Consider the following 64,126-nt stretch of genomic DNA (forward strand, 5'->3'; position numbering starts at 1 on the left):
AAATCCCAAGACAGTGAAGAGATTTCTGGGGTCAGGTTGAGAGGGCAAGAGGGATTTCAGAGCAGTGCCAAAATGAGCTGCTGTGAAGTGACACAGCAGCTCAATCACCACTTTGCTGGGAACAGAACCCCCACATGGAGCAGAGGTGACAGAGAGACTGAGATCTCTCAGCCTCCCCCTCCAGCACACCCCTGATCTCCAGGACTTGGAAGAGCCATGTGTTCTCCCACTCCAGGGAGGGGAAGGAGGAGGAGTGTGTGTAGTGCTCAGGGAACGTGGCACCCAAGTGTTTTGCCCCTCGGCTTCATGCTCCAAGCTGTGGTTAGTCCTGGAGACTGTGACCAGGAGGTGGCAGGCTCAACTCATCCATGGATGGTGGCTCTTCTTCAGGAGGGTCTGGCCTGGGGACAAAATCACTCGTAATGCGTCTCTAACCCACCAAAAGGAAGCCAGAGCACTGAAGCGCTGGAGGAAGAGGGGAAAAAAGGGACTGTTTGAGCTTCTCTGAAAAGCAACCACGACTTTGGAGAGACGTTTCTGCAACCAAGGCTGATGCCTGTCAGGGACAGAGTTGTGCTCAACACCGGGACTAGCATGGGGAGAACAGCCAGGCTGGTGTTGTCAGAGACTGTTTCTCTCCGCTCCCGTTTCAGATAACTAACATGAATCAATGAAGGAGGAACATGTCTGCATTTCCAGCTGTCCCTCCCCACCCCCGGCATCCTGGTCCCTGGGAGAGCATTTGAAAAATTGCAATTGCTATAATTAGAAGTAACACTCACTTTCCAAGAGGAAACTGTGCAAAAGGTTGACTTCCTCTTCAATGCCATTTCAACGAACAGATCTGCAGCTCCAGTGGTGAGGGGATTTGCTGAGCAGCAGTCTGGATTGCTAAGAAGAATTAAGAGTTCCCTCCCACTTCCATGGGGATTACTCACTCTAGGTGCAAGGTGCTGGGTCCTAAGATGCAGAGGGGACGGTGGTATTTTGTACTCTCCCTCTGCAAAGAGCAAAGGCCAGAGGCATTATCTCATCACTATTATGCATTTGCCCCCATGGATAATTAACACTGCTGCATACAGCACTGACTTGGGAATGCCAAAGACATTGGGAATGCCAAAGACATTGGGGACTTCATTGCTGGAGCTTTCAACAGGGCTACAAGCCACAAGCAAGCTCCTTGTGATTCCATACAAGGAAATATTCACAACATACAACAAAAATAGCCTCCATCACTACACGTTATAATCACATCAGGGAGTCTCCAATCTCTGCAGTAATAAATGATGCCCTCCCTCCTCACCCAGAGCACTCTGCAAACACCCATTAACCCTCCCAACACCCAAGGATGGGCTGTGGAGATTACAGCACAGACCTCATCTGGCACAAAAGCATGGCAGGGAGTCAGCAGCAATGCCTGGACTGTAACAACCATTTTATCTTCTCTGATAACACAAGACAAGTTTACAGTGTGCCTTGTCCTTTCCAAACTGAGACCTTATAGCCAAAAGAAGCTGATACATTTTCTCCCCCTTCAGTGTTATTTTTGTGCTGAGCCCAGGAACTTATGATGGATAAAAGCACCTGCAGAAAGGTCATCAGTCATAACTCAAAATTATTCAGAGGTAAAGAAACTCCCTATTCCCCTTGGCAGGGTGCTCTGGTGGTTCAATCTTGCACTATTCAAAATGTTTGCCTGGTTTCTAATTTGAACTCATCTTCATTTTTCATCCAGATGTTGGTCCTTACTAAGCCCCATCGAGCTGCCTACTGCTGCACAACATTGCTCAAGCACCACAATCAAATCCTTTTGATAAGCTAAAGGCAAGGGGCATTTTCATCTCTCATTGCAGAAAGACACCAGACCAGTTACTGAAAATACTCCTTCGGCCATGGCAGCTTGAGATGATGGAGCCTTGGGAATTTCTGCACTGAACTTTCTTGCTCAGGCCTTCCAACCCCTCACTAAATTCACCAAATAAAGTCAGGTTCACTTTCCAATCACCACTGAGACAAGGGGCGTTTCAGCAGTCATCCCTGAGATGGTTTTCTTAAGACAGAATTAGGCTCAGTTCTTTTATCTACAAAAATACTGTAAAAATAATTTTCCCAAACTTTTTCAGTGAAGTAACCAGACCACACTTTTTCCACTCCTTTAAATACAGCCTCAGAAGTGAGATGTGCCATCCCTGAGACACTCATCGCCTTTGCCCTCCTCTGTACTGCCAGAATTAGATGTGTGTGTGTGTCAGCCCAAGCTGCTGATCCCTCCTGCCTCCCCAGAAAACATCTGCAGGGCTGTGAGCTGGTTCTTTGGAAGCCGTGGCTCCCATACAAGGCAACTGCTCCCCAGCCAATGCAGGACAGCTGGAAAGGCCTGACCAAGTAAGAGATTTACTTGGCTGAGCATCATTTCATTCTCCACAGGGGAGTGTAGGAGGGAAAAATACAATTGGGTCACCTAACAAAGTGAAATCTCATCGTGTGTCACTTGTTTCCAAAGAGTGATTTAGTTTCTGTGAATGTCATACTCGTTCCCAAACAAGTAGAGAAGAAACTTCACGTGGTGGTAAGTGAAATGTCTTCCCTCCTCCCATCGACTTCAGAGGGAAGAGTGCCTTGGATAAGTAAGCTCCTTCACCAAGTCTGGAGGTACCTTCCCCATGTAGCAAGCCTGAATCTCCAGATCTAGGCAGGTACAGGCTGCTCTGCAGCAGGGCTGAGCATCAGCATCTGCCCAGAGAAGCTGTGTCTGCCTCATCCTTGGGAGCGTTCAAGGCCAGGTTGGGCGGGGCTTGGAGCAACCTGGTCTAGTGGAAGGTGTCCCTGGCCATGGCAGGGGGTTGGAATGAGACAAGCTTTAAGGTCCTTTCCAACCCAAACCAGTCTGTGATTCTGTGATTCTGTGATCAGCATCAGCCCATTCCCGTTGCTGGGCTGCAGCTGGCAGGGAGCGTGCAGGACCCTTGGGAAGCTCAGGTCACTCCACACACAGCTGTGCAGACTCGGCCTTGTTGTGTTTGGAAAGACAAAAGTGATGGCACATGTCAGGCAGATTAGAAGGTGACGGATAGATGGACAGGCAGGCAGGCTGCCTTTAAATAGTCTCCATATTTTTCCCATGACATCTGTCTGCAGGAGTTTAAATTATGATCCTCACTTACAGCTTTGAAAGAATTTAAAATGCTTAAATCCCTGTTAAAAACTAAGCTAACAAAGCTTGGCTGGATGCTACGCTTTTAATCCACAATGAAAGCAGTGTGCTGGATTTGAAGGGCTGCAGAGCTCTCATGGAAATACCCTGCAAACACTCAGCCCCTCCTAATGATCAACCTGCTATAAGAAATGGTTTGGTGTCAGATTCAAATCTGACAGCTACGCTGAAATGACTCCACCATAACTTCCTCTTCCTTCTGACTGAGGGATCAGAGTATAAATGTGCAACTTGTCCTGTTTTGGGACACCTCACAAGCAATAACTGTGATGTCAAGGCCCCAGATGCCAGGTGGGATCTGGGAGAAATCATTTAGCTGCCTCTGACCCCAGTGAATGTGGGGAGAGAGCAGCAAGTCCCAGAGCTAAATGCTTTCAGCAGGACCACCTGCTGCTGCCCCCCCCAGCAAACCAGGCATAGATCCTATGAGCTCTGCCCCCCCATAACCAGACACGAGGAGCACATGGCAAGTAAGGCAGGTTCCCAAGGTCATCACTTGTCCAAACCTTTGGAGAAGTCCTTTCGTAGCATAAACCACAGATGATGAAGTCCCAGGGAAGACCTCCAGTTCCCCATTAGTCTTTATTTATCATCCTCTTTAAGGCAGACTGGTTAACTTCCACCTTCCCATGCTGAGCACAGCCTGCTGTCTGCAGAACTGCTCACAGGCAAGCCCCAAACTTCCCTGCTTCGAGCCAAAAACTGAAGCATGGCCAGAGCACGAGCAGGCAGGACAGCACAGCAGCTGTGAGACCATCACCCTGCCCACCCCCTGCACTCGTGCCCTCCGCTTGCTGCACCACGGCAGAGGAAGCTCCGTTCTGGTTCATCTAAAACTGCGGTGCTCTGATGTGGAATTACAGAGGTGGCTCTATCAAGGAGGGTGAAAAAAAGAGACAGGGGTCCACCCCAGCAGTGGCAGTGCCCTGTGTGATACACGGGGACATCCTGTCTGTGGGGACTTCCCCGACCGCTGCCAGATGCAGTGCCTGTTCCCCATCCAGCCTGCAGCTGGATCTCATCGCCTGGGGAAAAGCTTCTGACTTCCCTGACTATTCTGTTTATTCTGCTAAAGACCATAATCATTCTGCTAATTGTTTGGGTTTGTTTGGGGTGAGGTTTTTTTTTTAGCAAGCTCCTATTTTTGTGAGTTCATGTGCTACGCTCCCTCTGCTGGCGGGCTCTCTTGGGCTGGGGGAGAGGCTCTGGGGAAGCACTCATGGAATCATGGAATCATGGAATCATAGAATGGTTTGGGTTGGAAGGGACTTTAAAGCTCATCTCGTTCCAGTCCCCCCACCTTCCACTAAACCAGGTTTCTCCAAGCTCCATCCAACCCAGCCTTAAACACTTCCAGGGGTGGGAAAGGAGAAAAACAAATCCCTGCTCCATTTTCCTGTGAAAAGTCACACCACAAACCCTTCCCAGGCCCTGACTCAACAAATGTGAGTGAAAAGACCTGAGAATGGCATTCTTGTGCCAGATTTAATCTTCACGGCCTGGTAATGCTGAGTCTTGTCAACAAAGACAAATGTGTGGTTTGCTAAAATTCAGCTGATCTTTGTAAGAGAAACTCTTACACTCGGAAGTCACGTCAGCAAAGCGATAGCCTTGTGCTGCTGATGGTTTAGAGCTGTGGTGTTCAAAGACCCTCAGCAGGAGTAATTACATCCATCACAAATCGTGAGCAAAAACATGAAAGCAGATCTTGAAAATCTTGATTATAGAAAATCTCCTGGGGGGCAGGAAGTATTGCCGAAGAAGAAACAAGGGGATGCTTCAGCAAGGAGCCTTCCCAAGCCCCTCATGCTTCAGAGAGTGTTTCTCATACACAGAACTGCTATCAAGAGCCTTGGAGCCGCCTTCCCTTTCTGTAGAGGCAGTGAATGGGATCAAACCCAGGGTCCTGCAGTATTCACAGTGCTACTTTCGTCATCAGAGGAGCAGAGAAATCTTTTGATAGACGTTAACCTGAGAGTTTTTCATCAACCCTATTCAGTAGACAAGTCAAGAAACGGCAAGGGCACTCAAAATCAGCCAAATAAAAGGCAAGACAACCCCCCATACAGATACTTTCTTGCTAAAACTATTAATAAACATTGCACATTGCGTCAATCTCTGAAGGTCAAAGCAATCTTTTTCTCTGGTGGAAGCTCTTAATGGAGATTTTTGAGCTGCATTTTATGCCTAAATGTGCTTCTTTAACGAGTGCAATTTTACATCTGTTCAGGTAAAGCGCCTTGTTGTACATTTGCTTTCTTCCATGGTTTTATTATACCTATTTGGCTGATGATGCCCAGCCAAAAGAAATGAAAGATGCTGGGAAATAAAAATGGACTTCCTGAAAGTATTTGTCTTCATAACATATTAAAAAAATAAAATATATATATATATGAAGCAGCATGCTTCAGTATCTGTTTACCATACACCTTTTCCTCACATAAAAAGGCATTTAAACAACATAAAAAATGTAATGATTCTGCTAGACAAGCCATTTGCTTCCAGCTGTAACATGAAAAGGGAAAACAAGATGCCTGTGAACTGCTCAGCTGATGCCAAGGCCCTGAGGGCTCCTTGCACTGCTCTGAAGCAGTGGAGGAGAGTGGGGGAGTGAGGAGGGGAGTGGAGGGATAACCCTGATGGAAAACACCCCTCTGGGGCTGGGGCAGCTCGGACCCTGCTTCACCCCATGCCACGATGGGCTGGCCAGGATGGTGCTGCTGCTGTTATTGAGTCTAGACCTCAAAGGAACCCCCAAATCTGTGCGTGGGGAGGGCAGGGTGTGGGGAGCCCCACGGGACACGCTGTGGTGAGGATTGGTGCTGCCCAGCCTGGGTACACTGTAAATGGGCAACAAGTCCTTGCCCCAAAAAGGAGCTGGGTTTTGTCTCATTTTACATAAATGTGTGACCCATCCCTGTTGTTCAAGTGTTCAAGGCCAGGCTGGATGGGGCTTGGAGTAACCTGGTCTAGTTGGTTGCTCCAAGGAAAGTGTCCCTGCCCATGGCAGGGGGTTGGAATGAGATGCACCCTTCTAACCCAAACCAGTCTGGGATTCTATGATTGTATGTGTCATCTAGATAACTGTGGGCAACAGCCCCTGCAGTTACACAGTGTTTCAGCCCAATGCCAGCAGCAGAGAGAGGTTCCTGTGATGCCTTTTCCCAGGAGACTGAATTGTGGGGTATCAGGGTTCAAAAGGTAATTCCCCAAAGATTTGGAACAAGGCCGTGTTCCTCGATCTGCGATTTCTTCCAGGTCTTCCTTGGAAAAAAAAAAGAGATAATTTAAAACATCTTTACCTATATAAATATATTTAAGGTCTATTTCATCAAGGTCCATGAGAAATGTGGTGTTTGAACCCAAACATCTGCTCTTGGAATTGTTCTCAGGCAGAGTTAGCACTGTCTGAGTCAACAGCTGGGCCTGTGAGGGTCCCTGTGCTTGGCTCCATCAGTGTGTTAGTTACAGAGGTTTTCCAGAGAGCTTTCCTGGGTTTTGATTTTTTTTTTTTTTGAGTCTTATCATGTTTTATTTAGGAGATGTACTTACTATAAAGGATTTGTGAACTAGAAGGATCTTTTTGCTGCCAAGAGCAACATCACAAAAATTGGATTTCTGCAGTTCTCATACCTTATTCTCTTTGTGCTATTGGTAATTATGTAATGTTAAAAGAACCTTAAGCAGAAGATGTAGGAAGACACAATCTCTGCTCCTCAAACTCACTGTTCTGAGTTAGAGAAACAACAGTGAGTGACAGGTGGCAAAAGACAGATGGAGGAAGGCTAAAAGAGACCTCCAGTTCTATCAGTTTAATGAGTTCTTTCCTTATCAGCTTCAGCCCTTGTCCAGATCTGCTAAGTGGTTTTTCTTAGAGACTGAATGACTATGAATTAGAATGTGGCAGCTCCTTTTGTTACACAACTGACCAGATTTTCGACAGTTCAGTCTCTAAAGAGCTGAGCTGTTCTCAAAGCCTGGCTGCTAAGGCGAGCATGCAGACGGCAGCTGAGCTCCTCTGAACACTGATCCTCTTGCACGGTCAGGCTGTGAGGTCACGGGGCTTCCACACACCCGGGCAGTATCCAGAGCCTCTCAGGCTGCCTGCAAAAAGTTTCCAGCCTGAGACTTTCCTGTGTTCAGCTTGAACAAGTGTGGCTGCATCCACACTGAAGCAGCAGCAATCCAGGATGTCCTGGGAAGTATTTTGCACTAGCCTAGGAAACGGTGTTTGGCAGGAAATGCATCTTTCCTTCATTTGCAAAAGTGTTTTCCATCTGGGAGCACAGTGCACCGAAGCAATCCCTGCTGTCTCCTCTTCTGCCCAGGGAATGGATGTAGCTCAGGAAAGGCATCTGTGGGGATAGTCTTGGCCCCAGGACTCTTTTATTAGAGTGGTGTAGACCAGGGACTTCACTTGCCTCATTTCTACCATCATGTTGTTTTACCTTGGACCATACAAATATTGGGGGCTGACCTCCACTTGGGAAACTGGATAAATGCTAAACCTCTGTGTGCAACCACTTATAGAGTGTAACCCTCACAAAGGCCACTTCCAGCAGGAAAGAAAAACCTTGAAACTAAAAAGCCAAGCAGCAGGTGGACCTTATTTATTAGGCAAGGATACTTCTTTCTTCAACATACTTGGAATTCAGTTGTATTTCATAAATTGCAAATTTAAAATGTGACTACATTTATTCCTACTTGTCTTGTCCAGAATATTTTCTCACTGATGAAAAAGCTGTTTCTTGCTTTGCTACAGAAGTCAGGAAGTGAAGCCACATTTGTCCTGGAAGGCAAAGGCACACAGCACATTTCATGTGCTTGAGGGCAAATAGGGCAGGTGCCACTGAAGCAGGGACCCTTTGAGCCACAGAGCTGAGTGGTGGGGTTTTTTCCCCTTCTGATATTCATCCCTCTGATGCTTAGGTGACAGCAGTTTTGCAGCAGGGGTTGACAGAATGGATGCATTACTGCATTTGGAGATTTGAAGCACATGAACAGGCAGCTGGATCTGCACTGGCTCTGATTAAACTAAATACTGTGGAGTCAGTGTCCTGAATTTCTGTTCACAAGTAACAAACAACGTGGAGGTGGGAGCCTGCATTTTGTTATAGTCTCGTCAATATAACATTACAATGAACCATTTATGAGCAAGCCTTATGAATAGCTGTTTTACTCTGAGTTTGGATTTATTTGAGGGCTCTGATAGAAATTTTAAGATTTTTCAGCTTCATGTAGCTACTGACATTAACTTAGCTGTTTAAAAGCATATAGATTAGCTGAAAAGAATCTGAGCTACATTAACTATACAGGAAAAGAAGCACAGACAGACTCCATGCAGAAATACACAGGCATCTTCACTGAAAATATGCCAAATATATTTCATTCATGGTTAGGCTTCGCGAATGAAGATTTGGGAAGGGTTGTACCCACACTTGTTAATACATGTGTGTATTAACATGTATATATATATACATGTATATATATATATACACACAAATGAGTACACAAATTCTGTAGGTGCATCCCTGCACAGTTATTTCGAAGGGTATTCAAATCTGTAGCAAATGACTAGCTAGAACTGAAACTGTTTTCATTTGCAGTTACACTGACCCACACGCCAGCAGCAGTCACGCAAGGCTGTCTGCTGAGAAACCACCTCCTGCACCTTCTGTGGAGGCAGAGGTATTGTGCTGCTGCCTTTGAACCTCTACTCCACATCGAGAGTGAAAGGAAAATAACAGACCGAGGACCTCAATAAACATGGATTATCTTGTTTACTGTAACCACTTAAAAATGGCCAAGGCAGCCCCGAGTTCTCCACGAGTCAAGTACTTTGCCCTGTTTCTATAATAAGGCCTTCTCATGCACTGCTGGCTTCCCACATGATGCGTCCCAAGTTCAACAGGGCTCAGAAAAGGTGGGGCCTTCCCCAGGCAGAGCTCAGGAAGACTTCAAAAGTTTCAGTTCCTGAACAGGTTTTGTAACAACGGCGCCCTGAAGCAAGAGGTGACGAGACAGTCCAACCGTGCTCAGTCACGAGCCACAGAGGCTTGACGAGCTCGGGGAGCTCCCTGAGTCTTTCCTCCCAGCATATGCTGCTCCTCTGGGGCACAGGAGGCAAGAACAGTTCATGGCATCCTAATTGCAGAAAATACCGATTCCTCATGTGAATTTGACACGTCTGGCATCCCACTTGCAGCCTCCAATGTCATCCTTAAAACCACTTCCTCCCTCTCGTCAGCACATCCTGTGTGATTTCCTGCGGTGTTTTGTAAGACCAGTACAAATGAAAGGATTCCTCCTTTATAGAAGGGCTTTTTCTGTCTTTAGCAGCTTTTCTTTCAAATCTACGTACAAAGCCCCTCTTTAAAGCATTTTTCTAGCATGTTTTCTCTTTTCTTTTTTTTCTTTTTCTTCTTCTTTCCCTAGAATTCGGAGTATTTTTCTCTACAGTCAAAATTCTTTCCCTCACTTTTTGTTTTGTCTCTTTTTTTTTTAAATCACTCACTGATCTTAATAACCACAAATGTCTTGAGCTTTATTTCAAAAAGAAATGAATTTCCTTTCCATCTTCATCCAAAATCCACCGTGCAGAGCTAATGTGTTCAGAGTAATTTGCATGCATCATGCACCACTCCCACTGTTGTTGGTGTATCACTCCCTCCCACGGGCATGTAAACTGCTGACTCAGTGCTTAAGACCCAACTCTGATACTGCTTTGATGGATCCTAAGTTAAGTTGGCATCTTCTGGCAGCTCCTGAAACTGAGTTTTGGCAGACATTTAACCTCCTAAACACTCAGTCAGATTCTTTTAGTCTCAAACTGCCACCTGCCTTCCGTTGTTGTGTTATAAACCTTCCAAACTTTCTTCTTTTCTATTAATATGTAAATTAAATCAATTTGTTTTCCTGCTAGTCACGTTCATCAGGGTACAGATCACTCTAAGGAGAACTCAGCTGAGGCAAAGGCAGACTGCTTACACTCCACAATATCCCTCTGCTCTGAACATGTTATTCTCCATGACTTGTCAGCTTGTCTGCTTAGAGTCAAACCAATTTACCCACTCTCTCTTGTTATTAAGAACATTGCCCATGTAATAAACCCGAGGATCTGTGCAGGACAGACAAATTCAAAGGCTTGTTTGTGCCGTAGGGATCAAACACATTTGTTCCTCCTGACCAGTAGCATTTCCTGTGATAATAATAGTTTCTGGTTACCACAGGCTGTCACGTATTTATTACAAATTCCAGTTTCTAAGAATTAAACGATTATGCCTCGGGCTGTGCTTCGTGTGAAACTTGACAGGTTTGGTTCACATGGCTTGGTGAAAACAATCTCAGCTCTCAGAGTTCCTCCATGGGTTTGTATTCATTCTCCCTGTGTCCTTCAGTTCTGGCAGCCACTTCATCACATTTGAGCCATAATATCTGTGTTTAATCTATCTTGATTATAATTTTGATCTGCAGTCATTGGTCACCTTGTGTTAACCTGCAGTCAGCTATGTTTTACACTGAGGGCTGAAACCAGGACCTAGACTGTAGGGTTTATTCTAGAACATGGGAGAGACTCCAAGGAACCTGTTTCAGTGGCAACAAGCTAAATTCAACTGTAGTTTCTGTTTTACACAGACTGTTTTCAGAAGCTGTTGACCTAACCCTGCCTGTCTGGGCTTCTCTGTTGTGATGACACCCTAAATGTGAGACCCCTGTGTTTGTGTGACAGGGCTTTATTCAAGAGCTGTGGTTTCCCAGTGTTGGGATTCCGGCCAGTGCTCCCCAGCTGCCATGAATGCTGCAGGTACATGTCAGCAGCAGCAAGGGATGAGTGGAAGAACTCCCTGACTCCCAATTTTAATATGGATGCTGAGCTTGCAACCTTTAGTGAGCAAATTACCATTTGTGGCCTCAGTAAAATGAGAACTGCGCTACTCAGGATCTTCCCAGGCCTCTTACAAGGATCAGCTGGTTAATGTATGTGAAAGGTTAGAATATATATAATGCTTTTTGAGCAGCAGATGTATTGGGATGTCTTGGTCTCCTGAGCAATTGATATCTAGTGGCTTGTACCTTCTCTGTTGCTCTCAGCCAGAAGCAATCAGCACATGCAAGGCAGTACTGAGCATCTTTGGGCTTTTTATACTTGGCAAGGTCATGGCAGCCTCTCGTGGCTTTGACTCATGCCCTCAGCTCACACTGCAGCTGGGACAGCCCCTCAGCGTTTGGACTGAGCTTGAACCACAGTTCCAGGAATGCTGCCTGGCCCAGCTTCCCCACTGCTCTGAACTGGGGAGCTGTGCTGACTAACTCTGGCCACCGTCTGCCCGCCCAATTCCTTCCTTAGATTTCAGTTTGGTTTAGGTCTCAGCCTGTCTTAGAATTGAGGAGGGCTATGAATCTCTCAGGATGCACTTGACAAGCTGACACGATCCGAGCTACTGAAACAAAACACCAGCCATGGCAGACTTTCCCTGTGATCCCTGAACATTTACAATCTTCCTGTCTTACTGTGTAGGCAAAATTATTCCCTGTTGAGTTATGTTTCTGCTGCAGGTTTTCTGGTTGCACCCAGAGACAGCTTTTCTCAGAACTTGAAAAAAATGTTCATTAATCAACTGAATTGGACTTTGAATCTCATGAGTGGCAGGGACTGAGTACACTGTGTCTGTAATGCCCCATCTGTCTCCTCTGAAGCTGTTACAGAGCACAGCCAGAGGACCTTTGGGCTCATGAAACCTGAACTAAAAATAGTAATTACTGGGAAACAAAGGGGACAACCTGACCCCACAGCTGGCACTCTTAGTACAACAGCAGCGATACATAATTGCCTGCATACTTCTAAACTACACTTGAGAACGGCTTCCAGGAACTTCCAAGTAGAGATGCAAACACAGGTCTGGCAGATGGTTTCTCCTTGCAGGAGAGAGGGCTTCTTGGACTAGTCAGGCCCCATCCCAAACATGGAGTAGGCTGTTTGGCATATTGCAGCTCAGCTACCTGTAAAATAGCTCAAGTGGACCAGACTTGATCCTTTTGCTTGGCAGCAGAGGATTTGAACAGAACAGTGAAGCTCTAAATAACCCTGATGAAATAAGACTGGGTCATTTTAAGAGTGACACCCTATGTGGTGGTAGAAATCTCAGTGTAGATGAGGGGCCTATATTATTCAGCAGTGAATAGACGTCCTGCAGTTCAGGCAGAGAAAACAGGCATAGTACAAGAAATTACAAAGATTTGAGTTTGCAAGGGTTAAAGGACAGGTCAGCATCAAAGCCACAAGCATCTTCTGAGCCTGACAGCAATATTTTTATTCACTGACCATAGTAAAAAAGCTATTAGCACCCTAAATTAGTACTAATGTCAGTTGGCCTCTTCTAGCCACTCAAAAAACCTCTGTCCTCATACACAAACATAGTTTTGTAATCTTCCTCCTTTTTTCTGCTTTAGGCTGCTTTGCTACTCACAGCTGCAGTAAAGATGACTTCAAGACAGAGAGGCTCACACACACAGAGAAGGACTATTCCTAAACCAAAAGCATCCCTCTGTTCAACACAGCCCAAGAGAGGGCAAGGTATGTGGTATTCGCCGAGCCCACTGCTGAGAAAATGAAAACCATGCTGGCCTCCCACATCTTCATGATGGATAACAGTTACTTCAGAAGCCAAGCTTGGCATAGACAAAGAGCAAAAGAAAGAGGCCTGGGTCGTCAGCCTGCTCAGAGCTGCAGAAGCCCAAAATCACCTTGAAACCTGAGACTTTGCTCTCGGGAGCTGGGACTAAGTTAACCATCAGAGGATCTCTCAGCAGGGATCAGGCTGTTAGCAGTGAGAGGCAGGGCTAATGAGTGCAGTGTATCAATCGGACTTGTTCAGCCTATCCCAAAATGTCACTTTTCAGATGTTGTCTGCGTGATTAGAACCAGGGAGAGCAGAAATAAAAAGTACATTTCATTTTTCACTGTGTGCTTAAGTTTATGCACTGCTTTTCATGGGGGGGACACCCTCTAATCCATGTTGTGAAATGGTGTTAAACAGAGGGAAAACATTTCTAGGATTGTCATAAGTGTTTGTCTCGGGCAAAATTCTCTTTCCTTACCTTAGAGAAGAAATGAAATTTGAAATGGGAGGTCATGCCATAATTCTTTGGTCCCTTATACCAGGTTTGAGCACTCCTGGATCACTTAGCAGGACAAATTCAATCCAGATCATGCCTGGGCACACAAAGACGTTTCTGTTGAATTAGCCAGAGTACATAACACGGCGTTTGTGCTGGCTCTATGCCGGCAGCAGGAAGAAAGACAATATCTAATCTGGCATAAATCCTACCAATACAGACTTCATGTCATAACTTCTTGAACAATTTTGAATGGGATCAGTGCTTTGGGTTGTGTAGTCTACTATTTTGTACCCAAGAGCCCTAGAGCCGGGTTTCCTGTATCATTTTTGCTGTGCTTAAAGTGTTCCTCCATAAAATTTTCACTTATTATGAGAGACCTTTATCCCATTTGAGTCCTTGTTGTAATCCATGGTAGTGCTGTACTCTATGTAATACATATTTGCATTTCACAGCCTTTCACAGTTGCTCCCAAGGTTCTGCAGATTATTGTATGTAAATTTTGTGTGTACATTTTGTGTAATTGTGTGTGAATTTTGTAATACAAACATCCCAGCTGTTTGCTTGACTGGGTCAATGGATGCACACGAGCTGTCATTTGCTTGTGCAGCTCCTGTACTGTTACCCTTGCAGCCATGGGAACTGTCAGTGCTGACCTCTCAATCCATCTTTACAGTGTTCATCAGAGGCATCTGATTTCTGAAAGGACCTTCTTCTCCATGGCTCCATATTGCAGAACTTGGGCTGGAAAGACCATGCTTGCTCTCATTCCCAGAAGGTGCTGTTTTCTAAGAAAGCTGATGGAGAGCCAGGCTGTCATTCCCTGAGAAACTTGGAAGAATCTACTCCCTGAGCTGTTTTACCTGCTGACACTTCTCATCCAGTCAGTTCTACCAAAGTAATCCTTCTAATTTACGGCCACAGGCTGGAGTTTGTGTAGTCTTTGGGAGAAAACTCACACTGGAAAAGTTGCTTATTTTAGAACCCACAGCCTCAAGGAAGATATTTTCCCCTAATCCTAAACTAAATGATATCATACTTGGCTAGTGCTGTAACCATGGTACTGAAGTTATTTATGACTCTGAAATTAATGCTATAGTTAGCAACACTGGAACAGGGTTTCTTCTATGCTACTGTCCAACTACCTCCCTCCCCCAGCCCGAGGCTACACTGGAAAGCAAGACAGAGTGTCTCCAGAGGGTCTTTAATTTGCTGTAAACAATGTCAGCCTTTGCTGATTTCCAAAACTTGGCAACACACAAGTGGATATGCACAAAGATGCGTCTTCTAAGCAAAACAAAGCACTTGGCTATGTTTTTATTGATCTTATTTTGCAAGGAGATTTATTTGGGTTTTGTTTGTTTTAGTTCTTAAAGTAAATGTTAATTTCCGTGAAAGGACCTGGAACCCCAGTGCACAGAGCCAGGGCTGGCAGGAGGAGAGAGAGCTTGTACACTGTTCAACAGCTCTAACACTGGGGAATCACCACGAGGGCAAAGAGGAGAGGTCAGCTTTTATGCCTGGGACACTCTGAAAGTCACCTCATTGAAATGGATACCTTGTGTATACAACATATCTGGGGACCAAACCAATATTATTCCAATTCTCATCCCTCTGCAAAGATCCCAGGAAAGGCTGGGAAGAATCCAGCAAAGTAGAACAGAGGAAAAGCACAAAATGCTAAATCCCTTCTGGTCAAAGATCAGGCAGCTCCCTGCTTCCATGGCACAGATCACTGTCAGGAATGCTCATGGCCACATCCTGAGGCTCAGATGACAGTCTGGGGACCCAGATACCTCTCTGCTCTTAGAGGGGACTCATGCCAGCAGCAGGAGCTTCTGCATGCCTTACACAGTACATCTCCTCTCAGTCAGGGAATGAAGAAAACCATAAAACAAGACTGCAATAAAAATATTGAAATAGAAACTTAAAGGGCAAAATGAAAAAAAAAAAAAACAAAACCAGAGGAGAAAGAAGAGACAGAGCCAAGAATTATTAAGAGGTGATGGGATCCTTCTCTGGGATGCAAGGGCAGCCCATCCACTGATCCACGACTAAAGGCAGTGTGAGTGAATTCAGCTCAGGTCACAATGTGGGCAAGTCCCCATCCTCAGTGCCTGCTCTCGGACAGCAGACTGAGGAACAGATACACCACAGCATTTCTGGACACTCATGCCACTACCATGCTTCCATTTGATGTAACTGTCTGACTGCATGTCACATCTGCCACCTGAATTAGCCTTTTTTTGCTGCCTCAGAACACCAGTTGACAGAGCAGTCTAATTCTGCTTATGCCAAGAATAAGGAGGAGCCAAATCATTACCCCCCAGTTTAGGGCTTTCCAGATACTCTGGCCTTGGGCCCTTGGAAGAAAGTCTTAAGGCCTTCACTGAGAAGTAGATAAGGCATTCTGGGAAAATTTATTGGGTGAGAATGTAGCATTTATTTGGAGTTTCAGTTTTATTTTGGTTTACAGTCTAAACTTCCAATTCCCAGAGCCACGATTCTCCCATTGCCTTCATGGGATTTATAGTGGAGCCACTTGACCGGGTTTCAATATGTCTAACATGTTTCTTTATTTTTTCCTTTTTAAATTTTTTCTCCTTTTGACCACAGGCAAAGGAAATAAATCATCTGACATCCTGCCAGCAAACTGCCATAGGCACTTTGAGATTGGAAGCATTTCTCCTGCCCCAAAAAAGCATTAAAAAAACCTGGCTGATAACTTGGACGGGGTTCAGGTATGTTTGTGCACATACCAGCAGTTAAAGTGATTTCTTTTACTATCTTATCTGTCCATTTCTGGTTTTAAAGGGGAGGAAGTTTGGCAGTCAATGCACTCTTGGAATGCACTCAGTAAACCATGGGCAAGAGAAGTGAAGAGCATAAACAGAAATAACCATAGGTACAGCAGCTGGGAGCCTGGCTGCTGCCTTCTATTCCTGGCTTTACCCATGACTCAGTTGGTGACCTTAGAAAGCCACTTCACCTCTGCGTGCTCCAGCTTTCTCACAGGGAAAATCACCCATGTCACAGGTCATCCCAGGCAGAGGGATTCTGTGTCTCCCAGATGGGTGTTTTTTGGAGGAAAAGCCTCATCCTACGGCCTCTGCCAGACCCAGACCCTTCCACCAGCAGGATCAGGCCGTGGTGCCTCTCTCCCTGAGGGCAGCTGGCAACTTTAACCGAGTGCATTTTGCGAAGGAAAAGCACTATAACAAAATGTTGCTAATTATAGCACGACAGCCTACAACACATTCCTGCTCTGGACAGAACTCTGCTATCAGCCAACTTAATTATACAGTACCTTTGCCCAGTTCCCTCCTTATTAATTGTGGCCAAAGCACTGAGCAAAGCCAATTTGCTGCTTGCTCTCCATTTCTCCTTGTCCAAGACCAATTCCTTGACAGCTCGACCGTGAGACTGTTACGCTGGGCTGTTTCTGCTCCCCCGCCTGTGCTTCCCCCCCAGCAGTTGTAAACATGTCTCTCCACTTTGTTCCTGCCCGCCTGGAGCAGATTCCTGGGATGTTAATGCCAGATACAGCCCTGCTCTGGTGTGGGCAGTCCCACAGTCAGAGCAGGATGGAGCTGTGCTCCTGTGCCTGGAACCTCCAAACACCCTGGAATGGGCTACTGGAAACACAGACCCTGCTTTTGCAAGAAAGGCTTTTTAGTGGTGCTTGGGAGTCTCCCACACTGGGCAGTCAGAGGGGTGTCCTTCCACACATCTCAACCCCACAGCTCTATCCATGGGGCAGTGCCAGGAGAGCCAAATGCCCGAGCAGGAAAGCCAAAGCAAAATTCCTGGAGCCCACGTGCACTGTTAGCCCCTCTGCATGCACCAGGACCAGCAGCAGCACAAAGACATCCTGGATCAATCTAATTTCTGTATAAAAACAGGAAGCTGCCCCTCCCTTCGCCAAAGGAGAGGAAGAGCTGCATGGCTTGTATCTGTATCACCGAGAAAAAGGGCAGGCAAGGAGAAAACAGCTCCTTTCATCTTATCCAGGAGCGTGTCAGAAAGAGATGCCTCAGTCAATTTTTAGGGATATTTTTAAGTCTGTCTCCGGGACAGGTCTTGGACGACAGCAAGAGGATCGCTACTCTAACAGGGTTCAGATCAGACAGGCTCAGACCTCTCCTGACACCCATTTTCAGCAGCAGAAGCAAAGGAGGGGTTGGCTACAAGCAGCAGGGCAGGGATGCCTCCCCAAAACACACAGGGCACTTCATGTGGGGCCTCTGTTTCAATTTTAGTTTGGGCTCATGGCAGCTGAACCCCAGTGCTACCTTATCTGATGGTTCTTAGTGACCCGGAGGAAATGAATCCTCACACACAAGCCCGCCAGCTCTCCCCTCCCCCTCCAGCTCTCACAGCAGGGAAAGCCGCGATTGATTCAAGACTGAGAAAAATAAACCCTTTCCCTTCAGAAACGGCTCTTCCCACACTGGACCAGGCATTGTACAGCAGAGGGAAGGCTCTTATTTTTGACTCTTTTAATTCTGTAATGGAAACATCTTGAGAGTGCAGGGATGCCTCTGCCCTACATCCATTACAGAAAGACAAGGGCAAAGTGAGAAAACATCTATATTCTTCCTTCTTGTCTTTATTCCCCTCGATTGAAATAAATCTCCCAGCTGATGCAATTTGGGAACTCTCATCTGAGCTAGCACTTCCTCAGGGCACAGCACCCTGCTCTCCTTTACTCCATCATCTCACAGGATCTTACTGATGTAGGATGAAAATATAAATCCTGCAACTTAGTCGTGTTTGTTCTGGAACTGCATCAATGTCCATAGGGCTGTAACCAAAGCTTTACCCACTTCAGTGTCACCCAATCAACGAGGAATAAGGATTGTATGGTGTTAAACCAAAAACCACATACAAAAATCACTGCTCTACGTGTCGAAGTTGTTCTCAGCTTAGCGTGTAACTGAGAAACCTCAAAGTCATGAGCAGCTTTTCCTGACAACGAGTCCTGGACCTTGCTGTGTTAAAACGGAAATATCAGGATGATATTTGTTCACACACTCATAACCATTGTTTTCTTTGTCTGCTGTCTTGTAGTCAGCAGGTCAGGTACATTTGTGTTTACACGTGTCCACAGAGGAATCCACCTGCAAACAAAGAACTGCAACAGAAGTTGTGGTTTTGTTATTACTGCTCCAGACTGAGATGGTGTGAGAAAAACACTTTCCAGTTCAGACAGAGGAAATGGAAATCACTAAGATTCATTACTTTGCTATTCAACAGACCAGATTTCTAATGAACTCTGTGTACCAACCGATTTAGAGAGGAGGAAGCAACAGAGAAATGTTCTTCACGCCAGTAGAATAAAAACAGGATAATGTAGTTCTTGGGGTAGATTATACAGCTGAGAGTACCTTCCCTCTTATGTAAATTATTTTCTTTTCATTAAAGACACTTGACTTCTCAAACCTCCCCCTCAAATACGCTCTTCCCATCTCCAATCATCAGCATCATCTTCCCCCTGCAGCCAAAGAGTGGAGACTTTCCACTAGCTCTCCACACACCTGCAGGAGCAGCAGACATAGATTGGAACACGCTGGACTTGGTCCAACTTTTTCCCTTGTCCATCCTGTGGTCAGGGAAAAGGCACAGCTGACCAGATCTCCTCTGCCTGCCTTAATTTCAGCTAAAAAGTAACCAGAGGAGACCAGCCACCTCAGTTCTGCCCCTATTGTCACCACTTCCAAATTTTTTCTGATGTACTTCATAACAAGTGTTCAGCCACCTCTCAAACACTGATGAGAGTTTGAGAGAAAGTCTGTAGCTCACTGAGAGGCTCAGGTGAGAACCATGATGGTAATATGGATTTTAGTGCCCTCCAAGACACTACCAGCTTGTGCCACCCAGCAGCAGGGCTGATAATTTGCAGTGATTCCTTCAAGGAGGGCATCTTTACACCACCACAGGCAGGTTTGGGGGCCTTTAGACCCATCCTGGAACACCAGCATTAGCCCTTTTTGCCAAGACTTCTGCTAAGCTTCTTCTCCCTCCTGGCTTGGCACTGCAAAGCAAACAAACAGCTCTGGGAGCTGCAGAATTTGCAGAGTCTGGCTTTCAGCAGGCTGGCGTCTCTTGGGGGACCGACCTGGGTGCCTGGGAGGGCACAAACTGACTGAAGCTTTTCCCACGGTTTGGGCATCGATCAAATGTCAGCTCCGTGTGGATTCTCTGCTGTCTAATAAGGTCTGACAGCATGTGTTGGTTTTTCTCACAGTTGCAGCCCTGGCAAGGTCATTCTTTGCCCAGCTGTTTGTAATGGCAGGAACTGAGCTCTAACTAATGTAGTTTTTTGATAAAACTGGCCAAAGGGTTAAAAAAAATTTTTAAAGAGAAGAATTTGGAAGAACATGAGTGGGCTGATATACAGTGTGATTGCATAAGCTCTGGTACATTAGGAAACCAAAATAATTGACCCTCTTCCTTCTAAATGTAATAGAATTTGGAGCTGTGCTGTTCCTGGTAGTGCAAAATCCCCTTTTAAATTTTGCTCTATGACCTGCGGAGAGAAACACTCCAGAATGTTGCTTTATCTTCAAGTTTGAGTACAGGAGATACAATCTTTGTACTTCAGACCCCTGTGGAAAAAACATGACCCCAACCAGAATGACTCTTGAGTCAGCATGTGAGCAGCCACAGGAGCCAGAGAGATATGGAGGTTTGTAGCACACCTGATAACTAAGGTAGAGATCAGGATGGGAAATGCGGCTCTGACATTCTCCAGGAAGCTTTGAGGCTTTAAAAGAGTAAGTAAAGGCTCTAAAGGGTACCTAAAAAGATGTTTCTCAAAAGGGAATAAATTAGCTGTGATGGGACTGCACAGCTCAAACAAGGTATTCTGCTAAGACAGCTCCACGACTGTGGTGCACAGGGCGGATTTACGACCCGGAGCAGGGCTGGTCTCCAGAGCAGCTCTGCTTCCTGCACCCACACGTACCAGGTCCTGTTCACACACAAGAGCATCACCTCTCTGTGTCCTCATGTGCCCTCAGCAGACAGGAGATGCACATTCAGGGACAGGATGAACACGACCTTTACAATCTCAGCTGTGGGCTGACAGCACAGAGTTGCTTCTCCTTGACCTCCCACTTGGGCCGTAGCAGCTTTCGTACTGTTGATTCCTCAGAGCTCAGTCCCAGGTACATCTCTTTTGGTTACTCCAGTCCAAATACACTGTGCTGCTTAGAAAGCTTCAAAAAGCCCAGATAGCTGATGGGAGAAAGAGTCTTTCCTAAAGCAAAGTATCTCTGCAGCCTTCATCCATCCAGCTTCATCACCTGCCGGCCTCTCAAGGAGCACACAAGCTGGAAACACCCTGGGAAGGATCATCCCATTCTGCTGTTGCAGCCAGCCTGATACTGCAGAACATTTTGGAGATGGGATTGAGCAACTGTTGACAGGATTTCTCCATCAAATAATGCTTTGCAGATCTGTTGGGAGCCTTGGTGTATCTCAGTCCTGACACAGGCTGACTCCTTTCAGATATTCATCAAAAGAGCCTTCCTGCTTCTGAGCATCCTGCCTGGAATTACTGGACTTCTTCTCTTTGAAGAGAAAAACAAGCTCAGCAGGTGCTTGCGTTGTGCTGTACTCACAGCTCCCTGCTGCTCGTGGCAGATTTCACCTCTGCTCACCCAGCACCTTCTTAGAATCATGGAATCAGAAGGCAAGAGAATTGCTTGGATTGAAAAAGTCCTCTAAGATCCAACCCTTACCCCAGGACAGCCAAGACCACCACTAAACCATGTCCCCAAGTGCCACAGCTACATGTCTTTTAAATCCCTTCAGGGATGGTGACTCCGCTGCCCTGGGCAGCCTGTGCCAGGGCTGGACAATCCTTTCTGTGAAGAAATTTTCCCTATCCAACCTAAACCTCCCCTAGTGCAACTGGAGGTTATTTCCTCTGGTCCTATCACTTGTCACCCGGGAGAAGAGATCAACTCCCACCTGGGTCCAGTCTCCTTTCAGAGCCTGGCAGAGAGTGAGAAGCTCCTCCCTGAGCCTCCTTTTGTCCAGGCTGAGCCCCCCCCAGCTTCCTCAACTGCTCCTTATCAGACCTGTGCTCCAGCCCCTTCCCCAGCTCCGTTTCCTTCTCTGGGCACACTCCAGCACTTCAATGGCATTCTTTTCATCGAGGGCTCAAAACCGAACAGAGGATTTGAGGTGTGGCCCCAGCGATGTCCAGCACAGGGGGTCAGTCACTGTCCTGGTCCTGCCGGCCAGGTCTGAGCCCACCCAGCAACACCATCAGTAAAGCAGGGAAAACTTCAACGGAGAGCTCAGCTCCTGCTGTCAAGACCGGCGATCTCCCTTCGGATGCACCCGTCGGGTACCCGAGAAACGCGGCAGCAGCTCCCGGGACGGTGCGCGGCCGCCCCGCGCTCCTGAGTCGGAGCTGCTCCGCTCCGCAGTGGGTCCGCTCCCCGGGACCGGCGGGGGCCGGGACGCGCCGGAGACCCCCCGAACCGCCCGGGATCCCCGAACCGTGTGCTCCCCCCGAGCCGCCGGCCGCGCTCCCGGCGGAGTCGGGCGGCACCTGCGGGCAGGTCCCGCTACTGCAGCGGCGGGCGCGGGGCTGGGACCGGCGGAACGGGTCCGGCGGGGAGCGGGTGCGGTAACGACGGGGGGGGGAGATGGGGAAGGGGGGCTCCGAGCAGCCCTCCGCCCCCGACTGCCGCCTCTCAGCACAGACACGGCTCGGCCCAGGCTGCCGCTCTCTCCGCCGGTGCCTCCGGGCGCAGCAGGATGCTGCCCGTTCTTCCCGGGAGCTCCTGCTCCCACCTCGGGCTGGCGCGGGGAGAAAGCAGCTTTCCAGACCCGGAGAATTGTTCTCGCTATTGATCGGAGCATTTGCAACTGCTAGAAAAGACGACAGGCCGAGCTGCCGCACCCTGAGAACCCAGTGCCGCGGGTCTGGCTGTTCACTGACAGCTCCACTGTGCAGGTGGTTTGGGAGCACCAAGCATTTGTTCCCAATCCACACTTTTTTTTGGTTTTTTTTTTAAAAAAAGGTAGTTTCCTTTCATCATCTGAAGGAACAGATTGGATGGAGAATCACAAGGAATCACAAGCCCTAATCATAAAATCCTGGAACCCCAGAATGGTTTGGGTTGGAAGGCACCTTGAAGCTCATCTCTTTCCAACCCCCTGACATGGTAGGGACACCTTCCACTAGATCAGGTTGCTGCAAGCCCTGCCCAACCTGCCCTTGAACACTTCTAGGGATGGGGCAAATGTTCTTGGGGATTCCTAAAAATCCCAAACACACACTACAAAGCAGTTCCTGAAGGCGTGGGAGCCTTTATGGGCATTTGTGAGCTTCCAGTTAAATGAATCGCTAAAGAAAATCAGGAGAGCTGGTGGCCCGGTCACACAGCAGGAGGGGGCAGACTGGCAGTCACAACTGCACACTGGAGCTGCTCTGAAGATTTCAAAAAGTTGGAATCAGAAGAAGGACCCTGCTTTGCCCACAGAGGTCCATGGGCAGGTCCTCCCTGGGTGAAAGCTGTGTAGATCCCTCTGTAGTGAGCTGAATGGGTGAAAAGAGGAAAATCTGGAGAATTGGACTGGGCAGGTTGAAAATCTGGGAGGCACATCGGGTCTGTCCAAGCCCACTGTGCAGAGGTAGCAGGGCTCAGCTCAGAGACACTGACTGCATGGGTGAGGGTTGGGGTGGTGTTTTCAGCAGAGCAGTCACATTTGGTCCCCCATTGGTCCCCCACGTCGCAGAGTGCATGTCTCGAGGATTGAAACAGACAGTGGTTTGAACATTGCCTCCCCCAGGGAAATGGTTTTTAATGAAGTTTTAAATAATAAAGTGGGATGATTTCCCTGGCTGGCAAGATCATGGAATTTTTATGCCTCCTTTCTCTCCCAAAGTTTTATCACTCTTTATTTTCAGTGATGTATAATTGCCCTTTTTTGGGGGGGGGGGAGGGAAGGAAAAAAAAAAAAAGAAAGAAAACAAAAAAAACCCACAAACAAACAAACAAAAAAAACCTGAGAAACCATTGATATAGGGAAAGCTGCTCCTGGGCAGGGACCCTTAGGCAGCTCCACAGGTAGTCCTTCCCCACATCCTGGGGATGGGCGAGCACCCCACAGGGGCAGAGGGGACCCCCAGTGCTGGTGCAGGGTGTCAGTATTGGCTGCATGATGCTGGTGCATGTTGCTGGTGCCAGGTGCAAGCACTGGGTGCATCGTGCTGTTACTGGGTGCCAGTACTGGGTGCATGGTGCTGGTATGGATACTAGTGCTGGGTATATGATGATGGTGCTGAGTGACAGTACTGGGTGCACGGTGCTGGTCCTGTGTTCCAGTATGCGACGCTAGGTGCTGGTGCAGGGTGCGGGTACTGGGTACACGGCGCTGGTACTGGGTACCAGTATACACGATGGGTGACAGCAGTGGGTGCCTGATGCTGGTGCTGGGTGCCCATAGTGGGCACCGGGGCTGTGCGTGGTGTGGGTGCGGGAGCGTGTGTGTGCGTGTGTATCTCTCGCTCTCTCTCTCTCTCTCTCGTGTGTGTGTGTGTGTGTGCCGTGTGTGCCGTGAGGAAGTGCCAGGGCTGCAATCGCTTTCGGAAGTGGCCGGCGGGGCCGGGCCGGAGCCTGCGCAGTGCCGGCGCCGCCGCCGCTCCGCTCCCGCTGCCGCTCCCTCTCCCTCCGGTGCCCAGCCCGGCGGCAGCGCAGCGGCGGCGCCCGGGGGCGGCGGCGGCGGCGGCGCGGATGCCCGGCCCGTGAGTACCCCTCGCCCCGGACCGGGGATGCCGCGGATGGGGCGGGGAGTGGGGGACACACACACGCGCGCCCATCGCCCCCTCCCTCGCCCGGTGCCCAGCCCAGCCTCGCTCCCCCGGCGGACCCCGCTTTGCCCATCCCCTCCCTCTTCGCACGCTCCCCCCCCCACCCCTCCCGGGCATCCTCCCTCCTGCACGGCTTTCCGCCTGAACACGCACCGAGCCCCGCGGAGGATGGAGAGATCTGCCTGTGTGTGTGTGTCTCTATCTGTCCGCGCGTCCGTGTGTCCGGCTGCTGCCTGTCACCGGCCCCATGTGCGAGCGCTGGGGAGGGGGGATGCTCCGTGGGGACCGGCCGGCGGGGCGGGGGGACCCCGAGCACCGAGCAGGGAGCGGGCACTCCCCGCCGCATCCCCCCAGGGGAGGGCAGGGCTCCTGCCAGGAGGAGGAGGAGGAGGAGGATGGAGAGGGGGAAGGAGGGGGGCACCCTCCAGCCGCAGGGCCGGCTGCACCGAGGTTTGCCCAGCCCGGGGGCGGAGGTTGCAGGGAGGATCCCCCCCCGGGGGCCTCCCCGGCTCTCCTGCACCCACAGGTGGGTGCCAGGGCGGCGCCGGAGCATCCACGCAGGGATGGCCAGGCAGGCTCCCTGCCCGTGCAGCTCCCTCTGCGCCCATGCAGGGGGTGCTGAGCCTCGTCAGAGCGATGGGGAGCCCTGACCTGGCCGTCCAGGGCTCTGGGAGCACCGGGACTCGGAGAGGTTGGCTGAGGTCAGGGCAGCCGTGAGCTCCGGTCCCCACAGTGTCCTCCAGCAGCAGCACAGCCAAGAGTTGGCCGGAGGGACCTGCCTCGGTGGTTCCCGGGACACAGCTGTCCCCCACAGGGGCGTGACATGCAACCATCGCCCAACACGAGCCCATCACGTGGGCAGTGTCGCGGGATGCCACGACTTGGCGCCGTGTTCCCGGGGCCGAGGGATGGAGAGGTCCAGGCGCGGCCACCGGAGCTGCTCCGCCTGTGGATCGCTGTGCGTGCGTCCCTGGGCACGGAGAGGTTCCCTCGGGAAGCTCCCTCTCCCCGCCGCTTCCATGAGGCTGCTCTGGCACAGATCCATGGCCTTATTTAAGAAACTAAACAAAAAGTGTTAAGCGAGTGGGAGGGATTCCCCTGCTGCGAGGGGAGTTCATTCCCCTCTGGATGCATCTCCGTCCCCGTCAATAGAGACACTCATCCTGTGTCACGCTGGATGAGCGAAGCCGTGGCACTTGCTGGCCTGTTGGATGTGGTTTTCTTTGGGAAAACGGGTCACCCCAGTGGGCACATATTTCAGAGTATCTCCCAAGGGAGAGCGCCACATCAGATTTCCCTACAAGGATTTTAGCTGCTCCGCGTCAGCCCTTCCCCACAAATGACTCAAGCCACTAATCAAAATACAGTCGTGTTCTTCAGCAATTAAACAAACTCCACCTCGTAGAATTATAGTGGAGAAGCAGGAGTTTAGTGACAGGAATATAACTCAATCAGGGTGTGGGCCCATCTTGATATTATTATTAAAAAAAAGAAGGAACTGAAGGCAGATAATTAGATAATTCAACTCAAACTCAGAGAGGGTAAGGGAGAAAAATACCTTGGTAGGGTAGTTAGTTCTGAGTCTGCCCAAGGTGCTGGAGCAGCACATCTCAGCCGCCTCTGGAAGTGCATCCTCTCCCATCTTTGCTGAGCTTTGGTTCTAGTCTCACTTTTAGGCTGGACTTGGGCTCCAGCATCAAGTTTCAGCTGGGCTGGTATGAGGGGGGGGGGTAAGCTCAGTGCTCAGGGCTTTTCCTTGTGAGCAACAGGTCCAGAGTGGCAAAGCACCCACCATGTCACTCCTCAATCTCTGCAGAGTGTCAGCTAGAGCTGGCGTGGCTTTTCCTCTTTTTTTTTCCAAATGTTTATCCTCTGGATAAAATAATTTTGGAAAGTCAGCTGAAGGGGAGATAAGAGCCACGCTTGGTGCTGGCGCTGCTCCTGAGCCATCCTACAGGCCACCCTGCCTTTCCCCTCCAGCTCCTTCTGCTCCTTGGATCGGTTCCTGCACCACCTCCCTGGTCATGCCTGAGTACCCCAAAAAAAACCAGAGTGGCCAGGGCAGAGCAAGGCCAGCAGGCATCACTTCTGGTGTGCCACACGCTCTCAGGGTTCGGCATGCTGGGCTCTTGTCTGGAATAACAGCAGATTCTGGGTGATCCAGTGCCCACGGCCTTCACCGAGACTTCCTATTGCTCAGTCCCTTATTCATCTGTGCATCTCTCTGCATTTCCTTTACAGAAGCTGTTCAGAGAGGAGGAGATCCAAAGCCAGTTGTTTATATGCATGATTTCATAGCTATCTCCTATTCTGGGGAGAGGAAAAGATCTTGGACCTTATCAGTTGTCATTTGCATCCCCCAACATGTTACAACATGGGTTTTGCCTGTGGGGAGTACAGGATAGGGGAAGAGTGTCTGACATTTTCTGTGGTGTGAGAAGGGAAGGAACTGAACTTGCAGAGACTCCAACCACCCTGTCACAGACTGGGAAGCAGCTCTGCAGTGCTGTCACTGCCCCTGCTCTGGCGGCTCAGGGAACAGGCACCCAGCCCCACAGGCATCTCCCTATTCACACCGTCCTGCTCCAGCCCCACACGAGCCTCCTTCAGCTCATTCCATCAGTGCTGGGCTCAGCCGGCCCATTTACTTCCCCAGCTGCTTGCCCCATGTAGCACAGGGAGGGTGACCTGCAGGAAGTCCCGAATCCTCACTGGCCATCCAACAGTGTGATGGTAACTCCAAAAGCTCCACTGGCTGGCTCTCCCCTCTGCACCCACAGGTTTGAGGACATCCATAACTTTTCACTGGGATAGAACGTCTTGAATCCAGCTGTGCATGCTCTATAGGAGCCGTTGGCTGTGCTGGTCCGTGAGCTATGGGGTGAGTTCTCTGTGGTGCTCCCCAGCCTGCCTGGGAAGTGCTGGGACCTGGGGACACAGGAACTGGTAGCTTTGGGGTAAAACTGTAGTGAAGGCAGAATCCTGGCTCCATCTGGATCCTGAGTGCCGTGTAAAACAAGGCAGCAACCCTGGAGTTCTGGTCGACCTTTCACCCTTCTGCGAAAGCACTCCCTGGGAGCATGGAGAATTATGTTATTTTTGTTATTTTTGGCTGGAAATCCACTGGGTTCCTTCTTCAAGGGAGACCAGTAACAAAACCTCCCGCCTGTGATTTTTCCCCCTCCCCTGCCACTGTAGTGGGCATGGAGGGTGATGCCCCAGCCCACCCCATCAGCTCCTCTGGGTCTGTGGGACCTCAGCCATCCTGCGTGAGGTGGGGAGCAACTCTGCCACTCACCCATCCTGCAAAACCTCCTGCCCATGGCCGTTCGTGGAAGCAAAGATTTAACCAGGGGGAGGGTGGAGCAGCAATGAAAACAACAACAAAGTCCTTTGGGGTTCAGCTTTACCATTCATCTTAGACATGGAAAAAAGGGGGTTTCCTGACAGCAGGAAAATGTATGGTCGAGTTTTAGAACAAGCCACCCTTCCAGTTCTCTAACCACTTGGAAACAGCCTGGGTTAACCTTTTGAGGGCTCTTAACTACAGCTGTGGAGACCTGCTGGGTTTGGGGGCCCAGGTTTGCCACACTCCAGACTTGCTTGTCAGCACTTGCCTGCTCTGAAGGCAGAAACACTGTGGAGGCTCAGGCAACAACAGGATGGGCACAGGCAGAGCAGAGCCCCTGGCATCCCTGTGCATGGCCATGGCTCTGGGGGCAGGGGACAGGCTGTGGGTGCACTGGCAGCCCGCTCCCAAAGCTAGAGGTACTGATGGTTCTGTCTAGAGAGGGTCAGCAAAGGGGTTTGGGGTGAACGCTTGGGTTTGCCAGTTCTCCCCCCCCTCCTGCAGGCTTGAACCCAGCCAGGGCTGTAGTTTCCTCTGGCAGAAGGTGAATGCCCAAGCAGTGTTTCAGGGCAAAGGGCAGAAGGAGAGCAAACAGGTACATATTGGCATTAGCAGGCAGGAGTCCCGGAAAAGGAAAGGAAAGCTTCACACCAGCCTGGAAAATATGACAAAAAACAAGGAAAGATGCTGCCTGAGCACCTAGTGTGGGTTTCCCCACGAGGAGAGAGCTGGCAAAGGGGATTTGGGGCCAGGGAAATGTACTGCTGTGATAGAAGTGCATGTCCTCTGACAGTACTCGAGCCCTGCAGCATCCCCAGGGCTTAGGGAAGGGCATCTCTCACTGGCATCCCCTGCAAGGCCCATTCCTTCCATCTGAGCCCAGAATGCCTGTGATGGGCATCCACTATGGCCAGGCTCCTGCACCCCAGCCATTTTCTGCAGCTCTGTCTGCCAGCAGTGGGATGCAACAGCTGCACTGCCTGGCACTGCCCCAGGGCCAGGGGCCACCTCTGTGACATGGGGCCACACAGGGTGACAGTGCTTCCTTCCTCCCCACTCTGCCAGCTCCTCCCCGGGGTGACGGAGCTGAGCCCTGCCATCATTCTTCCCCTTTGGTTGGGGTTTAAAGAACCGGGGCAGCCAGTCTCAGAGGGCACAAATTGCTCACAGTGCTTCCTGTTCCTTCTCACAGCCAGGGCAGGGCAGAGCTCGGCTGCTGTCCTGGCACTGTGACCACAGCACAGGAGTCACTTGTGACCCTTGGGATACTCCAGAACTTGGACAGGGTGTCAGGTCACCAGATCCCTGTTGCCCTGGGTATTTGCCTGCAAGATGGTCTCGTTCTGCAGTCCCTCACTGTTTTAACATAGGACCAAAGTCTGATGTGGGAGGAAGTTTTACTGGTGCAAGTGAAAGCTCAGCTCTGCCAGCTCTGGTCCAGGGACCTGTGGTGGCACTGGGGCTGGGCCTTGGCACTCACCAGCAAGGAGTGACATCTGCCTGAAGCCAGACCTCAGAAGGCAGCAGCACTCACAGCTACTCAGGTGAATAAACCATGGTGGGCAAATGCCCTGGGATGCAGCATTTGGGAGATGCTCCCCCTTCTCCTCAGCTGTCCTGCTGGTGTGGCCCCAGCCTGACTGGTCCCACTGCTGGTTGAACCAGCTGCTGGGCTCAGCCCTGCCCTGACCACATCAATGCCACGCAGGGCCACGCTTTGGGCAGGGAGCGTGGCTGGAGAGCAGGGCCAGACCTGTCCTTGGTGTGGTCAGACCCACCTCCTGCCTGTGCCAGCACACACTCCCAAGCCACCTCGTGCCCAGATGGTGCCTCCCATGCAGGGCTCCAGATGCAGCCGGCAGGGTTTGGTCTCGTACCGGGGCTTGGGGGGAAAATCAGTTGCATTGAGAGGTCTGGGAGCCATGATAAGTGAGCCCTTTGATTCAGCATTTCCCTGTGTCCCTCCTTTTCATCCCAATCCCACCTTGATTCTCCATGTGGTTCCTCGTGTCCTCGAAAGGTGCAATTCCTCATCTTCTCCTCAGTCATCCTAACACCCCTCCTAGCACCCTCATCCCCCAAATTATCTCTGTCCCATGGTCCCAGGGGGTTGTGATGCTGCCCACACTGGCATGTGCTGGGAGAGGAACAGGCAGGTCCTGATCTGGCAGCACCCCATGGACAGAGAACACCCCACTACCCACCTGGCTCGGCTCTCACCCTGGCTATGCCAGTGCCATATCCCTCCCTTTCCTCTCCTCTTCCCTCCCATCAGCCACCAGGCTTCATCCGGACTGTTTTACGCCCCTGCTGAGTATTGATCACTGATTTCTCTTCTCCTTTCCCATGGATCATTTCTGAGGGTGGAACAGGCGTCTGCCTTAACGCCACAATACCTCTACTAATAGAAACATAGTTGTCAGGGCTTGCAGGCTTGCCTTATTAAACCATTCAGCTGATTGGGACGGGTGCTATTTTTATGCTATAAAATAATCAACTCTGTTTCAGTGCCAAAGTTGGGGTCGGGGGGCGGGTGCTGGCAGCACTGTGCTCGTTGTGCCACCCAGCAACTGCTGTGCCAGGACAGAGCCACGGGTCTGTTCTCCTCTTCTCAGCAGGTGCTGGAGAGGCTCATGTGGTCCTTTTTGGAGTGTTCGTGGTGGGATTTGTCTTGGAGGATGCTTGAGCAGAAATACACTGGGAGCAGAGGAGATGGCTGGTCTGGAGAAGGACCCTGGCACTGTCCTCATCCTTGCAGGAGAGCTGCCCATGGAGCAGTCAGCCCTCAGGGTGCAAAGGACCAGGGAGGTGTTGGGACACACTGCAGCATCTAGCAGTTCCAATTGGCAGGACTTGCCTCCCCAGTCTCTGGGAATGGCAGAAAAATCACTGCAGGGCAGAGAATCTCTCTGAAGGCATCCCCTGGCTGCCGCCGCCTCCACCCCGTGCACCCCGGGCACATCTGCGGCGTTGTCAATGCCACGCGCTCCCAGGGCAGCGAGGACATGGCAGGGTGCAACCACATGAGCATCACCCACCCCCTCATCCCAGTGGGACCCGGGGAGCCCACCCAGCCACTGTTGGGATGGCTGGCACTTCCATGCTGGTAGTATTGGGGTCAGCCCAGCCCCATCCTGCAGAGCCAGGGGGCTCAAGCCCTCAACCTCTTTAATCTTTTTCTAGTAGATTGCTAAAGGGGGGGGGGTGTGAAAACTAGATCTAAAAATAACTCCTAAAACTTCCTGTGCTGCTGGCAGGTGGCTGGGACAGGCTGCGGGGGCGGGAGGCAGCTGTGGGGCTCGGCAGTGGTGCTTCAGTGGTTACCCCAGGGGTAACCCCAGCAGAAGGGTCCTGGGAGGTGCCAGCCCCCTGTCACCCAGCCTGGCTGCCTGCTGGGCTGCCTCACCTCTGCTTGTTACTCCATGGCCAGTTTCAGCCAAATTTGGCAGAGATCAGAGGTGCTGGAACCTCCTGGGAGAATGCCAGGGAGGGGGTGGGGAAGCTGCAGGCTGGGCTGAGCCCTTATTAGACACTGGAGAATCCAGCGGTGTGCGGGCAGCTGGGGAGGCCAAACTCTCCTCGTGCTGATCCAGTGTGGCTGGTCTCGCAGGTGATGGGTGTTTGCAGCTCCTCTGAGGCGTGGAGAGGGGCTGGATCTGGCATTGCTTCCCACTGAGGCATCATTGGTCTGTGACAGGGACTTGGCCTGGGATGGTGTCTTTTCTGGCACCAGGGGTTTGTACATCACCCCCACCCAAATGATCCCTGTGGGAGTCTGTGATGAGCAGCAAAGCTGCCATCCCAGTTTTGACCCATAAAATATGAGGGGAAGGTCCCCTCCTGGGGTGGGGAATGACCAGAGGCAGCCAAAGAACAAAAATACCCTTGGTACCAGTGAGCTGGGGGTGCCAGGGGCTTCCCCATAGGAGCGTGGCTGCATTCTGGCAGCCCCCAGTTCTCAGAGCTGGCCCTGCCTGGCAGAATCCTGGAAAACCGTCTGGGAAATAAATGAGGTTCAGGTGCCCTGAGAAGCAAAGCCCAGATGAGCCCCCTGGAGCACCAGCTGGGCAGCAGCAAGGGCTAGAGGTGGTGGCAGAGGAAGGAGCTGCTGCAGCAGAGGGTGACTTTTTTTCCATCCCATCTGGATGGAAACGTCCAGATGGGGACAACAGCAGCACAGCCACCTTGGGTTTTGGGTGCTAGTGCTCGCAGACTTAGGAAGAGAGGGGATAACAGCCCCAGTCCCAAGGAAGGCGAGGGAAGCAGCTGAGCCTAACAGAGCACTGGGAGAGCTGATAATGGGCACATGCCACAGCCCCAGGGGAGTATGTGGGAGGTGCCATCATACCCCTTCCTCTGGTGAGACCGCGGCGAGTGAGGGGCAGCCGCCAGCGGAGACCACAAGGGGTGTTGGTCGCTGGTGTGTGCTGGGGCTGGAGCCTCCTCCGCCCACAGCAATGCTGAGGGTGAATTTAATCAAGAAAACGGAGGCTGGGCATCTGATTTCTCTCTCTTCTGTTTCGTTTTTTTCCTGAAGAGGAAAAAAACCAAACAACTTTGTTTGTGAGTCACTCTTGGCGGAGGGAGCAGGGCTGCACTCTGTGCAGCAGGCTGGCACATCCCACCTCACATGGACAATGCTGTGGGGAGGCACCCCCGGCCACTCTGACTCAGCCCACCCTCAGGCACAGGCCCTTTCCCTCACTGCCCACCTTGCTACCCGTGTCTGTACCCCACGGGCAGCACCGGAGACACCGGGGACACCGGTGGGAAGTGCCATCACTTTGAAGTGGCCTCGACTGGTCACCAAGAACCAGCCCATGTCCACCCTGGGGACATATCCTGCCTGTCACTCCTTGGCAAAGCTGCTTCCTTGGTCATGGGGTTGTTCCAGCACCAGCATGCCCGGGTTATCTCTGAGATGCCACTGTCAGTGCCAATCCTGACTGGGGAGCTCTCATGCCCTCGTGCCTGTGGCAGCCACCAGATCCATCCAAGGGCTGGGAAGCAGGAGGCTGACCTGGAAGCAAGAGGCTGAGCTGGCTCAGCCACTGGTGCAACCCGCTGTGCCCCACTCCTGCCCTGTCAGGGCAGCTGGCCCTGTGATGGAGCAGCAAGGAGAGCAGCCGGGCTGGGCCGGGGCTTTCCCAAAAAAGGCCTGAACTCTACAGTTGAGTTTGCCACTTCCCTTACCACTCCCTTTCCTGTGAGAGGATGTGTTCGGCCGCTTTTCTTTTCTCTTTCTCTCTTCTTTTCTCCCCCCCCTCCCTGCCCGCAGACCCGGCGCTCCTGGTGATGCCACACACCCCCTGAGCTGGCCGGGGTCACCCCGGCTGGCACCCGCCACCACCACGTGATGGCCAGGCTGCAGGTATGGACACGGCACAGCAGGTCCCCCCACACTGCCTGCCCTCCCAGCACAGGGCTGGGGACTGCACAGGGGTCAGTGCAGGCTGTGCTGGGGGTGCCTCTGCACCTGGGTGGGTACTGGTTTGTGCCTCGCACTGCAGAGGTGGGGGTGGCTGGAGGAGGATGAGACACTGCTGAGGGCTTCATCCCTGGCCAGGGTGCTTGGGGAATGTGGGGTGCATGAAGAAGTATCATCCCCAAGGCCAGTATTTGCCATCACTTTGGTGTGGCCTGCCTGGCCACCACGATGCCACGGCTCCCACTGCAGCTGGCACAGGGTGATTTTGATGTCTGCTTTGCCTGGGGTGAGCAGGGCACAGTGCACTTTGTGTGTAAGTGCATGGGTTAGAGCTGTCCTGGCACCTTGGCAAGGCCAGGTGGAGGGGGAGGTTTCCCTTTAACAGCGATTTTGGGGAGCGTTTGTCTTGTCTGATTGTGTGGTGGGGTCCCATCTGCTTTTGGCGAGAGGACGGTGTGGTGCCAGACTCATGGGCATGTCCCAGGCACATGAGCTGGCACAGCCCAGGGAAACCAGGACTCCCAGGCTCATGGGGGAGCTCAGCGAGGGTGGCTTTTGGGGCGTCCCTTCTTCTCCCTGGGGGGAAACAGTCCCCTTCTTGTCATCCTTCCTCTTTTTGCAGCCTCGTGCGCATGCCCTCACCTTCCCTCTGGCATTCACAGGCTCCACCACCTGCCAGGACTTCCCTATCTGCTGGCCCCAGCAGCCCCATGGTGGTGTCTGGCACTGGGGCAGCTGGTAACAACCCCCTGGCACACGGCCCCCACCAGCATGGTGAGGTGGGATGTGTTGGGGCTGTCAAGGGGGGCACAGACAGTGCTGGGAAACCATTCCTGCAAATCTGGAGCATAATGCCAGTGCCCTTCAGTGCCAGTCAGAATGTGCTGGCATTGCCCTTTGGTGCCAATCCAGATGTGCTGGTGTTGCCTTTCGGTGCCAACAAGGATCACACCAACATTGCCTCTTGGTGCCATGGGCCAGAGTTCCTTTGAAGCCCCACAGCTCCCTTCTCCCTGTTCCCTGTGGCACAGCCCACGCAGTCGAGATGGCCCTGGGTGTGTGCCGCGGCATCCAGGATGGACTTATCCTGCTCCTGGATGGGTGCTGAGTGCACCGTACAGCATGGGGAGGGGAGACTCCGTTTGGAAGGATGTCACCACATCCTGCTACCTCTCCAGGTGTGTTGGCTCAGCCCCCTGCAGGTCAGCTCCGGCCAAGGAGTGAAGCGAAGAACCTGGGAGTCCCCCCAGAGCAAAGCCACACGCTGTCCTCACGTGCCTGTCCCTCAGTCACCCCCAGTCCACCCATTCCACACCCAAGGACCACGGCAGAGCCAGAGTGGGCTGGGAAGGAGCAGGGTTTTCCCAGCCTTCAGGGTTTCCTCCTGCTCTCCCCATTCCCACAGTCTCAACACCAGTTGCTGTCATTGGTGCTGCAGCCCCCGGCAGTGCCGGCTGCCATGGGGTGAGCAGTGGGATGTGGGTGGGCAGCAGGAAGAGGGGTGCCAGGAGTGCAAGATGGTCGGGCCGGGGGGAGCAAAGGAAAGGGAAAAAGTGGGGAGTTAAATGGACCTGAGGGCAGCAGAGTGTGAGAGGGAGCAGAGCTGCTGCTGAACTGGGCGACAAGGTCACAGCCATCCTGCCTGCACTCAGGGCTATAAATAGGGACAGTTGGGAGTGAAACACAGACTCTCCTTTTTCGTTCCTGCAGGAGCACTGGGACAGTGGGAGGGTTTGTGAGGACCCAGGAGAGTGCTGCTGGGTGATGGCCACGCTGGGACAGCGGGGGCTACACTGCCGGGGCTCAGTGGATGTTCTGGGGACAGCTCTGTCCCCAGCTGGGACTCACACCCTGGCTCTGTTCCCTTGCTGAGTCCACAGCAGGACTCAGACCTGAGGTGATGAGACCTGGGGCAGCTCAAAGTGGGGATGCTGAGGCTGAGATGTCTGGGGGCTCTGCCTACCTGCTGCCCCTGCTCCCATTCCTTCCTTCTGACAGGGGAAGGATTGTGATTGCTGCCCATCACCCTTGGCAGGACACAGGGAGGCAGAGCCAGCTGTGTCCGTGTCCTCACCACTGCCCACACGGAGGTGGGTGCTGAGCCCAGCACTCAGCATCGCTCCTGCCCAGGAGCATCCCTGCTCCAGGCTGAGCCAGCGGTGCAGGCAGGGGGCATAGGATAAGGTTTGGTTTAGCACTGGGAGCTGTGAAAACTCACCACCCCCACCCCATTTCCTTCCACTCACATGATGCCGTGGAGCAGCTCCGACTTCCCCATCCCGTGCCTGAAGGCACCAGGGGGTCCAGCCACGCTTCCCCGCAGCACAGGGTATGGCCAGGGATGTGCAAGGCCAGCACTGAGCTCCACACCCTGCCCACCCCCACTGCTGCCAGCAGCAAGCCCCACAGCATCCCCAAAGCATGGGAGGGGATCCCAGGCAGGGCAGGGGTCTTGCAAAGCATCTCCCGATGTGTTTCCTCTTCTACTTTTCTTCTCACTTCCTTTTCTTGTGCTTTGTCTGCTGCCCTGCCCTAGCTCGCCACCTTCCCAGGGCTTTCCTTGGCACGGAGCAGCCCCCTGAGCACTCGAAGTTGGGGGGTTCCACTGAAGTAACGTGGTTCCTCTCCCCACAGGCTCCATCCAGGAGGCGGCAGGGACGTTAGCCGGGGGGTCTCGGCACGGCTCACCCACGGGCTGGGAGGAGCAGAGAGCGGCACAACAGCCCCTGGAGCACGACCCAACCCCGTCCACCGTGTATGAGGCTGGGACGCAGGTGAGGGGTGACTGACCCGGGGCCGGGGTGGCGAGCGGGAGCCAAAACTCAATCAAAGCAAGTCGCTGCACAGGGGTGCCCCATGTACCTCTGTGTGCTTGCACGTGGTGGGGGCTGATTGTGGGCAGCTCACTCACCTGCTCCCTGCCCTCCTGCCTTCCAGTACGCAGGACCCGCGTCCGCAGAGACACCCCTTCCGATGTCCCGACATGAGACTTCTCCGACAACGGTGCAACCCGCCAGCAACCACCGCCCCAACGCCTGCTGCTTCTGCTGGTGCTGCTGCTGCAGCTGCTCATGGTACGTCCCACCGCCCGCCCCAGCCCAGGCTCCTGTGGGGCCAGTGAGCATCACCCACCCACCACATCATCCTTAATTCAAGTGATCACCCATAGGCAGGGGTGATCACAGAGCCATAGCAAGGCTTGGGTTGGAGGGGATCTTAAAGATCATCCAGTTCCAGCCCTGTTCCATGAGCAGGGACACCTTCCACTGGACCAGGTTGCTCCAATCCCTGTCCAACCTGGCCTTGAACATTTCCTGGGATGCAGGGGTTGCGCCCATGTTGCTGCTTCTCTGTAATTTATGCAGCAACAAGTGCTTGGACGTGGCTGCTGCCCAAGCAGGCAGCCAGGTCTGAGGAAGATGGGGTCTCACAGCAGCCCCCACCACTGGGATCCCTGCAGCCCTGTGGTGCAGCTGTAGCACCCACGCCACGGGCAGTGGGTGCAGGAGGGCAGCTGGGACTCACTGAGCTGAGCCTCCAGACCACTTGTGTGCTCGTTGGGTTGGGAGTCAAGAGCAGAACAGGCATGTGGTTGGACAGGTGTAAACTCCAGGTGCCCTGACGCAGATGGGCATCAGTGGAACCATGGCATGGGGCTCTCCCTGGCACAGAGCCTGGTGAGCCTGAGCTGAGCCTGAGTGCACCATGACTCCTGTCCATCAGCCAAATCTTTTAGAATACTTAGAGCAGAAAGCAGCAGTGGGACCCCATGGTGCTGCACTGGTGATCTCCAGGGAGGGATGGCCCTAGTCCATGTGAGCCCTCTGGGAAACTCTGCCTTGGAGCAGCAGGTGCAGCATCCGGCCCTGCCCTTCCAGCACTACCCAAAGCCAAGGATGTAACCAGCTGCTTGCCTCCAGCTGCATCTCCTGTCCTCACTGAGGATCCACAGCTCCTTATTCTCTGGATAGCCCAGATTTTGGAGAGCCCATCTGCTCTTCATCTGCATCTGCATCCTCAGCATCTGCTTGCTTAGAGATTGCTGATGGTTCTGGGCTTTGCAGCCCCTTTGGGCTTTATGTCCATTGAGAGCTGTGAGCAACAAACCCTGGAGCTGAGCACTGTGCATCTCCTTCCTGGACGCTGCCCTGGGCTCAGTGGCATTCAGCCATGGGCAGAGTGTCCCCTCCCTGTGTCTCTCCTCCATCTCTGCAAGAGCCTGTGAGCAGAGGTGGGACAGAATCCCAGGGAGGTGGCAGATATCCCTCCTGTATCCCATTTCCAGAGCAAGCGGTGCTGGGTGGCAGCCACGCTGGGGCTCAGGCACAGCAGGCAGCGAGCCCTGGGGGTGGCACAGGCAGGGACATGCCTGCAGCTTCACCCACCCCAGCCACCCACGCTGGGGCAGAGGTTTGCACAGTCAGTCCTGTGCGAGCAGTGAGGGACAGTGTCGCAAGCAGGAAGGGCTGTGGTCAGCGCCGGGCGCCAAAATTCAAGGGCCCAAGGGAAGTTGGCTGATGGCTGCTCTCTGCTTGTGCCACCAGCCCCCCTGGGGGTGAGGGGCATGGGGGACAGGGGACACTGGCATCCCCCAGCCCCAGCACCTCCATCCCACGATCTGCCTCCGTGCTGAACCGGTGCCGGGGTGTCACCAATAAACCCTTGTTTATTTATTGGTGTGACAGTTCACGACGGCTTTGCCGTGGGCTGATCCAGCACTGACCTCTGCCGGCTGCTGTGGCCACTCCGGCTCGGTTCAGTCCTGGCACACATCCCTGGCACACGGCCCTGGCACATGGCCCGGGAGCGGGAGCGGGGCCGCGGCAGTGCCGGAGCACAGGGACACCCTCTCATGGTGACAGCAAAACTGCACGAGGGAGCCAGGGTGGCACCGGGGCAGCGGGTGAGGGGAGGGGATGGGTGGGGGATGCTTGTGCCCACAGAGGACCCCACAGGGGTCAAGGTGGGGGTCTATGAGTGTCCCCAATGCCCCTGACTACCTTTCTGTCTCCCTGTTAGGAACGAGGACCGGGAGCGAGCATGGAGGGCATCCCGGGAGACCAAACTGGAGCCCATCCCTAACTGTGAAGCATGGTGAGTGCAGGGACAGTGCCGTGGGGGGGAGCAGCATGGCATGGTACAGCATGGCACCATCCCTTCTGCCACCCTCCATGGCACCCAACCCTGGGGTATGCACAAGGAGGAGGGTCAGGGGTTCCTGATGATGTGTCCCCAGTTCCCACCAAGAAACAGGGATCCTGAAGCCACAGGCTGCAGCCTGCTGCAGTTCTGCCCTTGGGCCCCTTGCAAAGGAAAACTGAGGCACAGAAAAACCTCAGCAGGTTTCGGGTCTCATCCTGCCCTTTAGACCTGCTACCATGAGCATCTTGCAGCCATGGGGAAAGGAGGGGACAGGCCATTCCTGGTGTGTTCAGCACTGAAGCAGAGGCAGCAGCAGTGTCCATGTACTGTGGGACACAGTGGATTTACACTCAGGGAGGAGCAGGATGGGCCAGCCCCCCACTCCAGGAATGCTCAGCACGGAGCACCCGCTCTCTGAGGGACAAGTGTGACTCCCTCTCACCCAGCCTAGCCATGGGTGCTCTGTGCAGTGCCTGGCACAGCCAGCTTAGTGTCAGACTTGGTAATTATCCATGGATAATGAATGCACCTGCCCTGCTTGAGCAGGTGATGAGTATTTGCTGGGGAGCAGCCTCCCTCCTTCCTCAGCTGAGAGGGCTGATGGACCTATGTCAGTACCTCTTGGCTCAGAGCTGCCTCTCTGCTAAGGAAGGGCTTTTGCTACCTTTGGGATTTGTGCAAAGCCAGCACCACAATATGTCTCAGTTTGGGAAATCCAGCCAAAGGCAAGGCTACACTCCAGCCCAGCTGAGCAGAGCCGGGAGAGACCCCAGGAGAGACCTCTGAAAGCCCTGTAACACCAGAGCCTGAGCAGGAATGGCCTCTGCATGAGCACGGGGGATGTGTTTGGGCAGAGTCCCTCGGGGATGGGGCCAGGGATGAGCAGGAGGGACACAGAGGGGAGCCTGCAGCCCTCCCTGGCCAGCTGTAACACTGTGTCCTTGCCTTCCCTTGGATCTGTCAGTGCCAAACCCACGCCAGAGGAGGTGCAGGGCTGGGCACAGTCCTTCGACAAGCTGATGAAGAGCCCGGCGGGGCGCAACGTCTTCCGGGAGTTTTTGCGGACTGAGTACAGCGAGGAGAACATGCTCTTCTGGCTGGCCTGTGAGGAGCTCAAAACCGAGTGCAACAAGCACACCATCGATGAAAAGGCCAGGATGATCTACGAGGACTACATCTCCATCCTCTCTCCCAAGGAGGTATGAGGCAGAGCCCCTGAGGGGGTGGCTCGGGCTAAAATGAGGCTGGGGAGGATTCTTATGGAGAGGGCTCTGTCCCAGCTCTCACCACAGCCCTGTGACAGTTTGGGGATGAGTTTGGCAGGGTAACAGCGGTAGGGAGAGGAGCCCTGGCCCCGCAAAATCCTCAGGACGCAGCCGGCCGTGGGATCACGGGCCAGGTTGTGCTGCGGGTCCGAGACCTCACGAGGGCACCATCGGGCCGAGGAGATGCTGCATCCCGGCCTGCGGCATCACCGGAGTGGGAGCAGCCAGGGCGGGAGCACCCACACCTGCCTCCTTGTGCCCAGCTGGGGGACACGACAGGGGACCCAGAGAGCTCCCCGCTACTCCCTGCAACCCTCTCTAAACCACCCCAATATCATCCAGGATGGAGCACACCGTGGTCTTCCCACGTCTGGCCATAGTGCTGTATTGATACTGTTTCCCACGAGAGCTGGTGCAGGGGTGGGTGCTGGGGCTGGGGGCTTGTCCTTGGGTTTTCCCCAGCCCCCAGTTTCTCTCCCTGCCGCCCAGGTGAGCCTGGACTCGCGGGTGCGGGAGGTCATCAACCGGAAGATGCAGGAGCCGTCCTCGCACACCTTCGACGACGCCCAGCTCCAGATCTACACGCTGATGCACAGAGACTCCTACCCCCGCTTCCTGAACTCTGCCATATACAAATCGCTGCTCCAGAGCGTTTCCCACTCCTCCTCGGAGTCCTAAGGGCGCCCACCGGCCGCGGGGACATTGGTGGGGACACAGTGGCTGGAGGGGCTTGGTGCCTCCTCACCTCCGCCACCTTCCCTGCTGGCCCCCAGGAAGTTTTTAGCTTTTTACCTATGAACTGTCACCCCGGTGTCTGGGCCACACTCCAGGACTGTCCCCAAGGCACAGCCCGGGCCAGCTCATACTACTGAACCCCTGCCCCGTCCCCGCCGCTGGCCGGAGCGAGCTGGGGGAGCTCATGGGAGAGCACCTGGGACCCGGTTTCCCCCGCACCCTGTTTTGAAGAGGTCACTTTATCCCATCTCCACCACACCCGGGGACACAGCACATCCCCATTTCCCACCTGAGACCCAGCTGGGGACTGAGTTGGGGGTTTTTTTGGGATGGGGGGGAGGTCGATTGTTGTTTGGTTTGTTTTGTTGGTTTGTTTTGTTTTTTTTTTTTTACTTTTAATTTTAAATGCTCCTTTGGTTGGCTTTTACTGGGGGACTCAAGGGGCGGGAGGGGGGTTTGACAAGTGTCTCTGTACATATAAAAACTTGTCAGGTTTACATCACTCGGTCTGTTTTAGGTGGCCTAAGGGGTGGGGGGCAGTGCTGCAGCCTGTCTGTATTCCTGATGGATATGGATGGAGCAGAGGGCAGGGCTCCGAGGGGCCAGAAAAGACCGTGGGGATATGCTCAGCAGGTGGGCAGGGGGTACCCTACAGCTGCCTCCCCCTCCAGTCCCTGTCACACATCAGCACTGCTCCAGCCCCAGGACATCATATGCTGTCACCCCAAACCCAGAGCATCCTGCACCCTTGGTTCAGGGACCTCAGAAATGGAGAAAACACCTGTGCAGGTGTGGTTTGCTCTCCTGCAGAACCCACAGGCACCAGGAGCCCTGAATGGCTGGCTCACACCTGCCCTGCCAGTGGGGAGAAGCCCAGGGATCTGCCCTGGTCCCTTGGAAGCTGCTTGTGACCTGGGCCCCACCCAGGATGGGAAATGTCACAGGGAAGATAGAGAATATCCATGTGGTTTTGTACAGCACAAGGAATGGTTTACTGGAGCCCCAGCACACAGGCTTAAAACACGTCTGTCCCTGCCTTCCACACTGAAATGAAGCCAATGCAGGGGTTTTGATGCTGGTCTTTGCTTTTCCTGACCCACCACAGCAGTTTCCTATTTATCCACCCATTCCCCTCCTTCTCTCTTTGGCCCTTCCACAGAAAAGAGTACTGGTTCTTTTTACTGAAGATATTTTTTAAACAAACAAATTCTTTTAGCTTATTTTTTTTTGTGGGGTGGTTGTTTTGTTGAGGCTTTTTTTTTTTTTTTGGTTTCCTTCCTTCCTCATGGCATGACTGTGTGGAAATTCATGTCAGTAAATTTAGGGTTTTTTGCCAAGCTGGAAATACAGTTCAAGAAAATGTATTTTTGAGAGAGACCAGCAATGGTTTGTTAGGAATGTCGGTATTGTTGTTATTATTGGCAGGTTTTCCCCCACCAGTGCCCAGTCTGCACCCCTACAGCATCCCCACCCTGCACAGGGGAGGCTTTAGTTCTGAATGCCTGGTTTGTTCTATGAGTAAGGAAAATAGTCTCAAAATGTGACTGAAGGTTGAACATCCCTGAAGCTGTTCAAGAGCATGGCAGGGAGGTCAGTCCTTCCACACACTGTGGTGGTCTTGGCCCAGGGAAGACCCCGCTGCCACCAGATAATCTAGTTGTTCTCTTGCTCCCAATCCCAGCACTATTAATCACCTTGTAAGCAAATCTTTACTTCTGAAACACCTCTTTATCCAGTGGTCTTGCCCTCCCTGACCCTCCTCTGTGTTATCCAAGAAAATGACACTGTAAAATGACCCAGGTACTTTTCTCTCACTCCTGCTTGGGACTCTCCATACCTAATTCAGGACTGTCAACCAGCTGTACCCAAACTCAACCCAGCTCCTCATAGGAACATGAGAAGAAAGGCAACAGCCACTGGTAAAGGGCTGGCTCCTGCTCCCAGCACACGAACCAGTCCGTGACCAGTGTGGGTTTAGGATCCTGAAGCTTTTTTTCAGCATCACTGTGAGGACACTGCTCCCTCCCAAGCCTGGCTTGAATAATCCCATTCACCACAAGACTCGTGAGGCTTAAAGGAGTTGTCAGCATCTTTGAATCTTTTTCCTTCTTGGGAGACTTGGCTGCACCCTGTAAAGTGAAAGCCCTGAGCGAAGGATGCTGGTGGGATCCCTGCCTCTGGAGCAGCACAGCCCTCAAAGGGGCTGTGAGCACGTTTTCCGCTGCTTTCATGTGGCTACTTACTCCTCTCCAAACATCTCCGAGGCCTCTGCTCAATGTCTGCTGTCTGGCATGCTGGGAAGCCAGTGGAAATACTTGTTTTCCATTCTGGAAGAGGGAAGCAGTGCCACGAGATGTGACTGCAAATGCTCCTGCCCTGCTGGCCAAGAGCTGCGGTGCCCAGCACTGCTCCCGAGCAGCTCAGACTCAGAGGCCTTGCTGGGGTCCCCCAAATGCTGCATCACCCCAGTTAAAGGCTATGAAAAGGAGAGAGGAAGGATTTTAAGTCTCTGTGAAAGCTCTTGTGAGCTTACATGGAATTTCCCCACCAGGTTCTAGTTACCTCCCAGAAGGAGCCTGATTCCCTTCAGTAAATCCCCTTCACAGGGTTCACATCTGCAGATGTGGCACCTGGGGCTGGCTTTGCTACTGGATCCTTTACTTATCTCACCCCTTCCAAGCACTAGTTCTGAGTTCACTTCAAACCTCTGTTTCTCCAGACAAGTGCTAACAGCTAATCCCTACCTCCTCCAGATCCAAGCCTCTGGAAAATCTGTATTTGCAGTATTTTTACTCCTCCTGAGCCTCTCCAGCAAGCCCCTCTGAAAATCCAGGATGCCTTTCTGTCATCAAGCAAAGAGCAGAGCACAAACATGGGACTCCCTTTGATCACTCCCACAGCCCATGGATCCCCTCCACCTTTTTTACTAATGGCTTCTCCCTCCATCAAGATTAACTGTTCCCAGGATCCCAGCATGAGGGCTATGGGGAGCAGGCAGCCTTGGGGACCAGCCTTCTGGGAGGCAGCAGGAACATCAACAGGCTGCTGGACCCTCCCTGTAACTGCCCTGGCCTTCCCTGCTCCAAGCCTGAGCTGAGGGAGCTCTTGGCTACAAGGGTCTCCTTCCACAGACAGATGGAATCCCAGGAAAAGCTTCCTCCCTGTCCTGCTTCCACAAATCAACAGCTTGGGGTGGGTTTTTTTGTGGCTGGTGTCACCCTGCATTCAGTCTCTTCAGGCAGCACATTCTCATCATGCTGTTGGCCTTTAAAGGCTCAAGATGCCAAGGAATCACTCCAAAATCAAGACAATGCTGCCAAGATGGAAAGCAGCATCTGATCTGTGCCCCAACAGCTGTGTTCTGTCAACAGTACTGCCCACCCAGCCATGCCAGGGCTTGGCCCAGTGGTTTAGATTTGATGAGCTGACAGAAACAAGCCTTCACATGCTGAGAATGTACCTACAAGTCACATCTCACTTTCTGGTGCTCCGGTCAGTCCTCATCCACCTGGACAAGGACCATCTGTCAAGCTCCCATGCAGTTCCACACCACAAAAGCAAAGTGCTGCACACACAGTTGAAATAAAAAGTCAGAAACTGACAAAAATGTTTAATATTAGTTTTGAAGAGGAAGTGACCGTACTCGCTTAGATGAGAAAATAACGACTGGGTGTGTTTAGTGAGCTCTCCTGCCAACCTGTCAGCCCAGGGCTGTGGCTCTCCATGAGGCCCCCAGGCCTCCCCGCTGCTGCTCTCTCAGCACGTGACAATGCAAACTCACTGGGACACAAAACACAATTGCCGTGGGAGCTGGCGCGTGGAGGCTGCGCGCGGGTCTGCGCTTGGCTGCCGCTCTCGGGCCATGGCACATGTCAGCAGAACTGCAAGAGAAGGGAGTTTAAACCCCGATTAGAAACCTCGCTGCCGAGGGGAGCTGTGGGTCGTGCTGCCTAGAAGAAGGTAAGGATCCAGGTGATGGGCTTGTTTCAGAAGCTGGCAAGGGCTCGGGGGCCAAAGGGAGCTCCCGTTTGAATCTCTCGGCTGTGGCTCTTTGGCACTTTGTAGTGGCACCACATTTCTGCTCGCCACTGACCAGGAGATTCCTGCTCACCCCCGAGCTCTGTGCACAGCATGGAAGAGCAGTTTTGAAATCCTGAATGTCATCACCACCATCTCTCAGAGGGAGCGTGGAAAGCACTGTGAAGCTGATCATAGAAGAAGGGATGTGATGAGGGAGCAGGGAATGTGGACGTGAGACTTGACCCCAGCTGGCCTGCAGAGGTGGGATGAGCCCAGGAGCTCTTGCCTCTGTGCTGGGAGGGAAGATCACTCGCTAGAGCCAGCGAGAGTTTGGCAAACACCTCTGAGCAGCAGCCAAGTGCCTGCAGCAGGGTGGATGCAGCCCCCCAACACCCCTCAGTGCCAGTAATAGCCTTGGTGTGCTACCTTCCAGCGATTCCCACACTCGTTGCACACGACGAAGGTGGTCATGGGCTCATCGGAGCTGCGGGTCTGCACCTGGGGAGGACAAGAGAGAGGTGAGAGCCCAACATCACATAGGCCCCTGGAGGGCACAGGGAGTTCCCCCCCTCTCTCTGGCCTCCAGGGATTCAGGCTGGGGTCACAAATTCAATGAGAGACCGAGGCTTGGAAGGGCACAAGGAGCTTTCCTGTAAAACAAGTCTGATTGTTGTGTTACACACAGATACACCTGTATGTACATCATGACCCCTCTCCAGCCTGACACTACCTGAGTGATGTGTTTTGGGGCAGCAGATTTCCCTCTCACTCTCTCTGCTGCCCATTCCTCGTGGGTGGATCCAGAGATAGATGTACCCACAGCCAATTCCTTCCCAAACTGTCCCCCAGGACGGGACATGGCCAGCAGCGAGATGACAAAACCCTCAGCCCCAAGCATGTGCTCCCCAGTCACACATAAAAAAGCACTCAAGCCATTCCCATTTGCAGACCAGTCCTACATCCTGGCCTCACAGGAACACACTCTGGGTTACCAGGTTCTGCACATTTCCAGTCTGGTTTGTATTTGAGCCACTAAGGAACTCCGATATTTAACCCAGATGTGATTGCTGCCTCTGACTGGCTCTTGCCAGAAACACATACTTTACTAAAAATCAGATTTTCATGGCATTTGAAAACCACAAGGCAGATCTACACTGAAAACACTGGCACTCCTGCACAAGTCAAGCAGCAGAACTGTGCCAAGGGGTAATTATGGTGATCTTTGTGTGTACTTACCCAATATGCAAGAGTCACAGTATTTGCATGATGCAAATTAAGCATCCTTGCAAGCATGCTGAAAAGCTAAATTCTGTAATTCCCCCCCAACATTACCACCTGCCTTCCAACGTGCTCATAAACACCAGTTCATCTACTTGGGACTTACAGCATCTCATCACCCACTGGTGATTTCACTGGAAAACCAATAAAAATACAGAAACCTTCCAGGTATTTCTATTTAGAAGACAACTGTTGTCTCCTGCCCCAATCCCAGGCAGCTGGACTCCAGTCCACTACAGGTAGAGACAGTCCTGTGTGCTGGCACAGCCCAGAGTCCTTCCAGCTGACTTACTGGGAGCACTGGCAGAGTGAAGCCTCTTGCCTAAGCCAGCCCATGGGATGCAAGGCTGCTGCTGAGCCAAGGGAAACTCCCAGGTCAGCTCCCTGGATCTCCTCTGTGTTTGCATGTCAAGTCCAAGCATACACAGGAGTTTCACTCGGCACTTGCACACGCAGTTCATGCACACCCACTCAGTAGCAATCTCGTGGCTGCTCATGCATTTTTGGGTATCTGCACATTCTAAGCCACTGACTCGCAGCAAAGGCACGTTTATCTCCTGATGCCTGGCACAAACATAGGAACTAAGAAGCACTGGTAATGCACAAGGCTTCCAGCAGCTGGCCATAGAGAAGAAAAATCCTCTGCCTGCTCACATCACTGCTTCGTGTATTCCTTTTGTTTCACCTGTTTCATGCTGCTTGGTTTTAATTAAGTTGAGATTTGTCCAGCAGCAGGTTGTCTACATTCTTAATTTGCACTTTCAATACCATCAACATGTCTGCTTTGGTTTCTGCAGTCTCTCCTCTATGCTCCCCATTCCTTTCTCGTCTGAATCCCAGCATTCCCAGCACCTGCTTTCGATGTAGAGCACTGCTGTACTTTTGAAAAGCTTCCTTATGGCTGCACAACTCCTGCTCTTGTACAAATGAGCCAAAAAGACAAGCTCCAAGGAAACATGTGCAAAAGCACATTTGAGAGAGCCTCAAGTGTACAAAAGGGCCCTGTCCACCAGTGGCAACATTTGTGCCTGTAGGGCCTGTCACAGAGCAGCACAAGCTTGAGACCGTGATGGATCGTGTCCTGTGCAGAGGTCAGTGGTGTGCAGGCTGTAGGAGCAGGAAGACTAACCTGGGTGTAGGTGCAGTTCTTCTTCTTGCATTTCCCACAGGTGAAGAGGTCAGTCTGCGTCCCTCCTGTCTTGGCCATCTGATGTTCCCGGATTGCTTCTTTTGTCATGGCTTTCCTGATCTCTTTCAGCTCATTACTGGCCATTTCCTTTTTTAAAAAAAAAAAAAAAAAGGCAATAAAAAAATCACATCTGTCCAGTTTTACTACCACACCCACTACAGTAGAAGCAGCCAACAGGACAGGGTGGCCTGACACATTAAGACACAAAGCCTTCATTCCTGGTTTCTGGTTCACACTCAGGCCCCAGTGATGACCCGAAGGCTCAACAGAATACTCTTCACACTCCAAACCCCACTACTAGCTCGCTCCATGCACTCTGGCAGCAGCTACTGAGAAATCTGCAACCCTGGAAGCAGCCCAGCCCTTTGCCTCCAGCCAAACCTCAGGAAATTTTCCCTCCAAGAAGCAAACCCTGCTCCTCGGGCTTCCTCACCTCCGAGGTCATCACCGCGATCTGCTCGGGGGTAATGGCCCCACACAGCACGTTCTTTTTCAGCTCAGGATTTTTGGAGTCCTTCAGGTTGGAGATGCGGCTCCTCACCCGGTTCTTGTATTTCATGTCGGTGTTCTTGACATCTTGGTAAATGCGTACAGGGCAGTCAAGGAGTCTGCAATCAACCCAGAGGCCTCAAGCACTTCCCAGCCACCCATGAAGAGCAGGGAGTGTTACCCACTGGCAGGACACAGATGAAGGTGCTGGGACCCAACAGCAGCATCTACTCTGGGAGGTCAGTGCTGGAGTTGAGAACTGGTTTATGCCAGAGTCCAGGGGCTTCCAGTTCAGACTTTTTCACTGTGCTGGAAATAGTTATGCTCAGGTTCTTCAGCCTGCTCTTTCTCTCAGCAAGGCAGCTGCAAACCCCTTCACTGAGAGAGCCCAGCTCACCTCCTACCCTACAGCCCCCAAAGGGAGCAAACTCCTGGCTTATCTCACAAGGACATGGAACTTGATCCTTATTGCTCCATCTTGTCCACTGCTTTTGTCTAAATCAGCACACTCTCCTTAACAAGGAGCACAGGGAAGTTGCATGTATTTGGAAACAGAGTCAAGAGCAGGGAAGAGCACACTGATGGGAAGGTCAAACTAGGGATTACAGTCCCTGAGCTCCCAGCACCACACTTGTGGTTCCTTAGTGACCCAGGACTCAGCCAAGCAGAGCTGGAACCAGACCCAGAACCCTGACAAGTTGCAGCAGAACATTTATACATTCTTTTTCCTTTGAGCACACAGATTTCACTCCTGGAGGCATGCAGGCCCTCGAGGAAGGGCTGTACAGTAAGGATATACTCTTCAATCTGGGCTGCTATGTGCTCGCAGTCGGCGCCGATGGCGATGTAGTCATCTGTAAGACAGGAGAAACAGGAGCTTCACTTTACAGCAATCAGACAAGAACTAGAAAGTGAAGCAAATCCCTGCACCCCTGAAGATTAAACTTATAGCCAGACCATCCCCTGCTGCAGAGCAGAAGACCCCAGGTAACCCACGTTCTTAACACCCACTGCCTGACACGCTATCGTGCCTCCAGCTCAAGCCAGATCCCTGTGCAAGTGTCTGAAAAAGCAGCCAGTTCAAAGAGGTGACCAGTGGCTAGACTGAGCTGCTGGCAATAATCCTTTGACAAGGCTGCTCCAGAATGGCATATTTTAGCTGAGCTGGCATGGACTTACATGCAGAAGTCTCTGTCAGAATGCTGCAGGAGCTGTGAAGCACTTCAGGCAATGGAGGGCTCCCCACAGCACTTACCATCAGCCTGCAGAGCTGCTGTCAGCATCTCTCTGCATTTGTTGCGGACGGCGTCGCACGTGATCGGTGCCGGAGGGAAGGTGGTGATTTTGGGGGTGGTCGGAGTCTTCGGAGGCTCCTGCCTTTTGTTGGAGCTAAAAGAAAAACTTCACCTGTCAGAATGTCTCAGTTCGGGCCACTGAGAGCAGAGAGGGGAGCAGCAGGTATGTGGCCAAGCATCCTGTTGATCACAATACAGAACCAGTCAGAGGAACACAGTGCAAAGAGCTTTGCCCCAAATCAGCACAGAGCACAACACAGAAGCCAACACCAGCAGCCCAGGCACGAGCTCTCCTGTGGACACTGCTGGCTACCAGCAGAGGTTTAGTCCGTGAACAGCCCTGCCAACCATCTTGTGTTATTCAACATGTATCAGCTGCTGCACCATTGGCCATCAAGCAAAAATATTAGTGTTGGACACCACCAGTAACTCAAATACACTCAGACATCTGAGACCATCAGTGCTCTCTCAATCTGGCAGTGTAGTGCAGACCCAGGGTACTTCTTTCCTCTGACTTTGCAGAGGTACACAAATGCTCTCAGCAGAAATTGAGCAGAAAGCACCACTGAAGTTAATCTCATTCTTTAGCACCAAGATTTCAGCAGCAGGAAAGAGAACAGCTAAACGAAAATGCACTCCAGCTCTCTGCAGCCAATAAGGAGTGCAGCATGCTGCCTTCTGAGGCAGAAATCAGAAGCCAACACCAGCCCCTCCAGAAGAAGGAGCTGCTGTGCTAAGGAAAAGAAAGAAAAAAGAAAATGCCTCCTTCAGCTCTGATATTTAAAAAAAACAAACAACAAAGCATAACACATAAAAGGACCTTCCTTTTTCCTGTAAGCTGAGCCAGGCTGATTACTCATCTCACAAAATAGCACCCCTACACAGCCACACACGGCTCACACAGGTGCTGGGCTAGCACAGAACTAAGAAATACTGCTTTGCTCTCAAAAATAACTTCATTTCCACCTGCAAGCAATCATGGGCACAGGCAAGGGAATGCAAACACCTGCCTGCTGGGGCTGACTCAGTCGGGTCACCTGCCAGGGGAACTGGATGGAGACCTGCCTGCACAATTAGCACATGATGTGGGCAGGCTGAGTCACTGCTGCAGGGTCTGCCTGCAGACAAGGAGCTTCACTGAGCAGCTCAGCTGGGTGTGCACCCATAAAGCCTAACATCTGCACAGGGAGTTAGTCAGCCCTGCAAATATTGCTGGTAAAAGATTTGGGCTATTATGATTCACAGATGATTTTCTAGAGCTTTGTTCTCCCCCTCAAATCTAAGCAGCAAAAGAGCAATTTTTCTTCAGCAGAGATTGCCCTGGCTTTGGTGACTGGGCTGTAAAATGCACTGTATTTATGGCCAATGCCTGGTAACATTAATACACTAAAGAGACAAAGGGGAAAAAAAGAGAAGCCCCGATATTTCAGCCATGCCATGCAGGCAATATCTCCTTGAAGATCCAAGTGGCTTGACAATTTTTGTTAAGCTGGGTCACTACTGCCAGTTTGTTGCCATCAAAAATAAATCTGTTATGAACAAGCACTTCCACTACGCTGTCCTGGAAGGGATTAGTCAGCCCACAGAAAAACAGTGCTAAGCTGGAAACCTTCCGATTTTGCTGCCGCACAAACTGAGCCAGACAACTTCAGAGACTTATCCTGGGAGTTTCTGCAGCTAAGGTCATATCCAGTCTGGCTAAAATCCCATAGATCATCACTGGGGCTACTGGATTTCCGCAGTTCAGAACCCGGCCAGGCCCTTTCCAGAAGCATCCACCAGTGAACCTACAGCAAATTGTTCAGGTCACCAAAGCAGAGGATTAATTTCTTGCTCAGATGAAGGAGATGCATTCTTAACAGGAAGATTATACTGTGAGCTTATTGTGTTTCTCTTTGACCAGTAGCTGAATAAAACCATTTTTTACCAGCTAGTTTTACTGGTCGGCACTGCAGGAGCCTATTAAAGAACAGATTTGTGTCCAAACAGCTCAAAACACTCAACAGTATTTACACTGCAAATGTTAGAAAAAGAAGAAACAACTTAGCCTGTAAATAATCAATTAGATGATGATGATTTTCTCCCATTTGGGATGTAAAAATTGCCATCAGGTACTTTTGTGCTTAAGAAGCTACACACAGATCACAGGCAGCACTCATGGGGGTGTATACACTGAGCATACACAACTCAGGAATAACCCATCTGAAAATCACAGCTGCTCATGTTGCATAAAATAGTTTGGAAAAATGAGACTTCCCAAAGGACAAAGGGAAAAAAGCCTAGAAAACCTACCTACAATAAAAGGAAGGACTGAAGGGACTGAGGTGGTTTTTGGCAGGGAAAATTTAAAGGAGACAAGTCCTGAAATTCCTTACAAAATAAGATGGTAGGAAAAAAAGCCTCCATACTAGCTAAAGACAAAAGAACGTAAAAATGGTCTTAGCAGAGAGGTTTTGATTGAGAACAAGTTTCAATCTGTAAAGGTGAGTTATGAATTGGAAATACTGCCAAGGGCAGCTGTGGAAATGCCTCGCTCTGAGGTTTTTTAGAGTTGTCAAAGAAGAGCTTAGAAAAAAGCCCGTCAGGGACAGCTTGGACAGAGGCTGTGCTGTGCTGGGGAGGGGCAGCAGGAGAAGCTTCCCTGAGAGCTCTTCCAGATTTAAATTTTGTCTGTTTGTCAACAGACTAAGGACTCCCAGAGCAAAACACTGTGTGAACTCAGTGAACTCAGTGTGAACTCAGAACACTGACCTTCACCACATTCAGTCCTTAAAGCCAGGTCTCCAAAGTAATACTTGCAGAGGTAATACCTGATTTTCAGGAAGGTTCTATCTGCAAATGCCATCGACTTAAACATTTAGATTTTTATTTCCTGGAGGTAGAAAAAAGCTAGTCAAGATGCATGGTAATCCCACTCCTGTTAGTTGATGGGGAGAGACACATTTGCCTACATACAGACATGTCATACATGCCCTGAGATAAGAGCTAAGCCCTCACAAATTAGATGAAACAGATTTCTCAGCCATTCCAAAGACAGAAAATTATTTATTAAGGTTTAGAGGTTAGTTTATAAATAGAATAGTTGGGAAGCAGAGCTCAAACACACCTAGAAGACTTATTTCAGGAAATCCTTGTGGTTCACACTGTTCCTGTTGAACAGGAGAAAGAGCTTGTAAATCTATCCAGGCAACAAAAGTTTATGCATAAAAAAAAGGCTATGCTGGAACAAAATGGTGGCAAAGCAGCAGCCAGGGACTGCAAGCAGAACTCAGGGCTGCACTGGAAGAACATCCCACAGAAAAGCTAAATTCAGGCCACAGTTCCAAAACCTCCTAATAAAGGCAGTTTACAGAATCCTGGAAAAGAAAAAGCTCCTGCTGCCAGAGACAGAAACACTAGACACAGCCCATTAACATGGACTACTCTAAGGGTCTGAAATTCTACAGCACAACAGAATATGCTTTGGATTAGAGCAATGCAGCATCTAAATTCACAGGTGCCAGCTCCATGCTGGCTGGCTTAGAGCCTTCAGGTCTTGCAGTGATAGCTCCAGTCACTACAGAGGGATTTCTACATCTGTGCTCCAGAAAGCAAGTTTCAGGCCAAGAGCTGCTCAAGTATTTCTCCCTGACAGAAGAGAAAGGCCTGGCCAAAATCTATCAGAATAAATGGCTGAAATATCTGAATACAAGCTGATCTCTCTGGTGTCTTGACTGCAGCCTCATCTGAACCAGCTATCACACACTGAGCAACCAGTCAGACTCCATCACAGCCTGTGCTTCAAAGAACAAAGACTCTTTGCTGCTAATAAATTACTATTTTTTTAAGGCAGACTAGTAGTTTATTTTGCAGGACTGGAGAATAAGCATTCCTGCCTCTGGAAATTGAGCCTGGCTCAACAGACTGACACCAGGAGTTGGCCGCTGCTCCTGGTCTGTGCTACACTAATCCATTGGCTTCTGTTCATCCTTCACAGCCAAGGGGGGGCTTTGCCATTCAGAAGATGGAGGCTGAATACATCTAAAAAGCATCAAGGATTAAAAAAAAAAAACAGAAAACTGCAGTATCTGCAGCACATCAAGGCACAGGGGAATATCAGCAGCACAAGCCAGAAAACTCCACTCCACACAGCCCATGATACATGACAAAGCAAGGAGGCACTGGGGTTTTGCCTCTGTGCTAGAGCCAGGATTTCTGAGTGAAATCACACACAGATCCACACAGATCTGGACAGCCCTCACTCCCATGCTGCACTGCATCACTAAACTCCATTCTGGCCATGGAGTCTCCCCAGTGCTTTCACTGCAGTACTCAGCAACTCCTTTTTCCCATTTTACGGAAGCGAGATAACAAAAGATACCAGTCAATTAAAGTCATTGAGCTCAGCATCAGCAGCCTCCTCCATCAACAGCTCTGTGTTGAGCTGCAAAGGCTCACCCAAAGTGCCAAGCCCTGAGAGAGCTCAGCAAAACAGAAAAAAGTGACAAGAAAGTGACCAACAAGGGCTGCAAACACGGAACATCCTGCAAAACAAAACAGCAGGACTATAGCCTGAATATTCTAAATCTTCTGTCAAACTTGGGAAATTGCCTAAATCACTTAGGAGCCAAACCTATAAAGCACACACCCTTCTAGGATCTGAGGCTGAGAGAAGTCTCTGGAATAAAGCTTTAAATCCCATTTTCCCCCTCCCCTGTGATCACTGTCTCCACTCAGCAACTGCAGTCACAGGCAGTGGAAACAGGCATGGCAAGGAGCAAAAGCCTGCAGCAGACCTGCCAGCTGGGGGGACATCAGCCTACAGGGAAAAGGAGATTTCTGCTGGGATTTGTCAAGGACAAAGAAATGGCAGTTTTACTATAGTAACATATCAGTCAATCCCATCCATCACTTGAGACTGCAAAGGTCAAAAATAATCTTCATTCTAAGGAGTTCAAAGTTAGAAATAAGCAAAAATATATAAAAATGCAACATGAAAAAAGAACAGAGGAATGCTTTACTAATAGAGAAAAACAACACATAATCAAGAGTAAAAAAAAAACCATAAAATAAGATGTGAATAAAATTTAAAAACTCACTAAAGCCACTGTATTTTGTAGATATATATTTCTGCATTATAGTTTATTGATAACATCACACAGATCAACCCTGAAGAAGAAATACTTCCAGTGTCTCTCATCAGGAATTTCACTACCCAAAACTCCCAATTCAGACACTTAAAAATAAAAATTAAAGTAAGGTGCCTTGAGAAAATTTAAATTCTGTAACAGTGTCATCTTTGGTTAAAGGGAAGCATTACCTCTGGTCTCTTGAGTTACCAGTCTCCTTGGAGGAAGATGTTGGCAAGGACAGGTTTTTCTTTTTCTCCTCACCTTTTTCCTCAGAAGCATCTACATTCAAAAGAAGAGTAATGGGTTCAGAACTGGTCTTTGTGCTACAGCCCTGCATACACTCATCAGTGTCCTCACACTACCTAGTGTTGGCCTAAGGCAAGTTATTATTCTCCAAAAAGAATCAGGAGAAAGAATGTCTTTATGGCCTTCCCCGCTTTACAACAGATCCTTTTCTTGCCTCTAAGTAGAACCTAATTCAAACAAAAACTTTCCTCACCAAACTAGAGAGCCATCACCTTCCCTGTCTGGGAGATAAGCCTCCTCACAAGACGTGCCTCATCACAAAAGTGTCTTTCAGAGACACACAGGCTGCTGAGCAGGGATCAGATCAAGTTCTCTCAAGCACCATTAAAAGCAGCATTTCCAGCCAACACCTCCTGAAGGGCCAGTACGGGCTGATCCTTCTGGGAGTACAGTTTCTCCTGATTCCCAAGTGCTGCTGAAAGCCAACACCACAACCCTGGAGAGGACTGTCATGGCACTGTAGAACAAGTCTGACCCAGAGCTAAACTGTCTGAGCCTAATACACACCCAGCCTAATGTGGAGGTGACAGTCCAGCCAGGACACAAAAGCAGTGCCTGTGACGCTCATCCAGCCTAGCACGAAACAGGGAGCCCATCACTGTGAAAGCCTCCACAGCTGGAAATGGTCCATGTGAATTTATCTACAAGGTGGTAAACTAAGGTCCTTCTCCAACTCATCAGCCAAAATGCATTCCAGCATTCCCCTTTCCAAACTGTTGCACAAGGCTGACAGCACACACTATGTTAAGTGGGGTCGGAGGGTTCGGAGCACAGATATTGTTTCTACAAATAATGCTGCTAATTATTATATGGACAGGTACATGTTAATAGTCCTGAAGCTTTCAATGCTCTTCCAAGGATGAGCTGGCTAAACAGTAGCTAAATCCAGAGGGATGCATGGTAGGACACAAAACTTGAAAGACACGAGGGTGGAATTTAAAAAAGGCTGATTTGCTAGAATGTTTTATTCAGATCAGTAGATAAGTTCTTCCAAGAAAGCCAGCCTCCCACTGAAGCAAGCTCCTTCACAAGCTCAATCTGATAGAAACACCCTGATTTCCTTACCTAGAAGTTTCTTCCAAGATTTGATGAGGGATTTGGCAAGTGATATCACTTCTTCATCTGTGCTCTGCTTCCTCAGTGCATTTACAGACATCCCGATGCGGGTGGACTGCAAGAGAACACTCGAATCAATCACTCCAGAACACATTCGTTGTTTGTTTCTAACTGAAATCTGAAATACCCACGACCAAAGTCAAAGTGATGACCAAGATATGAGTATGCAAGGACTTGCAGAATGATTCTACGATCCTTACAACTTTGGAAGAGCGGGATGACACTCTCCAGTTTCTAAAGCCTATCAGAAGAAACATCCAATCACCCGAATCCCTCCCCTACACACCTCTAAGTGACATTCAAGCTTAGAGTGAAAAACTCCAAGATGCATCTTAACCTCCAAATTGTAATTCTTTTCACACCTCTCCAGTGTCTCCTGAATATTACCATTACAAAGATCTGAACTTCTCCCAGGACTGCCCTTTGTTTGCTACTTTTATCCAGTATCTCCTCTTTTTGCAGCCTAAAAACAAGATTTGAGTAGTTACCCACATTTGTCTCATTACCTTTGCACAAGTTTCAGGCAGCCCATGGTGACCCAGAGCTATTTAACTACCAGTCCAAACCCCAAGTTCAGCACTATTTTATTGGATTTAATGTTTATTTTGATGCTTTGCATGAGGCAAGAAGTGTGAGGAAATCTATTATTCAGACAACATGTTGAACTCATCCAGATGCAGACTTCAGCTTTTCACCCTACCTGTGCAACTCACCTGCAGCAAATCCAAAGTCATGGGCATACTCTTCAGTTCTTTCAGTAAATCCATTGCACCTTCCTGGAGAGAAAAAGAAAAACAGAATGAGTGTCTCAGCTTTTAGTAAACAAATGCGATAGCTTGGGAACAGACCCAGAAAGCTGGATTCAAAGGGAAAAACACCAACAAGTGTTGGTGGAACATCAGAAAGCTTCCTGCTGGGATTGCTGTTCTGGACAGACAGTACATCCTACAACCTGAAAGCACCTGAATTATTGGAATGGGCAAAAGAGAAGAGGACTGGAGTGCTACAGGTCTTTGCTGGTGCATGGTACAACTGCAGCATTAGTTTATTACCCGTAACTGGCAAGCTGAACATTTTTAACACATGGGAAATACACTCTGAAGCAACACTGTCCCCTCAGCACAACCACTTGGCTGGCAGGAGTAATCCTACTCTCAAACTCACTATTTTTGAGGCCCTGAGAAAAGATAATATACTCACAATAACAACTTAGCATAGTTGCAAGAACTTCAGTCACCCACTTAAAGCTCAGAGCCAGAGCTAAAATATCCTCTTTCTACAGCATGAAATTCCATGTAGCTGTTTCCCAGTTTTCATATTAATACCCCACTCTGCTCAGGACAGGAGCTGATACCAGGAGCAAAGCCATCAAGCTGTGATGCTGAAGAGCTGGCCACTTGAAAATTATTCTATGAAGTTTCCTTATATCATCTCTGCACCCCAGAACCCAAGTCCAGAAAAAAAAAATCTCACTAGGAATCTGTAGATACCTAAAACTGGCAGTCACTCAGAGTCACTAGTGGTAGTCACTAGTCTCTCTCCAGCAGATCCCAGCCTGTCTCCATTCAGCTGGCTCTTTCTTCCCAACCCCCTTCCCTCAAACAAGGCATCCAGTGTTCACATTTAGCAGCTCATTTACAACACAGACCACTCCAAGCCCAGTTGCAGCACGAGGCCTGCACAGCCCACGACTGAAGGGAAGCTAAGCCGCCTGCACTGACAGCCCTGTCCTCAGATCCCGTCCTCCCTATGCAGAAGGGCCGTTTCCCACTCACCCCAGAAAGCAATCCAGCTGCAATCCACCCTACAGAACAGATGCCAAAACCAAAGCAGAGTCAAAGCTTTCAGTGTGCACACAAGCAACTCACACCAGCACAAACCACACGTTACTGTACCCAGAACGACCGACTTCCCCCTCAGGCAGTCTCACACCTTTCCGTTCCTCCAAGAGACTCCACTACATCCAGCCCTGAACACACAAAGCAACCGGGTGATTGCTGTCTCCGTTATCAGAAATGGGGCCGCTTGGCACAACGGCAGCAAATGAGGATCCACGCAAAAACTAGGGCAACAAACGGGTACTCCAGGAAACCGTCCTGCAGGAAGAATTCTCAGATTAGCCCACACACAACGAACACGCTGAGGGTTCAGCACCATCTCAAACACCAGCCAGGAGGAAATGCTGCATAGCCCTCGTGTAAGAAGCTGCCTCTCCCCCAATGAAGAGGCTGTGCAATTAGCAAACTCTGTAAAGCTGCTCCTTTCCTATTTCAACACTGGTGCTGAAAGCCTGCCACCAACAAGAACAGACATCCCAGGCTGTGCTTTAGCCCAAACACACTTCCCTGAGTTGTTACAGCAGTGACACAAGTGACAGCGTTCACCCGACCCACGGTTGGCAGGGCCAGTCCAGCATCCAAAACTTCATGTGATATCAGCACCGAGTATCCCACCACATGAATACCACATTCCTCTAATCCCTTCTGTTCCTCACCCATCACCTCCCACCCACCACAGCCCTCCCCGGCCCCAGAATCCCTCTCCCCCGCCCCACAAACACAGATGTACAGCCTACCTCAGTCACAAACCCTTGTCATCTTCCTGCTTTAGCACTTGCACGATTCTGCTTGTGCTCCCACGAGCACTGACATAGCCCATTAAGCAGGGAAATACTGGCTACTGTCCCCCCAGGCGGTGACACCGGTCACAGCTCACCCTGTGAGACCCCCGGGTGCAGAGAGCAGCTTGGCCACCCTTCCACACTCCAGCGGCCACACGAGTGAGCAGAAGCGGTGCTGGCGTGGGATGGGGATGCAGGAGGCAAATCCATCAGCACTGGGGTTTTCCCTGAGGACACACTGGAGCCTCAGGATCCCCCAGAGCGGATCCCCGTTCCCAAGGGCTCCCAAAGGAACACGAGAGGAGGGCTGAGGATGCTCCCCTGGAGGAGAACACCCTGCAGGCAGCACAGGGTGAGCCCCGGCGTGCTGAGATGTGGGGCAGGGAGTGAGTGAGGCCTGGGATGGGGGCATAGTGTGGGGACGGGGGGTTCCCAGAGCACCATAAGGGGAACAAGGAGCTGCCCCCCCGGTTACGGACAGTGGGTGGACCCCACGCCTCCGCAATGGCAGGGGAAGGGAGAAGGAGAGCAGGTCCGGGGGAGGGATGCCCACCCTGATGGGGGTGAGCCTCTGCTCCAGCACGACAACGACGCGGGTGGCACTGAGAGAGAGGCCCCCAAATGGGGGCTGGGGAAGGGGAGGACCCTCACAGGCTGGGGGTCCCTACAGCACGGCAGCGAGGAGGGAGCCCCGCGGAGAAGGGGGAGCCGCGACCGCCAGACAGAGCCCTGTGCAGGGGGCGGCTCCTCACCCCAACCGGGCTGCGGGGGCCCGGCCGCCGCCACTCACCGCGTTCTTCTTGGCCACCATCTTGTCCAGGCGCCTGGCGATACGCACGATCTCGTCCTCCCCGCCCATCGCGCCGCTGCCCGGGGCCGGGGCCGGGGCCGGACGGGGGTCCGGGCGGGGGGAGCTGCGGCCGCTGCCCGATGCCCACCCGAGCGCCCGGTGCCGCAGTCGGGGCGGGCGGGCGCGGGGCACGACGGGAGTTGTAGTCCTGGGGGCGCCCGCCCCGCCCTCTGTCTGCCGGAGCGCCGCCCGGCGGCGGGACTACAGCTCCCAGCGCGCTCCGCGCCCGCGCCGCGCTGCCCCGCCCGGCCGCCGCGGGGCGCTGTAGGGGTGCGGTTCGCCCCGGGGTGGGCGGCTCCGAGCGGGGCCGGGATTGAGCGACCCCCGGTCACCGCCCGCGGGGCTGTCCCGGGAAACAGCAGGAACAGCCTGTCCCAAACTGCTGGAGCGAGTCCAGAGGAGGCCACGGAGATGCTCCGAGGGCTGGAGCACCTCTGCTCTGGAGACAGGCTGGGAGCTGGGGCTGTTCAGCTTGGGGAAGAGAAGGCTCCAGGGAGACGTTAGAGCCCCTTCCAGTGCCTAAAGGGGCTCCAAGAGAGCTGGAGAGGGACTTTGGACAAGGGTGGAGAGTGACAGGGGAATGGCTTCACACTGACGGAGAGCAGGGTTAGATGGGATATTGGGGAGAAATTATTCTTCCCTGTGAGGGTGGTGAGGCCCTGGCACAGGTTGCCCGGAGAAGCCCCATCCCTGGAAGTGTTCAAGGCCAAGTTGGACGGGGCTTGGAGCAACCTGGTCTAGTGGAAGCTGTCCCTGCCCATGGCGGGGGGGGTGGGAATGGGTGAGCTTTAAGATCCCTTCCAACTCAAACCATGCTGAGATTCTGTGACTGTCATCTGTGGCTGCACTGAGCCCCTGGAACAGCGCTGGCCCCGCTCTCCGGATAAACTGAGGCGCTGGGCTGTGCCCCCCGCACGACCTCGGGGACTGACCACCAGTTACCAGCGGGGCTGGCGGGGTGGCAAGGGGTCGGATGGTTTGGGGGGGCCCAGGCTGGACCCCCCTGTAGATGGCACTCGTACACTGTGCGAGGGCAGCGCATCCCCCGGGAGCTGCTGTTGAGTGCTCTCGTTCCCTTCAGCTGGCGCTTGGCAGAGGGAAAACTCCCATGCCTCCTTCTGCACAGCCGCCTTCAGAGCCCTCACCAAGCACCGATGTTTCGGAGAGAACCCTGACTGTGCTGGTAAAGAGCAGCCGTGTCCTGCCCCGGCAGGGCTGCAGATCATATGAAAGCACGGGGATGTGCTACGTGTGGCCTCGGGCTGCGCAATTAGGTCTTGGGAACCAGAATTCACAGTTCTCCGCTCCAACCCATGCTCTGTCCTGGGGCAGCGGAGTCACTGAGGGCAGAATCATAGAATCACAGAATCATTAGCATTGGAAGGGACCTCTGGAGGTCATCCAGTCCAACCTGGTAAAGGCAGTGTCACCTAGGGCAAGTGACAAAGGAACACATCCAGGTTGGTTTTGAATACCTCCAGAGAGGGAAGGATTGAACAGATCAGTGCTAAAGCTCTGCTAGGTAGCTGTCCCCCAAATCTGCCCATTAGGTACCTGCAGCTGCCAGCTTGCTGTTCTTTGTGTCAGCTCACATGGAGCTGGACAGACCTCTGGGATCCCCTTGAGAAGAGCTGCTCCCTGGATATGTGAGACAGTTCAGTCCATCCCCAGAACAGCAGAGTGTCCCCAGACCAAACCTGAGCTTCAGCCCCTCTCCCTGGCATGACGCTTTAAGCTACCTTGAAACTTCTTGGCTTGTCCCCATGTTTGTGAATGCCAGTTCCCTCCAACCCACTGTCTGGAGCCTCTGCAGCATCTGGAAAGCCTCCAACCCTTGGCAAGGTCTGGCTGTGGAGCGAGGGGGTGCCATTTTGGAGAGGCCCACCTCTGTGAGGGAGGAGGAAACAAGTCCCAACAAGGGGACCTTCTGGAGGTCCTTGGAAGCGGGCAGCTGCCTGTCCCATGTGTGGGGTCGGGTCACGTCGGTCCTTGGCGTCAGAGACACGCTCGAGCGGCACTGCTGCCACTGTGCCTGTGGTTTGTAACACTGCAACGCGAAGATGGTTCCTGACCACAAGTATGGCTGGGGACGTGTCTCAGATTCCAGAGCGCACAGTCACCGATGCCGAGCGCCGTCACCCCATCACTCCCGGCCTGTGAGCAGGAACCCGTCACCCCTCCAGCGCTGACCCCCCGCCACGGCCACCAGCCTTGCCCAGGCCTCACCACTGCCTGGCTGGCAGCGGGTCTCCGAGGAGCAGGATGGCATGAAACCCTCATGCCTGCAGCCCCATCTGCCTGCCAGGCACATCCCCTGTCCCTGCCCGCCCACGGGCACAGGCTGGCTCTGCAGCCCAACCCTACCAGCTCTGCTCTTCACAAGGGTTAACAGAACAGGCGTTCTGCAGAGCAGGGAGGGTTTCTGGCTGACCTTGGCTGGGACTCAGCGGTGGCGTCGCTCAGCCCAGCCCCCCGAGCGTGGAGCTGGTGGCCCGAGCGCTCCTCGAGCCTGGGTGGAGGTAGATCCAGAGGAAACTCCACCTCCGCGGGAGCCAACCTGCTATTGCAGGAATTCCCAAAGAAATTCCCGCATGGGCTGGTCTGTCAACGGATCCATGAACTTTCTTTTACCTCTTGTGAAAGCAGCTACTTGAATGTGCTAAAAACAGCAGGGGTGAGCCCATTGCTGGAGTGGAGCTCTGGGGAGAGGCTGGGAGGGGGCTTTAGCTGACCCCTGCACACCAAGAGGCACCCTGAAGGTCTCTGTATGTGGTGCCATACTGGCAGCTGCCCTCAGCAGGCAGAGCTGGGGGAGCCAGGAAAAGTTTCCTGCAAAATAAAACCCCACAAAGTCTCACCTGGTTTTCCCACTGGGCTACAGTATTTCCCAAGTGACTCTCAGAAGATTTGTTTGCAGTAGAGGGGCTGGATCAAGTCAGATGAGCTTTTCTTACTTCCAATATCCCCAGTAAGTTCAAGTCACCATTATTCATTTTGAAATCAGCCACCCAAACTCCACCCTTTCCCTGCTTCCAACCACTGGAGGCTTGGTCTGGTCCACTTTTGGCAAGGCAGAGATGACTCAGCCTTGTCCACCCACCCACCAACCATGAAACCCCCAGGGAAGCTCTGCCCTGAGACACCCCCTAACTTCAGGGATGCCCATATCTCCAGGTCCTCAGCCTTGGAGTCACCACTCGAAGGACTGGCTGTCCCTGGGTGACACACTAGGCTCTGAGCTGGTAGTGAGTGACCCCATCCAGGGAACAATGACAACCAGTAGCTGGTAGAACCCAAGCTAGGAGATGGGAGCAGCTGCTGTAGGCTTTGCCAGAGCAGCACTTATTTTGGGAAGGGGGTTTGATGCGTCTTCCCTCCTTTTCACCCTTGTGAGCCTGCCTTGGCAGCAGCGGAGCACTCCTAGCTCTAATCCTCTAACCATGCGCTTGTGCAGCCCCAGAATGGAGGAAGGGATCTGCCTTTTTCCCTCCTCCTTGCAGCTGTCTAATGTCCTTAATCTCCTAGCCCTGGCACTGGGGGCATTTGACCCTGGAGGTCAAAATCCTCCACACAAACACTTAGGAAACCTGGCTAATTTGGCGAGAGTGGTGTCTCACATTTCTGATTTGCAGACCGTCCTGCTTTCTCCTTTGAGGAGCCAAGGGACCTCTCCATGCCTTGCCTTGTGGCACCAGCCCTCCTAAGACAACGGAAAGCATCATGGTTCCCAGAAGATATTGTAGGATTCACCCATGCCACTCTGAAAGAGCAGCCCACAGAGGCTCTGTGTCCTCCACTCCCCAAAGCCTCCCACTGCATCTGTCCCGGAGCTGCTGGTGAGCAGCCTGTGCCTGGGGACACTGCCATCTGGACCTCCTGGGACAAGTCCTGCACCAGGAAAGGCTGTAGGATTTGGCTACAGTGGGCAGCAGCTGTGGAGGGGAACGTGGCCAGGACCACCCTGTGTGGTAGCCCAGCCTCTGCCACCCTGCAAAACAGGGAGCATGGAAGGGAGGACATAGAGCAGATGATGGCTCCCCTGGGCCCTGCTCATCATGAGTGCCAGGGTGGAGTTTGGACCTCCAGCTTTGCAGATGCTCTTCTGAGACACTTTGGATATTCCCTAAACCTCTTCCTCCTAACAATTTTAATTATACTGGCTGCTGTTCAAAATAATAATGACAGGGAGAGGAGTCAATGATAAGCAGCAGCCTGTCACACTTCGTGAGGTGCCCTCAGGGGACACTGGGCCAGACAAGCAGCCAGCCCAGAGCTGTACCAGCCAAGTGGGTGCCGGCTGCCACACCAAACCAGCCACCAGTGGGCTTTGGGGTCTGGGCTGGCCTCTGTGTGAGCGTGAGAGCGTGTGCAGGCACTCAGGTCTCCTTTCTCTCCCCCTCTCTGTCTCCTTTTATTTGCCTCCATAAAACATAGGAAGTTCAAGCCATTCATTTTTCTATTTGTGTCTCCCTCCCCACGCCCCGGTTCCCTCCCTTGCCCCCTGCAGCCTCTCAGCTCGCTGCTTGCCCAGCATCCTTGACCCCGAGAAGTCTGGTGTGTATGCACTTCCCTTTTGGCCCATGGAAAGCGCCACTCTGAACTGGTGCCTTGATAAGTCTGCTGTGGGAAGGCAGGGGCTCCTGGGCTCCCACACAGGGCTTTCCCATGTAGCGTTTCCTATGCTGTCCCTGCTCCCCCGCACCATCTCCAGACCCGGGCAGTCTCTCCGGATGGCGGTGCCCCTCCCTGGCAGCAGGTCTGTCCCCCTCAGGATCCTGTGACTTGCTCTGTGTCAAAAGCCATGGCATGTGGAAGGAGGCGTCCTCCTGAGGAGGAGGATGTTTGATTGGCTTCTCACGGGCTAACATAGCACCTGTCAACTCACCTGCAGCAAAGGATTGCAAAGGGCTTGAACCCCCAGCCCCTTCCTCTTGGCACTTTTGCAAGCAGAGCTCTGAAACACTCTCCCACAGAGTTTGGGATCAAAGGGATCTGTGTCCTATCTCCAAAGAAGCAAGCACGTGGCAGAGCAGACTGGGCTGGGGTCAAGACCTAAGAGGGGCTGGAAACTGGATTTGACTGGCAGAGAGGAGGAAAGAGAGGCTCAGCAAAGAGGGCTGAGACCTTTTCTCTGAAATACTCCCCTTGAGCTTCTTTGCCGAAGGATGAGAGGCCCTTGGTGCATCAGCTGTGGTCTGGTGGTGTGCCAGAGGGCGAAGGCAGCGTGCTCCCTCCCTCACTGCCTCCATCGCTCCCTTTGAAGCCCTCTGGACACCCCTTTGCCCTCTGCCATCAGGACAGCAAGGCCCAGCAGAGACAGGTCTCCGGGGTTGCGCCCGCTGCTCCCGGCAGTGATGGGAGCACAGATAAGAGCGCTCTCCCGCTTATCGCCCCATCAGCGGCGCTGCAGCGGCTCCACTGCCCCACCGCCGAGCACCGAGCCCTGATCTCATCAGCGCGCCGCACACTTGCAGCTCGAACAATAACCTCCTTCCCTACCCGACACAATTCCCAGAAATGCACAGCCTCCTGCTAAAGCCTCCCTGGGGGAAAGCATGCCAGCCGGCCTGTCGGCACCAGCACGGACATCACTGCCAGCCGCTGGCAAACGCAGCCTGCTGCGTCCCTGGCGAGGAGGCACCTCTGCAAAAACAAGGGTGTGCTGGGTGTGGTGGAGGGAGAGGCCAAGCTGGAGTCCTTGGGGCCACCCAGGAGCTGGCCGTCCTCAGGAAGTACCTCTCCCTCTGGGTGTTCATGGCCAGGTGTGTT

General features: G+C 51.9%; 2 protein-coding genes across 5 annotated transcripts; one reads left to right on the plus strand and one right to left on the minus strand.

Annotated features, from left to right (window-relative positions):
* Positions 1 to 24,026: 24,026 nt before the first annotated feature.
* On the plus strand, positions 24,027 to 41,330 carry RGS19 (regulator of G protein signaling 19). 2 transcript variants are annotated; one of them, XM_032705057.1, is made up of 6 exons: positions 24,027 to 24,098; positions 35,576 to 35,715; positions 35,879 to 36,015; positions 37,961 to 38,035; positions 39,048 to 39,282; positions 39,838 to 41,330. In XM_032705057.1, exons 3-6 carry the CDS (start codon positions 35,915 to 35,917, stop codon positions 40,024 to 40,026), a joined length of 600 nt encoding a protein of 199 aa, XP_032560948.1. In that variant the 5' UTR covers positions 24,027 to 24,098; positions 35,576 to 35,715; positions 35,879 to 35,914; the 3' UTR covers positions 40,027 to 41,330. The 2 variants fall into 2 exon arrangements, with proteins under 2 accessions (XP_032560948.1, XP_032560947.1); XM_032705056.1 differs by lacking the exon at positions 24,027 to 24,098 and adding an exon at positions 32,757 to 32,884.
* Positions 41,331 to 43,660: 2,330 nt separating this feature from the next.
* On the minus strand, positions 43,661 to 58,485 carry TCEA2 (transcription elongation factor A2). Of its 3 annotated transcripts, none has more exons than XM_032705054.1 (10): positions 58,298 to 58,485; positions 55,601 to 55,663; positions 54,837 to 54,942; positions 53,654 to 53,744; positions 48,315 to 48,448; positions 47,857 to 47,913; positions 47,004 to 47,158; positions 46,511 to 46,657; positions 44,530 to 44,601; positions 43,661 to 43,964 (listed from the first exon to the last, which is right to left on the minus strand). In XM_032705054.1, exons 1-10 carry the CDS (start codon positions 58,364 to 58,366, stop codon positions 43,956 to 43,958), a joined length of 903 nt encoding a protein of 300 aa, XP_032560945.1. In that variant the 5' UTR covers positions 58,367 to 58,485; the 3' UTR covers positions 43,661 to 43,955. The 3 variants fall into 3 exon arrangements, with proteins under 3 accessions (XP_032560945.1, XP_032560946.1, XP_032560944.1); XM_032705055.1 differs by lacking the exon at positions 58,298 to 58,485 and adding an exon at positions 56,818 to 56,943; XM_032705053.1 differs by lacking the exon at positions 43,661 to 43,964 and having other exon boundaries at positions 44,485 to 44,601.
* Positions 58,486 to 64,126: the final 5,641 nt, after the last annotated feature.

The sequence above is a fragment of the Chiroxiphia lanceolata genome, chromosome 17 (genome assembly GCF_009829145.1).
Source record: "Chiroxiphia lanceolata isolate bChiLan1 chromosome 17, bChiLan1.pri, whole genome shotgun sequence".
Taxonomy (NCBI): domain Eukaryota; kingdom Metazoa; phylum Chordata; class Aves; order Passeriformes; family Pipridae; genus Chiroxiphia; species Chiroxiphia lanceolata.

Bases quoted from the DNA above. Each gene is read 5' to 3' on its own strand.
- RGS19 (XM_032705057.1), top strand. From the start codon at position 35,915: ATGTCCCGACATGAGACTTCTCCGACAACGGTGCAACCCGCCAGCAAC. The intron at 36,016-37,960 runs GTACGTCCCACC...TCTCCCTGTTAG, and splicing joins TGCTGCTGCAGCTGCTCATG to GAACGAGGACCGGGAGCGAG. The intron at 39,283-39,837 runs GTATGAGGCAGA...CCTGCCGCCCAG, and splicing joins CCATCCTCTCTCCCAAGGAG to GTGAGCCTGGACTCGCGGGT.
- TCEA2 (XM_032705053.1), bottom strand. From the start codon at position 58,366: ATGGGCGGGGAGGACGAGATCGTGCGTATCGCCAGGCGCCTGGACAAG. The intron at 47,914-48,314 runs GTAAGTGCTGTG...CCTGTCTTACAG, and splicing joins AGCAGCTCTGCAGGCTGATG to ATGACTACATCGCCATCGGC. The intron at 47,159-47,856 runs ATATCCTTACTG...ACTGCCCTGTAC, and splicing joins AGCAGCCCAGATTGAAGAGT to GCATTTACCAAGATGTCAAG.